We start from the raw sequence: 71452 nt of genomic DNA, 5'->3' as shown, positions 1-71452 counted from the left end.
TACTCACCTTTGTGCACGAGAATTTGGGTGGCTCAGAGGGTCAGCGACACTTGGTACCAATTTCCCTGGAGGAACATGAAGCATTAAACAAACTGTAGTAATCCAGGTAAATCACCTCACAGTACAGTAACATTTCACATGATAAAGAACTGGTCCTTTTTTGTATAAATATGCAATACTACTATGTGTTAGATATCTAATACATATATCCTTAATAAATGTTTAGAACTGTTGGTATTGCAGTGCAGTTTGGTTTCAAGGGCAGCAGTAAATTGCACTTAGAAGTAGTCAGAGGAAAAAATAATCGGAAATACAAAGAAAAATTTTAACTGCATTAGTCTTGAAACAAGACATTTTGACGATAAGCTTGATTCTAAGAGTAGCATTTATAAAACATTTTCAGTAAAAACCGACACGTTCTCAGAACAGTCACTTCTGTTCTCAAAGATGCAAGGCAGGTACCTGTATTAGCCTTGTTTCTTGCTCCAGGGACCTTCTGAGATTTGGGAGGGATGGGTAGTTTAGGGACACTTCTGTTGCACACTGGATTTGCTACAGGCATATGTAGAACCTTGAAGAAAAAATAAAATAGCCCATTACGATTTACCAAAAGACTAGGGAAAACTTGAGCTTTAATTCCGAAAAGGCAGAGGTCTGTTTGTAACATGGTACCTGGCGAGCAGGCGCTGAGAAGGTGTTTCCGTTTTGTCCCACCACGGAGAGGGGGATCATTCCCACCATTCCTTGCAAGACCGGCTGCACCGGGGACGTGATAATAATCGCAGAACCTAAAAAACATCAAGGATTAAAACTATACAGAAAAAAAACCTCATTGAGCAGAAAAGCTTGAAGACAGGATGCCTTAAAAGTACACCTGGTCAAAACCCGTGGCAGGAAAAGGCCTGGCTTTTAAAGAACAGTGGGTCCTCACCACCCATTATTACCCCCGAACAAGGCAAATACAAGTGTTCTGTCTAGTTTTAAATGGATTCTTAGACTTTGTTTTCCTCCATAAAAACGGGGCATAATGTACATATGTTAGGGCTTGAAGTTAGATATTAAAGAATTAGAATTAGTTAGAATTAAAGTATTAAGAAAAGAGTAAAATTAAATAGCTCGTCTTGGGGCTTAGCAAACAAACTATTATTTGCATTTTACTCGCTACAATTGCCTGCCCTCCCCTCAAAAAAAGGTTTGTCCAATCTCCTGGTGCATCTACACCACCTTCCTCAGATGAGGAAAAAAACAAGTTGAAAAAGGCGAGTTTTGTCCCAGTGTAGGTATCTAATGTATACTCCTAGTTGGTAAAAGGTGTCAAATATTAGACTCTATCTAATTAGTCAGACTCTAGTGAATCAATGAGCTTGAGATCAGCTGAGAAAAATAAAAAAAAATAAAATATCATAAATAAAACATTTGTATATGTCATTCTGCCTATTCTGCTTTTTCTCTTAGCAATAAAAATCTGACTATTTCAGTTACATTAATTATAAAAAAAAATCTCTCTTTTTCCATTAAAGTGGGATCAGATTTGGTCATGTATTGGTCATTAAAAATCAGCATTCCTAAAATGTACATTGCCAGATAAAGAAAGATGTACATAGTAGTGCCCAACATCCTGCTGCTTCACTTCACTATTTAAGGCAAAAGTTACCTGAAATACTGTCATCTCGTGCAGTGCAAGTCAGGGCATCCTTTAATTTACCACCGCTAAAAATGCAATGTGAGCTTCTAAACTATGAAGCTACTTTCCTCAAAGCAACATAATCCAGGGCTCGTGTAACTTTTATTTGGTTCTTAGTAAGAAATAATATATTTACTAAACATACAATTCCTGACTAGTCAAGTGGGCAGGTAGAGCACCAACCAAAAACAAGAAAGATTTCCTTTTAGTGCACTTACAAAATGAGTGAAAAGAGCTCTGTGTGTGGGTGTATAGATATATATGTGCATATATAGGTACATACGCATGCAACAAGCCTTCCTTGCCTTTCCCAAGCTGCATTACCTTGTGGGAAGTTCGGGGAGACGGCCTGGCTCGCTGCAAAGGTGTTGCTGGGCCTGGGAGGAGTCCGCAGGGGCTGCACGGCCGGGGCCTGGGCAGCCAGGGGCAGGGAGCTGCCGGGCAGCACCACCACGTTCGAGGGGGCCCCTGCGGAGCCCAGGGCGGCTGGGTCGGCCACGCACGTGGCGATGTAGAGGTTGTTGGAGCTGCCGAAGGCTGTGCTTGTTGCTGGCATGAGCTGTATAAATCCCCCTTCCTTGGAAAGGTTAGTTGCTCCAGCAACTGAAAGAGCAGTGCAGTCTTCGCTGTGAGTGTTAACGGAGCTGACAACGGGCTCCTTTGGTCTGAGGACGAGGAGATTCTGCTCTGCCAACGCTGAATCCGTGTTTTTTTCAGTTTCTTCTGAAGCTGGGCATTTGGGCAGGCCTGGAGTTTTGGTGGGGGATTTGGCTGGAGAAGACAGTATGATAGTTGGCAAATTTTCTCCCGTGATGCTGGAAACAGCATTATTTAACTCGGTATCTGATGAAATAAATGGATCATCGCTGATGATGATTTTGAGGGACATGATATTTGAAGAATCAACATCCATTGGCTGACTACCAGCAGACACACCACGGAGGCTTTTGGCCTCGGTGGCAGCCTCGTCTGCTGAGGATGTGGTTTCTGGCAGAGGGGAATGGCACATTTCACGTGTAGTGAGACTATTTTCAGCAGGTACCACAGAAATTTCTGTGCATGCACCACCAGAAGGGAAAAACATATCATCAGCATCTACTTTTGCAGAAGATGATGGTTCCTGCATTTCCATTTGAGCTCCCTCTGAATTTGATAGCCCTGCAGGGAGGTTAAAGTCCTTTCTACAAGGCTTATTGAGTGTATGCTGATCATTTGAATAAGGTTTGTTAGAAGCTTCCGTCACTTCAAGCTGCAATTCTGCTTTGTCAAGCTCAGGAATTTTCACAGCAGATCTAGCAGCACAGTCTGACTGCTGGCCCTGGTCCTCACAGCTGGGGAGGCAACTACAACTCTGCTGTAAAACCCCAGGCAGCGTCGCTGCTCCACTCGCGGCAGCCTGCTCTTTTCCCAGTTCTGCTGGCTGCCTAGGAACAGAAGAATTACTTTTTCTTAGCACCGCGCTGTGTCCAGGGCTCCCATCAGAAAAGCTTTTCCCATGTGGCTTTTCAGACAGTGATGTATCTGGCAGTAAGTGACACTTGCTTCCAGACGGGGCTCTGTTCCCAGTGGCTGCAGCACCATTTGCCAACGAAACCAAAGAAATCTGTGAACTACCAGAATCAACGTATTCCAAACCAGGACTACTCGGAGCACTGTGACTTAGCGAGTCCCCTCCAGATTCCACAGCTCCTTCACTTGTCGATACTAACGCAGCAGCCTCCTTGTTATCATAAGCATCTCCACAGTGTTCACTACATTCGCTGTCAGGACTCTGTCTTTTGCTAGGCTCAGTCAAACTGGGCATAGAGTCAAAAGTGATTTCAAGCTCTCCAATTTGATCATTGGTAACTGCTTTAAGCATTTCAGTCTGCTTTTTTGGTCTGCAATTTCCATGCAACTGTTCGTTGGCTGTATTTTTCTTAGTCATATCATCATTAATACTATTCTTCAAGGCACATGATGCTTCTCCTAAATGAAAATCTTTACAGGATAGAGATTCTCTAGAATTATCACCTGTAAAATAGAGACAAATGTTTTCCATAATTATTCCAGCAGATGATTCTATCACAGGGTTTTTACACTTGCAAATGACTTAATGGAAAACCATTTCACACAACCCTAAATGGGAATAGCACCACTCACCTAATCCTTATTTGCAAGCCGAGTGGCAAGCATCCCGCTAGCCCAGACAGATCAGCTGAGTTTGTACATAGATAAATATATAGGTGATAAGTAAATGAGTCAAGTCACTAAATCGGATTTCCAGAAGCTCAAAAGAGCATCTCAGGATAAAAACCTCTTGCTCTATTTTCACAGACTTTCTCCAAATATCTGCTACTGCTATTGTCAAGAACGGGGCACACATAGACGAGGCATTTTGTCTAACCCAGGTAGACTCTTTGTGTACTAATTAACCAATATGTTACAGAACAGAGAGATTACAGAGGTTTGATGAAAAGTCTTTAGAGTAATTTCACTTGTTTCACACTGCAAATTGCAGAGTATTAGTTTGGAGTGAGTAAAAAGGCTCTGCAGACATTCAGATTTCATTCAGGAGCCCATCAAGCACAACTTAGAAGTACCCATGGGGACTTCTTTTAAGTTTAATGGTCAAACTTCCTAACAGACCAAGTGCAACTGTACACCAGTGAAATGCAAACTTCAGATTGCGTATAATCTGAAACTGTGAAATATTTGATACATAGAATCAACCTGTCTGGAAGTATTTTCATAATAACAATGAACATACTGGATTTTAGGGGAAATTTTAGGAGGAAGGGGGATTTTAGAAGACTTTAAGGGAACAAAAGATCTCAGGGGAAAAAAAAAAAAAAAGCTACACTTACTAGTTTCTTCTGTTCCTAAAGAACTTTCAAGTGTTTCCAGGTTATTTTCATCCACCAGGATTGTACTTTCTACTGCAGTCTGACCAGAAATACCAGCAGGTAAATTCTTGTTTACCTTGTTCTTTCCTATTTTCAAAATTAAGCACCAAAAATGTTTAAATATATTATTTTATACACAAAAGTAATCAATACATTTTTTAATGAAGCATTCAGATTTCAAAGTCAAGAAATACCATCCTAAGCTGAGCAAACAGTAACTTATTATGGATCTATTACAGATCCAGCAGCAGCATAGAAACATCTTTACCTTGTTTTTGAAGAGATCCTTAATTACTAATGTAGAAAAACTTTCAATGACAAATATAAACAAATAAATAGGAACTATCATCTTTTGGGCTGGGAGAATCTAAAATAGCAATAGAACAATCACCGTAAGCCAGCACAAAACCTGAATTTCAGCTATGTGAAAATGCTCTACTTCATTTCCACAAATAAGGATATGTAAGTACTTCATTCTGATTGAGGAACACAGATGCCATATAGTCTATTTCTCCTGCAAGAGAAATCTGCTAAATTACTTTGCTCAAGAAATATTTGAAAAATCCCTCATCATTCATGATGCTTTTCATAATGGCACAACTGAGAATAATATACCTACCATAATCAAACAAGTCAAACAGTGCCTGAAAAGCTGGATCTGATTCTGTCTGTTCTAAAATGTCCTGTATAGCCTCTTCTGACATATGAATTTCACCCTGAAAGACGACAGACAGAACTGTTTGCTCAATCAAAACCAGAAAAAAAGCCCACTCCCAAACAGGAATTCCTTTATTTTCAATTTGTTTTTAGTTCTATTACTTCTGCTCAGTAGTCAAACACAGACAAGTGTTGGAGTATTTCTCCTGCTAATTGCCTTTTTTTTAAAAAAAAAAAAAAAAACTAGTGATTAAAACGCTTAAAAAAACAAAGCAAAAAGAACCCCAAACAATGATTCTCATCAGACATTATGCCCTGCAAGTGCTCATTAGAGTATTCTCCACATAGCACTGACTAAATCTCAGGCTATGCTGGAAGCTTACACAGATGGTGTGAACAATACGAACCCACACTAGTAAGATTAAAAAATAATAATAATAATACTCAAATTAACCAGGCTTCTTGTTTTTTGCATATAAATCATTAATGATAATTGACTAAATAAGCTTCTGGAAGACAATGTTAAACAAAAGGAAGTTTTGTTATTTCCTTTACCCATTCAACATTCTATAATCTAACCTCCAGCTCATTTTCTGTGAGGGCAGGGATGAGATGGGGCTACAGAGGCTTCTGCTCTTTGGGCCCCTGATCCCAGCTCGCTTGCTTGGCAGTGGCCTCGCAGTGGCCGGGGCAAATGGAGCAGAGCAGTCAGTACAAACTGAAGGATTCAGGCACAAAGTCTCCCCCAGCCTACAGGGACCTTCTCAGCACTCCCCCATATTATGGTTTCAAGTGCGAACAAAAAAGTTTCAGAAACTACTATGTGCTTTTCTTCTTGGGGCATCTGGGTACACTTCTGCACCTGACTGGTGGGAAGGTGACCTGAGGTTGCTCTCCTGGAACATGTTATCCACAAGAAATCCAAGATCTTAAGGAGGTAGGGAGACCGATAGATTGACAATACATTTTTGATGCGAAAACTACATGCGCCAAGATAGCAACCTAAAGCTATTCTAAGCCATATGTAATTATTAGCTCCTTAAAGAATTATTCACTTGCAGCTTGGGGTTATATTACCACAACTAGGTCTAGGATGTTTTATAAATTAACATTCACAAGATTTTTCACTTGTCATGACAATTACTTGGGTTAATGATTATTAAAATCCATACAGTCCCTGTGGTTTGCTTTTGGATTATTTTATCTGAGCAACTAAATTAAGAAGCTGCTTTGAATTTGTTTTACTCGGGGGGGGGGGGGGGGGGAAAGACACACAACTTTTCAACCGTGGATTTCAACAAACAGCTACTGAATGGAAATCACCAAACAACGGAATGATAGCCTTTAAAAACTAAACACCTCTACTCGCTGAGGATGAGGAACTGTCTGAAGTCTCCTTTTCTTTTCATGAGGATTAAGAAGATAATAGCTTCCCTCATTAAGTGCCTCTCTAATTGTCAGCTTGAGGGAAAACATTAAAGCACAAGTTTGTGGAAGCAGAATATATTTATCCTTCAAATGCAAAAAAAAAAAAAAAAAAAAAAAAAGAAAAGAAATTATTGAGTTTTATTTAGGTTTCAAAGGTAGTATGTCTTGCTGCTTTGGATGCCCACAGTGGAACTTCCAGCAAATCTGAAAAAAATCAGACCCAGCTAAACACATAAGGAGGCTGCAATATACAAGGAGGCTGCAAGATTGCAAGATATTTTAAATCCCTCCTTCTTTTACCTATAAAACTTCCTCAGTATGAGTCTATTGATCAGGATCTCAAGTCAGAAGCTTCTGAAATTACCAAAAGTGCCAAAGATGCAGTGAGGTGATGGAGGCAGGTGATGGAGGTGGGTCTGGGGGCAACCTCCCTGCTAACCATTGCTGCCAGATGTGGTCCTGCTCCCCTGCCTTTGGACCTTGCTGGTGCCCTGTTCAGGCACTGGTAAGAAATTCACAGTGCTCAAGTGACTCGAAACTGTCTCCAACAAAACACAAGCTTCCTGGCAGCTCAGTGGCTTGAGCCAGTCCACCACCACACGGCTATGTAAGAGTTAGCACTTACGGAAGGGAAGTGGAGGACGGCCCCTTGGGCAGAAACCAGCAAAGAATAGACCTCACATCAAAAAAGAGGCTGGGAGAAATAGTGCAATGCAGGTATCAGGCAACAGATGGTCAGCACAGTCCCCATAAATGATCATGTACACATGGCTGGCTACCAAATGTGTAAACAGGGCAATGCACACCTACCTGCAGCCCAAGGATTTCATCAATCGAAGTCTCCTGTTCTGTGGGGCCACTGTCCGTCTGCTTCGGGGCCTGCGTGACATTGCCATCACTAGAACACAGTTGTTAGTTCAGAATTCAGAAATAAATCCAGTAAAAAAATAACAAAAATACCTGTCAATTCCATAAGTATGCTTATTACCTGCTCAAGATTTTGTTAATGTTCTCAGCAAGCTTCTCCTGAAGAGATTTGTTGCTCAGGATTTTTTCTCTGGCATTTTCAATAACCAGTTGCTGGAATGCAAAGTTTAAGAGTGGTCATGGTTATGTATCTACTTTTATCATCACTACAAAAGGAACAAAAATTTTCAACTTACTAGTAAAAATCATTTCATCATAGACAACACTTTGCAGTAACAGCAAATATTTTAACTATTTAATGTGATGCTAGTGCAAACTTATTCCCCTTCTGGAAAAAAAAAAAAAAAAAAAAAAAAAAAAAACCTGCTACCTCTTCACCTGTCTAGCATCCTTACTGTCCCCTGAAACACCCAATTTGTGACTGCAGGATATCTCTGTGAAAAGCAGTGCTAAACACTCCTATACTCAAAAACTCTTCTGAAGCATGGCAAGGCTTACTTTATTTTCTGCTTTTCTTCATCCAAAAAAAAAAAAATTACTGTGTTCTGATATAACAAAGTCAAAAAAAATTTTAAAAGTCTATGCAACTGAGTAGACACACAGAACCAGATTAAATATTTAAAAAGCTTCTGAACTTTTTCTAAACTCTTTAAACTCTGTGTAATACTTATGATGAACAATACAGAGAACTAGTTTTCCTTAATTTGAATTAGTTCCTTAAAACTAGCTACCCCCCATAAGTGTATACTTACCGGGAAGTTACCATCTATGAATTCTTGGAGTGGCTCACTTTCTTTTTCTACTATTATTTCCTCAGTGTCTTGAAGATTTCTGCTTGTTGAAAGAGGTGCAGGTGTTCCTGGGTTCTTCCTCTTCTGCGATTCACTAAAGCATTTCAGGAAATTTATGATATATTTTGTGAGAACATAGCAAACAACAGAAGCAAAGGTGACTAAATTAAATCCTTCCTCCCCCTCCTCAGCAAGTGAAACAAAAAAAAACAGAAAACAAACTACATATTGGAAAAAACAATAAAATCTAACATTCATTTAATTATCTTGCACGCATGTGCTACATATAAGGTAAAATTAAATATACTGAGACACTAGATAAAAAACACAATGGCAAACTGAATTTCATGCCCACAATTCAAAGCAATGCATTTTGAAAAGAAAAATATTAACTGTTCGTACACATTCTAATTGACTTTCTCAGGAAAGGAAATCTGCATTGTCATTGGAAACAAAAATCTCTGAAGGTACAACTGTTGTCAAAAAAGGCAAACAAATGTCAGCCTGCATAAGAACTTAGATGGTGAATAGGAAATTTATCTATTTTCAAAATCAGATGACGGGTGTGACCCTTTCTGAAAGCACCATGACAATCAGCAGTGGCACCGAATCACTTACATGCAACGAAATCGTGCAGGAATAGAGGGAATTTGGAAATGGTAAAAGTGAGTAAAAACCTGGAAAACCTATAAGCAAAAACACTGATAAGACTGGGATTTATTCAGGGATAAAGATAACAAGTGCAACAACAAAAAAACCCACAAAGACTAGACAACACGGTTCTCCTCTCATTAAAAACAAGGGACACAGGAAAAAATGCAAAGTCTACTAGTATAAGAAAAAAAAAGAATTCAAGTTTTCTGCTGCCAGAATCTGCCAAAGCCAACAGATTCTTTAGGTTAAAAAACAGAAGGTACATTTACATTTATACTGACAGTTTTCATAATTGATTTTGGAATGACTATTAAAACCCAGGCTTCATAGCTTGCTGCTTCTTTCTAAAACTAGAAGAAATAATGTTGATAATGCTGAAGCCTACTGTATGCAATAAGAAACATAAATAGCCTCCTATCAATCTAATCATAAGGTCTTAGATTTTTCAGCATGAATTACCACACACTGGCCAATGTCAGTGGACCTCAGATCTCAGTCTATCAGTTGAGAAAATTTACACTAGAGCCTAAAACACTGCAGGGCCTCTGAAACACGTGAAAGAATTGTTCACCTTTTTCGCCTTCCTGGAGACAGCAAGTTTGAATGAAGCTTTCGTTCTTGTGATCCTGGAACTTGGATGTGTATGAAATCTCCTGCTTTATTAAAAAAAAAATAAAAGTGACAAAAGAATCAGACAGTCCAAATAACTGGAGAAAAAACAGGGATTTCTTTGAAACTTTGAAAGATCACAGTCCCAATTTTAGAAAACTGAAAACTACATACATAAATTCTTCACAGAAATAAGAAGGTTAAAGGAGAAAAAAAAAAAAAAAAAAACAAGAGTGCAACTTACTGTTGATCTTATTCTCCTGTGTTTGTGATGGGTGCACAAACAAGGTATTCAGTCTTGCCTGTGAAATGCTTTGACTGATTGCTGGTCTATGCAAAACTTGAGCAGATACAATAGAAGAGGAACTCTGTTGTCCTGACTGTTGGGCTACAGACAACAATCCTGAGCTTGGAGGAGCTGACTGCTGGAGCATTCTCTGCCTCTTCATTTCAACAATTCCACTTCTTGTACGTGCTGGAGATAATAAAGACACAATAAGAATACATAACACAGGATTTTAAAAAGGTTGCCTGTTTTCCAAGCTGTAGTTCTCAGGTGTCATAATATTAGACCTCATTAAGGATGCTCCATTAAAACTTGTTTGTGCTTTAACATTTAATTTATGAAAACTCAACGAGCCATTAACTCTCACTTCTGCTAAGTGGAACCACCCCCATGCCACCTGATCCATTGAGTCTCAGGCCAAAGAACGCTCAATCCTTACATTGCACATTCTCTTTTCTCACACAGGTTCCACAAGAACTCTCTCTATATATGCATAAATAGACACACATATCAAGTACTATAAAGAGAAATATTTCTCTGCAAATAAAGTAACTTTTCCTCTTTGGGAGTTCAATTATCAGATTTTGCAATGAAGGAAACAATTCCACATAAAACAATTTATCTTTCCATATTTCAACTGTATGTCCGTATAAAATATTTACTTTGCAATTACGATTTTAAATTTCTCTTCTACAGAATTGAACCTTTGTGATATTTAGACTAATTATATCTTCACTTCCTCTATGAACCACAAATTAAGTCAACAACTTCAGTAGTGAAACAGCAGTTTTAAAACCTTTTTAACTATGTAAACTTCTAAAAATTTTTTTCATTAGAAGAGTGAAAATTTTCACTTTTGCTACCTAGCAAAAGGCAAGGTTTTTTATTTTCCTTTCTTAATCACCATAGCAATCCACAGACTGCCCTGAGTACAACAGACATATACTGAAGTCATGCAGTAGAGATCCAACAATGTTACAGGTCCCTCTTAAGAGCTCTTAAAAGACAATAATTGATTGCTGAATGATTCCTACATAGTTCCCACAACAGACTATTCGAACATAAAACCTATGGACCCCATGCAAATGATTCAGTTACTTACCCCTTTGATTAGCAGAAAATCCTGTGGAATTCTGCATGCTCCTATAAAATTAAGCAGGTAACATAAATAAAAGGCACCCAATGGAAATACCTAACTACATATTGCAGAAATATCATATAGCAAATTTCTGTTTGACACCGATTGAACATTACTTCATGAGGTTCTAAAAGTAGGTAAAAACACCCTGCAGATTCTTTAAATGAAGCCTACTGTTAAGTTTTTGATCACATAACCACAGTGGTATCAGTTTCTACACGTTTCTGAGAAGCAGTGAAAGATGGAAACCACAGTGACAGAAATAAGGAGAGTAGGTCAAAATGTAGCCTCGCTCCTAAGGAAAACTTTCATCATCTTGATTTCAGCTGTATTACCTGATCTGAGAAAGTGTATAATCTAGCTTTTTCCACAGAGATGACATCATTGCTGGAACTTCATTTGTTGTTTCTAAAATCAATCATAAAAAGTGACAGTCAAAATACTTATTTTGGGATAATTCAGGTAAGATTTAACTTTAGGCATCTAGTTGCCATCTTAATATTTTGTTAACTGGAGAGCCCAAAACCCTAATAATAAAAACAAAAACTAATAAACACCATAACACTGACTGATGAGACCATACAGCTACCATGAATAACTATTATAACTTTATAATTGCTCACTCTTTCTGCACACTTAATTGAATTTTTTGTGCTTCTTTTAGTAACATTTTCAAACATAAATGAAAATATGCCAACAATTCCAGTTGTCAATTCACTTTGCTCACCAAATTCTAAGTGTCAGTTAATTGCACAACAACAAGGCCTTCATCTTCTAACACAGACACAGTGTTGTTCAAAGGGGAAGTATAGACAGAAATACTGCCCCTACCTCAAGAGGCTCACAATTGTGACAAAAAAAAGAAAATAAAATTTTGCTGAAGACTTACCTTTTGTTTTCATGGCTACATATTCATTTAGAATAGTTGTCAAGTTTTTTCCACACAGGGACTGGAGGGAAAAAAAAAAAAGAAAAAAAGAAAAAAAGAAAAAACAAAGCCACTGATTTTAGAATCTTCCTTATAAACTACCTCAATAACTTATTCTCCATCCACAACACATTATATTTAAGCTTGCCGCAATCCTGGCACATTTAATTATCACAGTTCTTTAATGACTACACCATGGTGACCCTCAAACACAAGGAGCTACACATGGAACTGCTGATGCTGAATTGTCTCAAAATGGGTAGAGAATAATCTGTGAACCAAACTGTCATTCTGAACATAAAATATGAAGTACATGATCTCATGGCACACAACTGGTACCACACAGATTTGTATGACTTCAACTTGACTTGTCTTTGTTCTGATGGAATAAAGCCAAAAAATAAGATTATAAGCATCTACAATAGATTACCAAATATCTACATTCCCAGGATATAAAACGCCTGAAAAAAATATCTGAAGAGACCTGTTGTCTAAGGTAAATTGTTAACTTTCATATCCTATTTGTTCTGTTGTTTTAGGTGAAACAGAAAATTAAGATTTTTAATTTACCATTATCACTTTCTGTACCTTTTTGAATTGTCTGTGTGTACAAATTCCCACAAGATATGACTGATAAAAACACTTTACTGAATTGTAGGTATTTTGAGCTGTAGTGAGATTTTTTTTTCTTTACACTAGAATACCATCACCTTTTTATGAAAAATAGAAAAAAAATGCACCTCTTGAGAAAAGGAAAAAAAATTTTTTAAATAAACAATATGGTGGAATCTTTTCTATTTATAATTGCTTTTCTAGTTCTTCCTGGCCACACCTTGGGTTCAATTCCCTTCTCCACTACCCAAAAAATATGGATGACTAAACACTTGTAAATGAAATAAGAAGTTCCATGCTCTGTTCTCTGTTCCATGCACTGATCGGGAAAATTTCCACAAACTTTGAATTGCAGACAAAATCCCAGAATATATGACTGAGCGGCACATTAAAAGAACGGAATGCAAAACGGGCAGAAAACATACATATAAGTATCAAAAGGTTGATACGCAGCAATATTCAAAGCCTATAATTTCAATATTAAATAAAAAGCCTTATTCTGCATGTGCTAAAAACACAAAGCATAAGGGTACCCTGTAGTTATATGCACCTATCTGCATACATAGCTGCAGACTGCATTTATACTCACACACAAACTTCCACACACTTCCGTCTGGCACGAAGCAGATCATAGTGATCAAAGAGGAAGCTAAACCAGAACAGTTTTGTTTTCAACAAAATCTTGCTACACCCAAAAGTTGAGGCACCTTGCCTAAACTAATATTTTCATGAAAGAGAGCCTTACTGGCTGATGTATCTAAGAAAAATAAGTCATCTTCAATAAATAACTACAGCAATCTTGAAATCAGTAAAATCCTGGGAAACTGTTCCACATAGCAATCCTGAAAACTAAAATAAAACAGACTAAATTTAACAAGCTGAACAATTGGCATGTTTTACTCTTAGATATTTATTAGTAATATTAAATTTTGGAAATCAAGTAGAAAGGCAGCATCTAACAGCACAGGATTCTGAGGAATACAGATGACTATCAAACTAAACGAGCACCATTTGAGAAGCAACTGTCACACTATTTATATATATCCTGACAAAAACGTTAAAGAGTTTCTTCAGGAAAAAAAAAAAAAAACAAGGCTTCTTTTCCAGTGATGTAACACAACTAAACTTCTGTGCTGCAAGTACAAACTTACCAGCAAGCAGGCTGGGATAAAGCCATCCTCCGTACAGTGCTCAGCATATTCTTTCAAGTCTGAGCTCTCTAAAATAAACTCACGGCAGGTAGCTAAAAGCTTTTCCTGTTGTAAATATCCTGCAACAAACCAGAGATAAAATTTTGCTATTTTACTCATCATTTCTGCACATTGCTCTTGACAGTTATTGAAGCATTAACACAACCAGCTATAGGATATTAATATTGAAACAATTATGTAAGTAATGTATCACACACACACACACACATATATAGAGCAGATAAGGAAAATAAAATTATTTTGAAAGAACACTTATGTTGCAAAGTATTTCTTTACTAGTTAAAAACAGAAATAATAGATATTATTGACATTACTGGATTTGCAAACTATTTAAAAGTAAGACAATGTAAACTTTACTTTACAATCTTTACTACACATAGCCTTGTACAGACAAAATAGAAAAATGCCAGCCTCAAGTCAAAAACAAACTCACACATGGGTTTTAACTATAAAACATCTAGTTATAATTAAGCGGAAATTTATTGTACTTCACTAGTAAAATGCACTGCTACTTAACAACAGCCCTCTGCACGTTTTCTAATTTCAGAAAAAAATAGAACACGCATTTAAACAATGAATTAGATTTCTTTAAAAAATAATATTATACAAATAATATTTTTAGAGAAAAGGTTTTTTTCCTTTTTCCCTCCCTCCTTCCAATTTACTGCAATTTGTATTTTTAGCATATATACTAGCTTATATTTCATACATCTACCCTGAGACTTGGTAATTTTCTTACCAGGAACTATACTGAAAAAGTGTGCTTTTCCAAAATTCCAACCCTCAGCAAATATGCCCCTTTAAGCCATTTTAAGCCCTGCTTTAATCTTCAAATACTCTGAACACTAAAAGGTGAAGCTAGATCAATCTGCATAAAGGATTAGAGAACAAAGAGCCATAAAAGAAAACATGGTGTCTTTTCTCTCTTGCCTGCAGCAGAACTGAACATGCAATGCTTTAAAGAAAAATTAAAACACACACCTAATAATACAACGCTAAACATCAGGATATACACTTACATCCCCAAATGGACTGCCTCAGTTCAGGAAAGTGCACAGAAAAACCTTGCCTTAAGTTTGTATGAAGACATCATTCTTTTATCAGACCAAGTACAGCTAGAAAAAGTAGCTCAGTTTTCAGACTCAACAGCCCTAGTTCAAATCTCTGGCAAATAAACTTCAAAATTAAACACAGCTTGGGAACAACCACTGTGAGTTTAACTAGCATGAATGAGCTAGCCCATACAAGAGAAAAATGTAGCTAGCACCTGCAGAATGGAGAGGGCTGCCATTCCGTTTCCTGTGAAGTAAGGTGCTCCAAAGTGAAAAAATACCAGTATTAAGATTTCCTGGCAGATTGAACTTAAATTGTTTGCACACATACATTGTAATCATGTAGCCATGTGCAATCTGTAATGTTGACTACCACAAACAAGGAAGAGACACAAAAGGAGGAGCGTCAGCTGAACTGGGAATTATTCAGTATTCTGTTCTATTTTAGTACATGTGAGGACATGTCTGACTTACAGTATTTCCTCACTCTTTAATTAGAAAATGATAAATTTGCTTGTACCTTTTTCTATAGGCCAGCTCATCTCATTCTTTCTTAAATTAACACCCACCAGTGCTCACAGCACCAAAGACTTTGCTAGAGAAAAACGAACATGGTAGAGCAGCTGTGCCAGGAAGCCTGTTTATCTGCTCACAGTTTGGAGTCCTCAGAGAGGAGCAATCGCTGTGAGGAGGCTGTCAGAAACACCCCTCGTCGACAGCCTAAGAAGCTCGAAGTTTTTTTGGAGTAATGTGTGCACCAAGTCAGGACAGGCACAAGCCAGGAGGAAGCAGCCTCAACTCACACGAGATGGCCACGGCTTTCTATTGAGTACACATGTGGGATGAGCTTCTTACTCACAAAGAGAAACACAGTTTTATAGAAAAGGTACAGAAAGCATTTAATGCCCAAGAAAATATAACCCCTGCACAAGTTTAAGGGGGTTCTTTTACCATGCATGCAGTTTGAAAAAAACCCTGAAAAAAGTCCTCTGGCTTTGCAATAATAAAAGCAACGTTTCCTTTATTGTCCCAAATCCTCAGCCAGCATCAGCAAGCATTTCTGGGTGATATTCAAGAATAAATGCAGCCAGAGGCAGAATAAAGCTTCAGCCTCAAAGGTTTCCGACTGGTGAAACCCGCCCACCTGAAAGTAGCATCTTACAGAAAGAAAAAAAAAAAAAAAAAAAAAAAACTGCGGGGAGACCTGCGAGGCCCAGCACCCGCGAACAGGGGGGCTATTAAATACCGGGCCTTATTTCTGATTACTGCCCATTTACTCTCGCCTCCAGCGGTGCAAACACGGGGGCCTTCCCCCGGCCTCCGCTGCGGCCCGGCGCTCCCCGGGCAGCGGGCGCCCCTCGGCCCGGGGAGGCGGCGGCCGCCCCGTTCCAGCGCCCTCACTCACCCAGCACGAGCCGGGCCACGTCGGACGGCAGCAGCATGACCCGCGGCGCGGAGGCGGCGAACGCGGCCCCCGACCCCGCCGAGGCGGCGCCGGCAGCCAGCGCAAGGCGCGGAACGGCCGCCAGCCAGCGCCGCGGCCGCCCCTTCCGCCGGAACCCGCCGCCGCATCCGCTTCCCGGGCCGCCGCCGCCGCCGCCCGCACCCACGCGCGGAGGGGTAACCCCGCGGCGGCCGTTAAACCGCCGCGCCGCAAGGTGCGCGGAACCGCCCGCCCGCGCCGCGAGGCGGGATCCCAGCGCGAGGCGCGGCGGGGAGAGGCGGCGGGAACGGCCCGCCCGGAGATGGGCCCCTTGGATCCCGCTTCACAGGGGTCTGCGCGGGGAGGCCGCCCGTCCCGGCCAACCGGCTCTCCCGTGCCCCCTTCCTCAGCCCGCCCTTTGGCGCGGCCGAAGTAACCGTGGGGACTGCAGAGCAGTCAAAATAATTTGCTAGTAAAATGTGGTCTCCGGGAATGTGTGAATGACCTTGGTGCTATCTCAGTTGGATGCAAAAGAGATGGCAATAGTCTAAAACAGTAGATCTTCAAAGTTTTAATTGCCTTGTTGGTCTAAATTGCTATTTCTATATTTTCACTTAAGTCTAGGTACCCCTGCTGGAGCAGGGGGTTGGACTAGATGATCTCCAGAGGTCCCTTCCAACCGCAACCATCCTGTGATTGTGTGTGATGCACATCCCATACACTCCTGAGCTGCTTCCTGCAGCCTTAGTTAGTGCTGTTTGCCTGATTCAAATGATACAGAGCTGAGGACAATCTCATTGCCGTTCACATTTCAGCTCTCAGCTTTTTCATTCATCGTAAACATAAAGCAGTCTTTGGCTGTTAGTGTCACCAGTTGCTGCTCGTGGGAATAAATTGCATTCCTGACACTTTCTGCTTCTATCCTGTGAGCAGTAACACCAACCCAGAGGATATTGAGCTTTTCCCTGAAATAAGACTGTGATGTCTGATATGGAAATGTCAATATATTGCATATATTAAATATATTGCGATTTTTGAGCTGGCTTATCTGGTTGATTTTTTTTTTCTGTTTGCAGATAGAAATGACTCTCCTGTAAAACCGAACCATAAACTGAACCATGAGTCTTACAATACATGATCTGTTCATTTGTTGCCGTGACCTTGAAAATGATAAAGCAACAGCGCGAAGGGTAATAAAGTTTCCTTTGGTTTGTGTTATTCTCGATGGAGGGAATGATTAATAACTTTTTTTCTTTTCGTAATACATTTTTCAGGAAGCAATTAAAAAATTCAAGCAGCTGCTCCGTGACTCTGACATAGTTTTACAGCTGGACCGGAATTCTGATTCTAAACAAACAAGACAACTCGACTGGGGTGCAGTGTTTGAGTAGGTTCTTTCACCGTCCAGAGCAAAACACTGTTTTGGAGGGGGGTCTGAGGGAGGTGAGGGAATGGTCACGTTGTGGTTTATCAGTTGCTTATGAGACTTATTTTGAGTAATTGAGTTCTAAGTTAAAAGAATATTTATTTTACTTCCATCAGAAATGTGCAGATTCTTGATTCATGTCTCCATTGTATTTTTTGAAGAGCCCTGCAGAGGTATTTCCATAAAGAGATAAGGAGCCTCACGCTGACAAACCCCAATGTATCTGTTTCAACACAAGTTTCCAGACAGAAAAAGATGCAAGACACTGGCAGTTTGGTCAAATACTTCATCAGGCGTGCCAATGAAAGTCAGTAATGTATTTATATAAAATTATTGATTCTTGTATTTGGTGCTTTACTTTCAAATCTCAATTTTTGTGCTGAAGCAAAGGGGTTACTCTTGCCCACTTGTGGCTGTTAAATAATTTTTTAATCTTTTAAGTATTTTTTTTACTTGAATTAAATATTTTTATGCTAATTGCTCTTTTATATTACTTATTTTGTTATGCTTATGTGACAGTTCCTTTTTCTTTATTTGCTTTGTGTATAACTGATGTGTTCTTTCTATTTTTATAAGTAATTTAATTCTTAGAAGACTGCTTCTGAACTGCATTTTTATTTTTCTTTCTAAATGAACATGAAAATATTCGTTTTGCAAGCTATTAGTTTCAGATCTGTTATACAAACTTAGCATTAATTGCAGTGTTCACTTTGTTTTTTTCACACAGGAGGACCCAAACTGAGATGTCAGGAACTTCTAAATTACGTCCTGAAAATCCTGAGAGATGCAACAAGTTGTGCGGTTTATGGGGCTGACTGCAGCAGTGTGCTCCTCAAGGATATCCTTTCCGTAAGGAAATACTGGTGTGAGATATCTCAGCAGCAGTGGTCAGGTAATGCTTTTAAGCCTACTTACAAGTGTCTTTTGCTACTTATGCGAGTATATTTAGACATGTAAAGGCCTGTTGTGTGAGGTTCTACACAAAACACATGAAGAACAACAGGGTCAGCCTTGAAGGCTTACAGCTGAAATAAAATCAATGCCTAGTCTTTGCTGCTTTGTTTCTTTTTGCATATTACTTGTCTTTTTCCTCCTCAAACATAGTGCTTATATACAGTCAGTATAGATATATGTGTTCTCTGCAGGACTTAACATGTGTTACAGATCCATGGAGTTTGTATGCAGGAAATAGTCTCAGTAAAACTGGTGTGGGTGTGCAGTTGTTTCCAAGTTGATATTAGGTATAGACAGCTATAGTTTTGATATAGTTAATGTAATAAAATTAAATTGTGTTATCTGACTTCTGTTGGCTCACACAGATCCTAAAAAGCATTGATTCCATGTTGTTATATGTTAATACTGCATAGAAAGAAAAGATAAGACAACGTAGGATTTAAATAGGCAAAACGGATTAAGACGTTGATATAGGATGCAACCTCCACAATCAGTGAAAAAGCAAACATAATTTTTTACTTTTTCAGATGATTGTTTTTGACTACAAGACAGTTAATTTATAAATGTTCTTCTCCAGGCTGAATGTATTTAGAATCATCTAACTGTCATGTAATGAACTCTCCACTCATCTGTTTTGATTTGTTTAGTTATTAGTGTAGGAGATTAGTAACTTGAAAAAAAGAGAAGATCTTAGAAATTTTACAGTCTAGTTTGTTCACTTTTGCGTGTGTAATTCCAGAGAGAGTGTAGAAATACAAAGCACCGTAATATGCAAATAGCAATAGAATTTGATATCAGTCAGAGTTTGGATTTCTGAAGTGTTTCTGAAAAATAATTCTGCTCTGTAGCTTGAAGAGAGTTGCTTAACTCCAGAATAGAAGTGAATCTGCAAAGAGAAGAGGAGTCTGGTGATGCTGGGAGTGAAGAGGGAGGTGACTAGAATGGTGACAAAGGCTAGAAGAGCACAGGGAGTAAACAGTTCAGGGTAGGAGGAGGGAATGGATAAATGGAGAGGCTGAGAGTGGGATGTGAAGGGTTAAAGAAGTTGGTAGCGTTTGGCCATGGAAATAGGACTAGAACTAGAAGGGGAAGCTGAAACTGTGGTGTGGCTACCTAAGACTACGAACTAGTGAGGGGAGAAACCCAAAGGCACCATCATTCTGCAGTTTGGAGCAAGAGCATGGGCTGCCTGAGGGAAGAGCAATGATGAGAGAAGGCATGTGAAAAGAACTGGTGACTCAGGAAGAACTAAAGTATGGCACAAGGGAGTGGGAGAAAATGGGCAAAGAAGGCTGGGAAGTTGGAGATGGATATGGAGGAAGGCAGAGAAGGGAAATGGAGGCCGAGTGTCATTGGAAAGGTATGTACAGGTTACATGAAGTGCCATCTGTTTATGAGGTGTGGATGTCTGGAAGAGAAACTGTGAGGTTAGATCATAAGGGACATGCGAAGGTAATCACTGAAGTATGGCAGGACCAAAGGGCATAAATCTAGAGGAAGTCAGGCTTAAATCCATTAGGTGAAAGAGCTTTTAATAAAGGAAAGATGTGGGAGTTTTGTAAAGGTATGTTAAACTTTTCTAGCCTTTCCACCTTGATGCTTGTTTAGAAGATCTTTGAATGCAATGGAGAAGTCTGTTTTCATGGACTCTGGCTGTTGCCCCAAAACAATTGGATTGGGTCAGCAAATATCTCCATGAGGTGCCCTTATCTGCAGGAAGTTCTGAGCTTCTGCATGTTGACAGTCTTTCTTGCGTAAAGGATGAGGAGTGCTCATATTGGCATAGAGAAGCATCATCAAAGGTGTCACCAGTGACGCCTTGTGTGAAATAGATGGAGTAGAAGTTAAATGCCTTGTGTGGCATTTCACACGCCAGTGTGAAATGGATGGAGTAGAAGTTAATTCAGTCTTGCTGAAGGAAGCCCCATGAAGTGATAATGGAATCTTGTGCCCCGTGCATCTTGGGCATTGACATTTGCAGGATGGACATTTTAAAGATCCATGAAGACATTGATGGGCATTTCACGTCACTGCTGTGGAAATGGATGAGGACACCCCTTTGCTGTGTCAACTGGCTGCCACCTCAAAAGGACAGTCAGTGGTAGGGCTGCTACAGATACCACCTAAATGTGCTGGTTGTAGTTTGAGTGGTGCTCTGGCAACAGAACTGGACCAGAAGAGGTTGATTTGGTCCAAGTCATCATCTTACTGAAGAACTGGAAAGGTGAGAGGTAGTCGCTCAAGCCCATTCAGTCTTCAAAAGCCCCATTTGTCCAGTATGAAAACTGAGCGGGGTTTGGAGATTATTGATAGATGATTAAGGTTTCATCCTTGAATGAAGCAGTACCAGGTATACCAGAACTACAGTATGAATGCAGAGCTAAACATACTGCTTGGTATGTGACTGTCAACATAACTAAAGCATTTCCCTCCACTCCCCTGACCCCTAGGTGTAAAACCTGATATGCCTTTGCCTAGAGAGGAGAACAAACTATACTTAGAACCACCTGCCATAAAGCTGGAAGCATAACCCTAGCATCCAAGATTTGGGAAGAGAACAGTGCCCCAAAAGGCTTAATTGCATTAATTGTAATTGTAATTAATTGTAATATAGGGAAACACTGTCCGAGAGGTGTGTAATAAAAGCAAACAGACAATTGGAATTTTACTAAATGCCGGATTTGCGATCAAAAGGAATAAGGTGAAAGGACTCATGCAAAACTAGAGTGACTGCCATATAAAAGGTCACTGAGCAATAAAAAGGAAGTACAAGTGTGTCCTGGAATGGTGGGGTTTGAAAGAGTGCACATACCGCTAGTTGCTTGTGAATGTACTGTGCCAGGGAAAATAAGTTATCTGAACAGAGACCTGGGCAACACTTAGCCTTTGACCACATGAAGCAAGCAGCACATGTGCTGAGCAGGAAGCATTCTGTAGGTTTGAGAGCTGAGGAGGTTTCTCAACCTGAGGAACTGCCGCTATAGGGGTCCTGCTGATTCCTTCGATTGTTCCCCCCTTGCAGTTTTGTAGGGTCTACTGGTCTGACAGTGATGGAAATACTGGCTTTAAGTTTCTTGCCCTGCCGTCTTGCAATGAAATCCCTGCTACATGTTTCACTTCCACCACTGAATCCAGCGCTGGGTACTGCTGTCGCCCTGTTACAGCTTTGTGATGCGGGTGGGGGCGTACGGGCCAGCTCTGCTTCCTGGCATGCAGAGGACACGCAACTGTGACAGTTGCACAAGTGCTGCAAATGACTTAGACCTCCTTGGGAAGAAGATGCCAATTTTCTGTTGCATCTGAGGGCAGCAGCATGAAAGGTGTTAGCGTTGTGAGTCCTGGTGAGGTCTGGCGAGATGTCCATAAACCTACCAAGGCCTGCATGACACTGGAGGGGAGGCCTGGCAGTTTATTTATTTGTGGTCATCTTGCCTCATAGTTCATGGTAGTGTAATCAATATCACCCATGCAGAGTGTTCAGAAGAAGAGATTTTGGAACATGGTCTTAGAGACCATGATCCTAACTCTGTCTAGGGTGAGCTTGCTCCCCACTAACTGATGGCACACTGACCAGAAGAGCTGGGAGTTGTCAGGGTTTTCCAGATGATCACTCTGCTGAGAAGAAGTATAATCTCATGAAGCTTCACTCAAGGATGGGAAAAGCTTGGAACCACAGGAGAAGACTTCAGTGATCCCTCCTTCATCTGACAGTTTTGAAATCATTCGGTTTGTGCCCAAAGGACTGCATGGTACGACTACTGTACTGGCAACTACACGGTTGTGTCACCTGGAGATTGCACAAAGCAAACAGTAATAAGGCTTTTGTATTTGTTACTTTAAACAGGTAATGAGATTGTACTGGTGATACGCTACTGTGATCAATGTGAGGTTGATGTGAGGACAATGCAGTGATTGCTAAGGGGGCCTTGTGATAAGAAAGCAAAAATCTTGTGGAAGAGGCCTTTCCTTCTGAAAATTTGTAGTCATGGGCAAAGTATGGATGTGTGGCTCCAGGGACTGTATGGAACTGTCAGAGCCGCATATAATGGAAATACAGAGGGGCTCAGTACCAGCTCTTTTGATGTCCTGCTCTGTTCCTGTTAACCTAATTATTGGTTAATATACATGGAGCTGTTGATTGCTTCTGACTGCTTTTATTGTGCTGTTCACAACAAATGGAGCCAGCTATGCTGAGCAACCCATGTAAAGGGAGCTGAGAGTGGAAGCAATTGTAAAAGTCAACCATATGGCCCCACACAATGACTGCAGTTCTCCTTGAAGGGCTTGTCTGCCCACATCTGTTTTCTTTGTCTTATGGTTAAGTTTTGTGAATAATTATATACAGCTGAACTGAGAATACTTTTTTTCTATATATCTAGTGTAATATTTTGCTTAAATACTTTCATGCCAACCTTTTAAATACATACTCTAGATATATTTATGCACATACGTAACACAAGTATATGCATTCTTTTTGTTATATTTGTAGAGCTGCTGATCCTGTATGGCCAGTCATACCTCCATCATTCCGGGAATATTAACCGAGTTTTGGCGGCTCGAATAATTCACACGCTTATGAGGGGATATTGCTTCCAAACGGATGGCTTGAATTCTGATGTGTTTGTCTTCTTTTCAAAAGCAATGCTGTGTGTGAGGTATATTGCAAGTGCACATAGTTTCTAGCTTGATAACTTCTTTGAGAAGAAACTCATTTCAAGTATTGGCATTAGACTTGAATAATAACAGATATGTTACTAGAGACATATTTTATTGGTCTGTCTTTGAGCACTGATTTAATACATCTTTTAAATTATTACTCAGAGTACAATACTTGCTAGTACTTACATTTAAACAACTCCTGTGCTAAAAAGTATGGTTATTTCCTCTGGAAGTTTGAGTGTTTGGTTCACATTGCAGGCAGGAGGAGAACACGGCAGGCCTGGATCATATTCTTGCAGCAATGAATATTTTCTGCAGTACGTTTGCTGCCAACTGTCGCATGCGGATTTGTAAAATAGGAGAAGAAATTTTGCCAACAGTGCTTTATATTTGGAGTCAGTATAGACCAAAAGATTCCCTGAAAGAGTCAATAATTGAGTTATTTCGTCTCCAAGTTCGCATTCATCATCCAAAGGGTGCAAAATCTCAGGAGAAAGGTAAAATACAAAGCTCTTGTATTTTTTTTCTTCTTTTTTTTTTTTCCTAGCACTGTATGATTGCCCAAATTTCTATGCTTAATTTCTGATTTTTGAAACTTTATTGAATGGGAATAACTATTGCTTGTTTCATACAATAGACTGATACTGACTAAAACTGAAAGTAAATTTTCAAAGCATATGCATTAGAAAAATAGTAACTTCATTAAGTCCTGCACAGGACTAAATTCTGTACAGGAGTTAATCTAAATCTTTTTAATCTAAAGACTAATTTTTAAAAAAGAAAAAGAGAAAAAAATCCTAATAAATAAAATGAAGTGCAGAGTCTTTGAGGAAGGGGAATGATAGTTAAAAATTGGTACACGTAATCATATATTACTAGATTTATTTAAGCCCAAAAATGATTACTGTGATATGATTCTCTTATCTACTGTGTAATACAGCTCAAAGAATGTCAGTCTGTAATTTGTGTCTGTCTGTCATGGCCTCATTTAACTATACAGTCATTTCTTAAAAAGGTGTTTGTTCTTGACTTAGATTGAGTACAAAATGATAAAAGTTTATACTTCGTGTGTGAATTTATCAATTGCACTTCACTGTAGTCTTTCCAGTTAGGTGAAGAATTGTCTACTAGAAACTTACTTAGGGAATTACTTGTAAACTATGATTAAATTGTCTCAGCTGTCTCACTTATCTTTTACTTGTTCCTCATTGTAAGTGATTGCTAAAGATCTGAGACAAGACCTCAGTGGGTGATAATGCTGTATTTCTAAAGATTTTTTATGATTTGCTAGTTAATAAGTTTTTGCTAGTTAGGAAGTTGGATATTTCATACATAGATTTGGATTGCCATTCTTTGGAGAGTGGTGATGTTATAATCAAGGTCCTTTAACAACATAAATGTGGCAAGGTGTAGAGGGAGAATAACAACTTTTAGTAGATCACGTTAGTTTATCTCACAAATGTGTTGAAGCACACATTTTATGTCCCGATTGACTGGTCAGTGTTAGTGAATACTAACTTCTTTCCCATTATTTGCATCATCCTATTTCTTTATTTTTTGCTACTTTATTCTTTTCTAGGTCTGTTTATAACATATCTCTCTTTTTAAAAACCCGCTTTTTTAAAACCATAGCAGCTTAAAGGAAGTCTACAATTCTTTGAGGAAGAAAAATGGATGGAAGTTATTCTTCATTTTTGTGTGAAAATATTTAACTTCAGTCATTGCTGTTTGGACAGTTTCCTGTTTACTCCAGTACTTGCTAGTTCATTAGCATATCCTCTCATTAGGAGAGAGATATGAATACATCAATCTTAAATAGAAAAGCATAGGAATTCATTTATTTCTTATTCCCAAGAGATGTAGGATGTTATTGGCTATGTTTTTATTTTACTTTCAATTAACATAAGTTGTTTTGTGTAGGGCTAGTTATTCTTGAGGATGTTTGTGTGTATGAGGATGTTTTATTATATGAGTATACAAATGGCCAGTACTATAAAACTGTCCTTTAGATGTAATTTGAAACTTCTGTCATTTCCTTGGGCTGAGAAGATGAGCTGATCCAACATTTCTGACAAGTGCTGGAAAACTAATTCTGTCATGAGCCATGCAACAGACTGGCTGTGGTAGAGATGGGCGTTTCAGCTCCCTGAAGTATTAGATAGTTATCTTCAACATTTTCCTCTATCGAAGGCAATAAATGATTCTGTGCCCCTTTTTATTGCAAATGATAGTTTGCAATAAAAGTTTTCATCATTCAGATAAAGTTTTCATCATTGTCACACTTTATATGTTTTACTCTGATTTTGGCAGTGTTGCATAGTCAAGGTAGTTTTGCATGCTTTATGAAGTGGGTGGGATATTCATTATCTCTATTTTTTCATTACAGGTGCATATGACTCAGCAAAATGGCAAAGTATCTTATATAATCTCTATGATCTGCTGGTGAATGAAATAAATCTTGTAGGTAGTAGAGGAAGGTATTCTTCAGGCTCACGTAACATTGCTGTAAAGGAAAATTTGGTTGAGTTAATGGCTGATGTTTGCCATCAGGTAACATATGTTCCTAGCTGAATATGAAGTTGGTGCACGTCTGTGATGTGTTTTATGTTTTGCTTTTTCAAGTAATACAGCTTAAACGTTTTCTTAGAATCACTTGCTGAAGTATTAGTACCTTTTATACCTTTTCTGTTGTTTTTTTTTTCAGTTTAGAAAGTTTGAACTCCTAAATTATAGTAGATTTCATTACTGTTGCTTATATGAATGTAAACATAAGCTCCACGATAACAGATAACAATGAACAGTCTTGTTTATTCCTCATAAGAGACTTTATGCATAGTAAAAATTGACTAGTTTGGCTTAAAATTTCAAATTTTCTGTAAATGTATATTTTTCATTTGAGCATTTGTTCATATCTCTTCGTAAAGGTTTTTGTTCATGATCCTGGAGTTGAGGAAATTAGCCAGTCCGACACCATCTCGCCAAGAGAGGGCAGTGAGGGAGCAGTGCCGAGCAAACGCAGGAAGACTGAGCTAGGCTGGGGTGTGATTCGAGACAACCTGCAAAGATCCCAGAAGGATTTTGATGTCATACCTTGGTAACAATGTCTTTACTTGAAACGAATTGCACTTCAAGCCCTCCGTCCTCACTCACACTGTTTCATATGAATTGCTTTGGTTTCTGTTTTCAAGGTTACAGATTGCAGCTCGGTTAATATCGAAGTATCCCATGAGCCTTCCCAATTGTGAAATACCTTTGTTACTCAGTGTACTTCACACGTTGCTGCCCCAGCAGCGACGAGGAGAAAGGACCCTGTATGTACTGAAGTGCCTTATAGAGGTGGCATTGTGTCAAAACCAGAAAAATGATTTGAAGAACACCCAGAAATTGGAGCTCCAGAGAACATGGGCAAAGATCTGGTCTCTTGCCATCCGCAGCATAAGTTTTCAGCAAACTGAAATAGAGAGTTTTGGGCTGCTCGGAGCCATGATTCAAGGAAACCTTGTTGTAACAGATAAAGAACTCTGGAAGATATTTACAGGACCTGTATGCAAGCCTTCAAGGTAAGATGGGAAAAAAGGATAATAATTATGTCAGATTAACATAGCTTTTTAATTTCTGCAAATAGAAAAACTGTTTATTATTATAGCTATACTCCTATAGCCATATAGGCTGCATGGCTAGTTAAGAACTCACAAAAATGCTGTTGAAACATTTGAAACTGAGAGAACCATGCAGGCAAATGTAGGAGTGGAAAAGGACAGGCAAGCGTCTTCAAATGTAAAATCTGACTGCTAAATAATTGATTTTTAAGCTAAAAAGTATGTTTTCTCCTAAATATATTTTGGTTCTTAAACCAGTGTTTTGATATCAGTGTTCTGAAATAGACAGGGAGCATCTGTAATAGCCCAAACATGGCTTTTGAAAATGCAGATTCTTAGGAGTATTCAAGCTAATTGTTAGTAGTTTATCATGCTCCCACAGCTGTGCAGCAAGCACAAATACTGACTCTGCTTTAGAGTACTGTGCAACAAATCCCACACTGTTGTTTCTCACAGGTGCTCTGTGCTTCTTGTTTTATTACAGTTCTGCCGTGTGCTGTTTAGCATTAGTGATGTCTGCCTGTTCAGTGCCTGAAAATTTAGATCTAGGAATGGAACAGAATAATAGTGAAAGAAATCTGGGTTCCATGTTAAAGGAGGCGATAATGAAATGGGTGCTATCCTGCTATTTGGAGGAAGAAATGGAAGAATGTGTGGAGTTGCCTCCTGTGCTATGCAGGTAAAGTCTTTGGGCAGACTTTTATATATAACTGACCCTATAATGCGGAAGTTTGCCCAGGGAAAAGTGTAGTAGTAGAATTTTATATTGTTAATGTTTTGCTAGAATTTGTAGGGTTTTTTTGTTTTTTTTTGTTTTGTTTTGTTTTGTTTGCTTGGATGTCATTTTGGGAGTGTAATTTAGCTGCATGTCCTTAGCATAGCAGATAAGTAAAACATGTGTGTTAGAAATCTTCGCTAAAAACGTGAGTTTCTCTGAAGGTATGCAGTAAATCTGATAAATACTGGTGTACAATTTAGCAGTCTCAGTAGTTTGTCTGATTGAAAAAAAAACCACAAATCATTTTTCTTTTTTACAGTGATTTTCCTCATCTTTTGCTGCAAAAAATTCTCGTGAGCCTTACAATGAAGAACTGTAGAGCCGCGGTTAATTTTTTCCAGAGTGCTGCTGAATGGTATGTTTTTAAATCAATCCTTGCAGATACTTAGGCTTCTTAGATTTGCCATTGTAGCAAACAGTGACAATGAAATGCATAAGTTCCTAAAGCTCTTTTGCATCTTTCTGTAAAACAGCTTTCAGACTCCATAAAAAGAGTAGAGCTTCTGCAATATATTTAGGTGCCTTAAGCAGATCTTACGATAGTCTCTTGCTGACAGACAAAGCTCCAGGTGCTGAACAAACCACCTTACAGAGAGTGTATCTCTCTTGAGCAATGCAGCTAAGTAAAATAATTAAAATAAGATTGGTTCTTTACACGTAAGCAATTATTAGCTATTTTAAACCCATTACAATTGTAAGTTTAAAATAATGTGCAAATTTGTGTAAACATGTATCCATGCTTTTCTAATATTATGCTCCATTCTAGAGGAAACACATATCTTAGGAGTTTTCTAGAAGGAAGTAGCTATAAACCCTAGATGGTTACATTCCACATGTCTTCGTGCCACTCTGACTGTGGTCCCAGCCACGTGTTCCTTACACCTGTCAAAATAATGTAAAATGCTGCTGCATTTTTCACTGATGCATTATGTTCAAGTGCTTGGACTATACCCAGCTTACTCTTAATGAAACTACAATGTTTATATAAGTTTTTCTGCTTTACTTTTATTTCTAGAAGATAGAATACTAGTTTCAGAGTTGCCATGAACTTCTCCAATTCTGTGAAAGTAGGTTGAGATTAGCAGTCTTTGTATAAAAGGGATGTTGCTGTCTAAACTACACTAGAACTTAGGATGTGTGTGTAGGCTCTGTTTTTCTTTGTCTCAGAGAAAGCTAAAATGGCAAGTATGCATTTCATAGAGAAATTCACCTCAGAAATGATAACAATGGGATTTGTAAACAGACAAGAGAGAAAATATTTTATTTGCTTTTATTTATTTCTTACATTTAAATAATAGCTTAAGAGACTTGTAGGTTATATATGGGCTATTAAAATAAGAGTGATGTCTCTTCTTCAAGTGTGCAACACTTGCAAGTGAAAGAAGAAATCAGTTTTTCTGATGTTGAAGAGCTGTATCTCCAGACAACATTTGATGAAATGGATATTTTCAGTAACTTTGCAGTAAACAGTGGAGATAAAAATGTGACTGGTTCAAGACTTGCCATCAACCAAAATCTTAGGGAAACATTGGAGCACTGTCTTACAGTGATGGCAGAAAAGCTTTTAAGTAACTATGCTCCTAAGGTAAGTTTACTGTTGCTTTTTGTTGTTGTTGTTGCACTGCCAAACAATATAGTTTCAAGCCACAAAGTGTATAGACTTTCATTCTTTTTGCTGCTAAAAATGGATTGCAAGCATTAAAAAAAATCCAATAATGTGAAAGACAGAAATCTATATTTCTTTCTATAATTGTCAAAATACCTATAGTTCCTTCAAGTAGATGGGAGTCTATGAGCTGTATAGGAATGGAAGTGTGTGCAGAGCTGCTATCTAAACCATTATTGCCCTATTTTTTGTGATTTTTTTTCTTCCTCTCCTGTTCTCTTGTTGAAGAAAAGGGTGAGGGAGGATCTTGCTAATGTGTATAAGTATCTGAAGGGAAGGTGTCAAGGGGATGGGGCCAGGCTCTTCCCAGTGGTGCCCACCGACAGAACAAGAGGCAACCAGCTGAAACTCAGGAAGTTTCATGGCTTTCTTAGGGGACTTTAGGGAAATATCGTGGCTTACAGGAGAAGAACTATCCAGGATAGACTTTTAAACCTTACTTCCTTTGGCAGCCTTGCACTGGTTTTAATCTAGTGGTGTGACTTCCTTGCAAGTTTTTGTTAACATTCCATAAGATTTTTCCAGCTGAGAGTCAGTACTGGAGTTCAGAACAAAATACAGACAGTTAGGAATTGTGAAATTTATTTCTGGGTTTGCAAGTGTAACAATGGTGTTATGCGTAAATTCTCCTGTTTTTTCAGAACAATACATTTCAGGAATGTGATAGCAATGCCTTTTTAGTCTCCTTTCGTGAGAAAATAAGTCAAAAAATTATTCGTCTGTTCTTTCTCCTCCTATAATCCAAGCAATAAGGGTGAAAAGTGGTCTCTTAAGATACTCCTGCAGCAGACCTGCATGCACTCACATTCCTCTAGGTATTTGACATAGAAACTGCTAAGAAGCAAGTTATTAATGTGCTAAGATGGCCAGGGGCAGCAGTGGAAATGTGTGCCTCACTAGGCTCCTAGTGTCTCCTTTTCTGGCAGGAGTTAAAGGAGATAATCAGAGTGCGTAGGAAGAGCTGATGGATGCTAAGATGGAATCCCAAGGAGAGGGAGAATTTATATTGTGGATATGTATCATGAAGAAAAGCGTAAGGGCCATGGGACATGCAGAGGGTGTTAAAACATTAAAACATAAAGAGCCAGGAAAACATATTAGGGACCTGGGGCTCCTGCAAAATGCAAAACCCGCAAAGCTTCATTGATTCTGATGAAATATGTTTGTAAGATATTGAGAGTTAGAGAGAGACACTAGAGAATTCTGTCCTTTAGTGGAAGTTTAATGTTAAACCGCTTGCATTTATCCTTTTTATTTGATTTAGTCCAAGGTGATTGCTGCAGAACACCTCGTCCGATGTGTTGGCATTTTGGTGGGTGTTCTTGGTTGCTATTGCTACACTGGCATGCTTACTGAGGAGGAGGCCTGTAAATCAGAGCTGTTCCAGAAAGCTAAGGTAAGAAACAGTCTCTTTTGGGACTACTAAAAATAAAATAGAACTTTAAATTTGAAATCATTAAAAATATATATTCATATTAACACATTTTCAGAGCATGAATGTTTCTGCTGATTCTATGCCTTAAAAAAGTGCAGCGGTGATAGATACCTGCTGTTGAATGTAACTGTTCCTGAAATAGAGGCAACCTTGAAATTCTATCAAAACAGTAATAAGTGTCAGCAGAACATATTCTAAATATTAATAAATTTCTCTATTGCCTCTTCAGAAAAATAGGACTTAGAAAAATAGGACTAATAGGACTTAGGTCTTTTAATTTAGTGGTGCTTGTGCAGGGATTTGCAAGAGCTTTGATGGTTTAAGCCATTATGAAGACAGCTCCGTTTTATTATTATGTGGGGAGGTCTTTTTCTGAAATACAGAAGCATATGCATTACACTTTATGGAGAGATGCCATATTTTTCTTCTCTGATTAAAATGATTTCAGGCAATCCCCGTGATCTTTTTTTTTTTGCTTTTAGAGGGGAATGACTGAAACAAAAGAAAAAGACATAAATGTGCCTAAATCCACTGGTTCACACACTATATGTACATATGTCTATGAAAGCTTGAGTATGGATGAGAATCATGTTTTTTTATCTCTGTGTATATGCCAACATATGAAGGAATTTAACCGAGATATTTTAACTGTGTTGTGTTTTTACTAGTCTCTCATTCATTACGCTGGAGAAAGCATTGGTTGCTCTAAAAACAAACTAAATGAGGATGCCCAAATCAACTCGCTGAGAATTTTGATATCACAGTATACAAAATGTTTATGCAACTGTACCAAGGTAGAGTGTATAAATAATTTCTGTTTCTCTCTTAATGAATTCACAAACTAGGATACGGTATCTGGAAAAAATAATTATGTATTTGTTAATGCTTGCTTTCTTACAGAACACTGCTAGTAGGATGTTCTCTGACTTATTTCTGCGCTTGCTAACTTCCAAACTTATGAATGATCTTGTAGATATTTGCAAACATCTGGTAAGTTTGTTCTCCATATTTCTAAATGCTGTGCTCTGTGGGAGGGGTGTTTATACATTACAACAATTTGGAGGCAAACCAAATGAGGTACCTATAGGTGTACAGTTAGTTCTATTGAGATTTCTAATTAGAAACATTTCTGTGTAGCAATCTTACATTGTGAACACAGCTGTAGGAGGAAAAAAGATTTAATGAAGGTTGGCATGCCAGCTTACATTAAACAACAGTTTATATAATGTTAATCATGTTAATCTTTGGTCGCCTAGTAGAGAAAGCAGTAGTTACTGTGCCTTTCAGAAAGGTCATATGCCATCCTTTTGTTTCTGTATAGTTATGACAGAAATGCTACCCTTTTAAAGAGAGTTGCTTTTCAAATACTAACTATGTCCTTGGCGTTATTTGAACCCAGCAACTAGTCCCTGTCTTAGGAACCCTGTGTCATAAGGAGTAGTTCAAATCAAGCAATTTATGTGCCTAAAAGATGGGTTTATCACAGAAAGTAAAATTCTTAAGTTCAGGGTGGCACTTTCTTTTCTTCACCTAAAAAAAGTTCACTGGAAAACTAGTGTCTTTCCTTGTGTTGTGTCTCCTGTCATTAAAAGACAACTTTAAAAAATGTAATGCTTTTGTCAGATGACAATTACTGGGAAGCCAAATGAAGTGAGAGAAGTGGACCGAGTGAAGAATGATCCTGAGGAGAGTATAATGGAAGTAGATCATCAGACACCTGATAATCTATTTGATGGTCCTTCTGTGCCTGATACCAGTGATACAAATGAATCTGGTGAGATGCAAAACACAACTGGTAAGTCTTCCCTGTGTACAAAACTATTTGCAAAAGCTTAAGACTTTTTTTTTGCTTTGATTTTAAAACTTGCTCTTTCCTTGAGCAACAATGAGATGTTGAACTGTGCTACTTTGAGTGGGCTAATTAGTTAGTAGCCAATGGGTAATTTCTAAATAATAATAAGTCTTTTGAACTTTGTTAGTTTTTTGAAGACATTAATGAAGGGTTCCAGCTCATTTGGAAAGGAGAAGCTTTTTATTTTGTAAATAGTAAATGCAAGCAGAGAAACTAGCTAGCTTGCTCAAGGTCAGACAGAGGCTTTGGTTAATCTGAGAACACAAAGTACATGTCTAGGCGACCTGTGGGTGATTTGTGTCCTGGTTAAAGGTGTTTATTCCTGTTAGGAGCTAAAATCTCTGATATTTTCTCAGTTTAAATGTCTTTTTTAAAACGATATGCATCTTAGATTTTAACCAGGACTATGATTTCTGAAATATTGTTGAAGGGAAAGGAAATCACAATGTTACATTATACTACAGATGGTAGGTGGTCTTTTATTCCCAGCAAGCTGGCTGAGCGTCTTCAGAAGTATCTCCTCCAACTGCTTGATAAATAATCGTAACGTTCGGCATGATAGGAAGTGACAAGAGTTCTAAATGTGACAGGAAAATGATATTTCTGTCTATTTCTTTTAAGTCATGATTGAAATCAGGGTCAAAATGTTAGTATAGTGCTAATGGTCATAATTTCAATTTTGGGGAAACTTTTAATCTGTAGTCTAAAATATATCCTGAGTAAGAATTAACAGCATGATACAGCAGAGGTGCAGATGTTTCTGCTGAGTTTGTTGTCTGTATCCTTGATGGAGAGGCCAGCCATACATGTGAGTACGTACAGTGAAAAGCCTCTGTTTTAGAGAGTGTCTTTTCAGATGTGAGAGCAGACTCAAGAAGCCAGATACTGGTGCAGTCCTTGTGCCTGCCCAGTAGCAAATAAGCTTCAGGGTTGTGATTATTATATCCGTTCTGAGACCTTAATTTCGTAAAGACATAAAATATTACCAAGCTTTTTAGTGTCCCAGGGGAAGCATTTCTAACATGCAAATCCTATTTTCAGGTGCAGTGAGCCCATTAGCTGAGGAACAGTTGACAAAGCAGGATTTACTTCTCCTTGAAATTCTGAGATTCTTATGCATTTGTGCAACTACAGTCCAGGTTCAGAAAGTAAGCTTCCGAGCCTCCGACGTGAGGAGGAAGCTTTTAATGCTAACTGATAGAAGTACCTTCAATAGTGCTAAACCGTTGCATCTGCATATGGTGAGTGTGAGAGCTTTTTTTTTTACAATCTTGATTCCGTAGGTGCAGTGTTTTTTTAAAAATAAAACTGTATATTTGTGGCCTTTCTGTGGCAACACTCCCTTGAGAAGACATTAAAATCACTTCTGGTGATTAAAAGTGTGCTAGGATGGAAGAAGGAGGGGTTAAAAATTGTTGAAAGGCAGAAATTAGACAGATGAGCTATATAAACAACTTTTATTATTAATTATGCGTTGAAGGGCTAGAAGTGATCTCTGTAGTAGAATCGGATTTGTGCTTCAGTTTATGAAGGTAATAGTTTTGACTGCCAAAAAGTAAATTTTCATCAGTCATACTTCTGCATGGCAGTCTTTGCATGAAAAAATTGTTGGTTCCTAACATGTAAGAACTTACAATAGATATCCTTGATGCATGATTTCATGTAACAGTTATTTAAAATGTTTTATATTTTTTTCTTTTGGTCTACTTATTTTCTTAAGTATTATTTTTCCCTTTTTTTTTTTCTTATATCTCAGTACTTGGTCCTTTTGAAGGAGCTCCCCATTGAAGAAAACCTCTTGCCTGAAGATGATGTTCTTATGCTTCTTAGGCCTCTTTCGTAAGAGAGAAACTGCTCAGCATGTATTAAAGCTATTTCCTTTCAACAGCTGGAGGATTTTTAGACTGTTTAGTGTTTCAAACCATTTTTTCTTTCTTTCTCTTGTAGTGATGTGTGTTCCATGTACCGTCAAGATCAAGAAGTTTGTAAAGTAATTCTAAATAACTTGCTTCCTGTAGCAGTAGGATTGGCCCAATCCAACACTGATGCTGAAGAGATAGGACATGCTCAAGGACAATTTTTGACAGTTGTTGGAGCCTTTTGGTATGTTTTATCTATCTAACGCAGAAGTTTGTTCATTGGCATAAAATGTTCAACTTCGTTTTCTACATGAAGACCACAGTGATGTTTTGTGTCCTGCTGTGTGGTATCCCATGAATCCATATGCTCTTTTCTCTCCAGGGTTAAACTTTCCAGATTTTCTGCCTCATGTTGTATTTGTATCAAAGAATTTGTATCAAAGAAGTCCTTCAGAAAGCTTTATGGAAATGAACAGCATACTATGTTTATTTTCTAAGACTAGTGATAGTCTGAAACAGATCAGTGATTAAAACAAGTGGTAACTTTAGCAAATAGAAATGAATATTGCTCAAAACTGTAGATTGCCAATAAAAACATAAAACGTAAACTAAAAATATGCACAAAATTTAATACAAAGGAATGAATTGCAAGCAGCTAAAACTATTTTGTTAGACTTTTTCTCTAAGTGGAAGGCAACTTTTTAATTCAAATGTTTCTTATTGTAGGTATTTAGCTCAAGAAGGGAAATGCACAGCACCAGTAAGATTGGCTCTTTTAAACTGCATGAAAGCCTTGCTTGAAGTAAGTCCTGCTTTTCTGACATTTTTAGCATGTTAAGTATATACTTAAAGTGTGCTTGAAAAGAGTATCTAAAGAGCCTTTGCATATATCAATGTGTATTTCATTGTAAGTCTTGTGTATATTTCAAGTCACAATATCTGTTTTTTTTCAGGCTGATCCTCATTCAAATTGGGCTATTCTTAATGTAATAAATAAAGACATTCCTGTCAGTGGAGCTTTTCCACATTTTCTCGCAGATGGTAACCATCAAGTTCGCATTCTTGCTGCAAAGTCAATTACCAGGTAATAGGGTAGATTTTTTTGTTGTTTGTTTGCTTAGGATATGAAATAATTGTATTTAAGAATAACAGTTTTTACATGACTGGGATGTACTTTTCTTGCTGTATAGCTGCTCTTTTCAGTAATTTTGTAGCTTTAATCTTGAGGGAATATAGACTTTAGCAAATTAATTTGGTTGAAATGTTCAAATTTTGACTATGTTTGCAGTATTCTGCGCAATATATATTCTGTATGTAATAGTATGTGTTGACTATATGACAATAAATTTCACACTAAGTTTGTTATGCAAAATTTGACTATAAATTAGTTATCATATAGAAATAGATGAGATACTTTGTATGATGTAAAAGCAGTTTCATCTCAAAAAGGAAATACAGGAGTAGAGAAAGGATGTTCAGAAGTCTGGAACACTTTGCACACAGCTTTTGGCTCTATAAAATGAAATCCTTTAGGACAAAGTAGCATTGAACTAGTATAGGAGGTTTAACATAAGCCTACAAAATCTTGAGTAGAACCAAGTGAAGATAGGCTACCTTTTCAAGTATAAAGATTAGGGGACATCAAATGAAACAAGTAGGTTCAAGATTCAAAGAAAATGTGGTTTACTTTCTTCATACAATGCTGTTACCTTGTGGCCAGGAATTTCACAAATTATCTGGAGGTTTGAAGTTTACATAGATTCAAAAAGTAATTGGACAAATTCGTGAAAGAAGAAGTCATTAAGGAATATTTAGTACTGTCACCGCTTCCAACTTGTGATGTGTTTAGAATACGTTCGTGGGAATTACACATACAAAGCCAGAGTACAGTGATCTTTCTTAGTTATCTGCTTCCAGTCACTTAGAAGTGGCTAGGGTCATCGATGGTGTTGACCCTTCGTCGTGTTCCTATTTCTGTTATAAAAAGCAAAGTGGGTTGAATTACTTGAGAAACCATATATATATATAATAAATATACAATGCGACAATGACATGGGAGATTACATTGTGATGGTTGTTGAAGTTTGACTCTTGTACTGGCAGAGATTACAAAAGATTTCTCTTGTCAGCCCACTCTCTGCCATTTTGCCCAGCAGGTTTTTTTGCTGTTAGTGCCACTATCTGCAGGAGAGAAAGGAAGGATTGTTGTGCAGGAAAGTTAAGAAGAAAATCTTTTCAGAAAAGAAGAATCATATTATTTGCTACGTACAGTACATGTTGCAGATGAAATTTTATGGTAATAATTATTGTTCTTGTCTTAAGTTTGTTTCAAGATGTGAAACAGAGAGATTCTTCTGGATTGTTGATACCTCTTCCTTTGAAGATCCAGCAAAAGGCTTTTGAGAATGCCTATCTCCAAGTTCAGGAAGGAATGAGAAATCGGGTACCGAAATCTAGTCACTGGTTATGCCTAACTTTTGGGTTCTGCTTAAGATGACTTTTAAAATGAATGTGTTTATTTTTCTCAGAACATTAATTCTTCTGAATATTTGATAACATATGAATGTGGTGAAAAAAGGGGATAAGCAGAAGTTCCTTTACTTCTTGAATCCATCACTTTTTTCTCACATTACAAATTTGTAAACATTTTTAGTGATTTTTAGAATGCTCTTCTGCTTAACACACTGATTGTTGTTGTTTGTTTTATTACAGTAACACTTAGGAAGCAAAGTGTAGCTTCAGAATTCAAGGAAATTAGACAAGTAGAGAGAAGGAGGCAATATGACCTTCCATTTTATGTAGTATAAAAACAGATGTTGAAGTGTTAGAGAGATGATGTTTCCAGGGGTATTACAGCAGTGATTTTCACAAACTCCGGGTTTGGTTTATGTTAATTCTAGTATGCTGATATAAATGTTATTCTGGCGACGTTGTTGAAAAGCTCAGGCAAAATCTTGCCGTAGTGCCTGTTTTGGAGGCAGTGAATTTTGCAGAAGAGCAGAAGACCTACCAGTGCTTCAGTCATTTAAGGGTATTGCCTTTGTTTAAACTGCCAGTAAATGAAGAAGGCAAAGATGCTGCTATATGAATTGGAGTGTATGAAATGCAAGCAAGTAGTTTTTAAACTATCAAAGCAAAATTTTCATCACTGTTAGTCCTTCATAAATTGAGAGATTTGTCTTGACATAACTTTTATACAAATTTTTCATTATTTCTTACCGAAGGTCAGTGGTGCAAGTCCTGAAGTTCTTTTGGATGAGCAGAGTAACAGGAAAGCAGTTTTGTTGATGCTTATTACTATGGTTCTGTGCTGCAGTCCAGTATGTGAAAAGCAAGCTTTGTTTGCTATCTGCCAGTCTATGAAAGAGAATGGATTAGAACCTCACCTTGTGAAAAAGGCAAGTATAAAATTCCCTTTCATATTTAGGCTAGAAAATAAATTAAATGTCACTTCTTTTAATCTCTTCTTATTGCTGCTTGTCTCTACCCTGCAAAAACTGTATTCTTTGTCCTTCTCACAGGTTTAGTTCCCAATTACACTCTTAGAAGATATGACAATGTAAACAGTAAAAAAAAAAAATTATAAGTTGGATAGAAGCTGATAGAGGTTTGGGGGAGCATATGGAGATAAAATATTTTTACTATACCATTGTATCGTGTATGCTGGATGCTACTTTGTAATCTTATTTATGGCATAGGTTTTGAAGAAAGTATCTGACATTTTTGGCTATAAAAATGTAGAGGACTTCATGACATCACATTTAGACTATTTGATAATGGAATGGCTGAAAATAAATGACAGTGGATACAGCCTGTCTACTTTTCCATATGTTCTTCTGAACTGTACAAGTCTTGAGGAATTCTACAGGTAAGTATGACTTATGGAAGCAGTTTATCTACATTTATTTACAAATGTGGCACAGCATTTCAAATGTATAAAGTAGTAACGAAACATGATTTTGTTGTAGAAAGTAAATGTTGAGAGCTATTAAAATATATGGCAAGTATCTTGGATACTGTATTTATGGTGGTAAGATTTGTTGTATAGCAGCAGCTAAACAGGCATTACTAGTTTAATTATGCAATAGAGGAATATTGTCTGCTATACTATACTTGAAAAATACGATTTGTTTTCAAAAATAAATAATTCAAGCATATTCTGAAAATGCTTTTATTACATATAGGTCTTGTTATAAAGTTTTGGTTCCACATCTGGTGATTAGAAGTGAATTTGAAGATGTGAAATCACTTGCCAACATGATTGAAAAAGACTGGAAGCAGGTTCTTGCAGACTGTTTTCCAAAGATACTTGTGAATATCCTGCCGTATTTTGCCTATGAAAGCAATGGAAAGAGTGAAGTAGCAGAGCAAAGAGACACAGCTTCTAAAGTCTACGACATGCTTAAGGATGAAAATTGCTTAGGAAAACAGGTATCTGTTTTAAAAGTATAAATTGAAATCTATGGCATTTAACAGAAACTCCTTTATATTCTGTAAAAATATAAATATTTTGAGTTCATGGGTCTAGGACTATTACCATAATAAAGCCAAACTAAGATAATCTTTATCCAAAGTTTTTAGGTAATCACTAGTATCTTACAGGCAGGCAGTTGATCTGAAGTTTAATGTTTTTCAAAATATAATAAAAAACCCCACACTGTCAAATGTCTGTTTATGTAAGTTGTACTTTCCTTACAAAATATTTCATTAATAGCCCATGAAGATTCTCGTTCTTCTCCAGAGGCGTGCTTAGAACTAGTAGTAAAACTAGTAGTAAAATTTACCATAAAAAGTTTTCAGATCAGAAAGTAAGCAAATGCTGTGTTCTATCTCTGATTGTTATAGATGACATCTAACCAGGCATAATTTCTAGAAAAAATGTGTCATGGATAATTCAACAAAGAGACAAGAAAAAATATTTTTACTTGAAGTGTGAAATTATTTTAGTTAATTCTGTTTTTATTAAAACATTATTTTTTCCCTTTAGCAAATTGACAGTTTATCTCATAGTAACTTACCAGAGATTGTGGTTGAGCTGTTGATGACCTTACATGAACCACCTGGCACCAACACAGCAGAAGGAGCTCATCTAAGTAAATACATAAGGTATGTACTTGTACATTTTTAAAACACTGATCATTTTGGTATAGCATTGTGGATTAAAACGTGCCCTTCAGGGCACATCAGAAAGGAGAATCCTTCTGTAATACTTCAGTTAATGGAAAGAGTAAGTAGGTAAGACCAAGAGAATCCTATTATATGTTGCTGAGTCAGTCTATGACTATGCCAGTTTAGATCATTCAAATCAGTATGAAAATACCCTCTTTGTAAAATTGGTCATATTCTGATGCCTGTAAGTTCGAAGTTCTTTCTTTTAAAGGCCATTGAGAAGTCATTAGCTTTCACAACAGTTCTTGTAGTGGCAGCCCTGGGCTTTGCTAAGGAGGTTACTTCAGCAGCGCCAAATAAACTACTGCATTGCTAATTAGTATGAATATTTTAATGTCTCAAATATTTTTAATTTTTAATTTTTAATTTTAAGAGTCGTGAAACGTGTTTTCTCTTAATGATCTCAGAAAAGTTGCCTTTTGCTTAAGATGGGGATGAAGTCTCTTATCAGACATTTCCGTTTACTTCCTTAGCCACATTGTCCTGAGAACTATGAAATGCAGAAGCTTTGTCATGACTTGCGATTAGATTTTCCTGTGAAATACTTTAGATGGAGTTTTGGGGTTTTTTAAATCATATTATGTTTCAAAAAAAATAAAAAATATTGAATGACATGCATGTGACTTTCCTGATACTTTTTGTAGTTCTCACTCACTGACAATAGAAAACGTTTCCCAGGAATTAACTTTTTGTTTAGTGAGACTATTTTGTTCAACACACAAGCTTTGATTCTTGAGAAAAATAAGACACTTTTTCATTCATTCAGGGAACTGGATCCTGCTCCTAATCCTCCTCATTTTCCATCCTGCATAATTAAGACAACCTTGGACTATATCAGCAGTTGTCATAAAGGCAAATCACAAAGTCTCATAGCAGTTCTTTCTAGAAACCCTGTAAGTATATCATGATGCTTTTTAAATTTTTTTTTATAGTACAACATTCCTTTTATAGATACATTCAGTGTTTTCATCATATATAAGTGAAGATCAGTACAACCTCAGAAATCTTTCTCTCTTGTTTGCATTCTGAAAAGGAAGAAGTCTTATGTTTGGGGGCAAAGTAACCTTACAAAAATTACATCCTTAAAATATAATTGTGTTATAAATATTAATAACACATATAGAATTTTTCTCACACTAGAAAAAGTTACAGGGCTTATACTCCTTGGAGAACTGGTTTCTGCATAGCTTTTTTGCTTGTTCAGAAAGGAAAACTGAGTAAACCCCTTTGTCCATGTTCTTTAAAAAGCACATAATCTCTATTGCTTAGGATTTTTTCTTGAGGTTATTCGTGTTGGCATTATCAATTATCTCTTAATTAGTAGTTCTGTTCATTTTTAGGATTCATTCCAGAAAATTCTTCTGGCCCTTTGTAAGCAAGCATCAGATACAAACAACGTGTACAAGAAACACAGAGTTCTTACAATTTATCACCTGTTCGTTAGTCTGTTACTTAAGGAGATAAAGGATGGTTTAGGAGGAGCATGGGCTTTTGTCCTCCGAGATGTAATTTATACCCTGATACACCATATCAACAGCAGGTGAATATACTGATCAGTTCTCGTTCTTTTTGTCTCTAGACTTTGCTACTGTCCTAACCTTACATTTCGTTTTTGCTAGTAGATGCCAATTCATGTATAGAAGGTATTCAAAGAATGCGTGTGACTGATTATGGATCAGACAATTATTTATATTGCCTTATATCCCATTGTATAATAGGCTGGAAAATGACAATTTATAATTCCTTACATTCACTGTTGGCAGACCCAGTGTTATCAGAGACGTATCCATGCGCAGCTTTTCACTCTGCTGTGACCTTCTTCATCACGTTTGCCACACAGCGGTCACTTGTTGCAATGATGCCCTGGAGAGCCACCTTCCTGTTATTGTAGGGACTCTCATACCTCTTGCCGTGGACCAGCCTGAGATTCAGGAACAGGTAGTTTTGACTTGCGTTTTCATGTCATACTTCTGCTGGGAAGGCCTTTCTCTAGTATGTGGTCACTTTTCAGATTTCTCTACTTATTTTTCTTCTAGCATTGTATAGAAGTAAGTTGATCATTTTCCAGATAAATGCAGGTCCCCAGATAAAAACCTCATCATTTAATCTGGTGGGTGGCTACTCAAAGCTGCCTGTATTGAATATCCAGTTACACTGAGTAAAGCACAAAGGCAGCATTTTGCAGGGAAAGTATTTTGCTCCTTTAGCAGCCGTTTATTTAAATCATAGATCTGACCCAGAACAAATGCTCACAATTTGGTGGTTTGGGGAGTAAATCCTGTTATTGAGGCAGTTGCAAGGATTCAAAGTTACTGACACTATAGTTTTTCAAAATAATGAAACCCTAGTAAAGTTCTTAGGTGCAAGATTTCAGTATTTACAATACGTGAAATTAACTAAATTAAAAAATCAAAGAGAATGAAGCCGCAATTCATAATATATAGAAACTTTGATGTCCGTTTGGGAAAGGGTATGGCAAAAACTCATCCTTTTGGCATATATCTGCAATTTCTCTCTGCCTTTACACATTCTGTGATCTTTAATAATATAAATAATATATCTTACTAATTTTTTAATAGCGTTGTCAGCTTAATGGAAATTAGGGCTATATAAACTTCCTGATCTAAGAAAGGAATATGCCTCAAGGATACTCTTTATTCTTTCTATTAACTTTTTATTTTCAGGTCCATGGCTTGCTGAAGTATCTGGTGATAGATAATAAGGATAATGAAAGTCTGTACCAAGCAATCAAATGTTTAGATCCTTTTCCTGAATATTCTGCTTTTAAAGATTTGCGAGCAACTCAGCAGAAGATAAAATACAGCAAAGGAGCATATTCTCTTTTGGAGGTGATTGCATTTTAAACTATATATCATAGACTAGTGACAGAAATGCAGTTTTTTTAAATGAAAAACAGTTTTCTAGGTATATGATGTCATAAAGAAAAATGTAAGCTAGATGTGGTCTGTTTTACTCCTGTTTCAGAAACTGAAACGTTGGCAGATCTCTGTTCTTACTTAAATCTGTTGACGTTTGTGAAGTCTCCTTCTCTGGAGATCTTCCAAACCCGCTTGGACGCAGTCCTGTGCCATGTGCTCTAGGTGACCCTGCGTGTGCATGGGGGTTGGACCTCTCTAGAGGTCCCTTCCAAGCTTAAGCATTCTATGATCCTATGATCCTATGAATGTCCACACTGGCCTGCTGAAAAGCATATCTTTTCTTGGAGCCTTTATTTGCATGCTTTATATGCTTAATAAAAGATGTTGTTTTGCAGGAAATTAATCACTTTCTCTCAGTTAGTGTCTGTGATTCACTCCCCTTAACGAGGCTTGAAGGACTCTATGATTTACGCAAACAATTGGAAAAATATAAGGATCAGATGAAGGATCTCCTGAAATACTGCCAGGGTACAGACATCTCATTGTTTTATTCTTTTCTGTATCTTCTTTTTGATGTGTAGCAATATAATCAAATTCTGATTGGACATTGAATGTATTACTGTCTTCTTTTTTGTGTTTAGCAATGTAATTGTATTGTAACGTCTAACACATGACAGAATGGCATGTATTATTGATGCAATATCTGAAATATCTCTTGCAGAGCATATTATAATTGTTATAAAACATGTTTTCTGACAGAGATGATAAAGTATCCTTACAGTTTTTGTAGTGGGAGATGTACAATAGTGAATGACCAGAATATGTATAATATCTTTTATAAAGCGTAATGCTTAACAATTACTTAGTAAGTTTCCTTGTACATGACTCCTTCTTAAATATTATGAAGCTAGAATCTATTGAAGGCACAGTATGTTTGGAAGCAAACCTCACAGAAGTTTGAAAATGGTAGAATTTAGTTTATTTGCACCTCACCACTTCCCAGTATGCTTTTCCTGCTGTTGGCACCCCTTAGTCCAGAACCCGTCCCTTTCTATTTTGGTTTTCAGATGCTTCTACCAGGCCATTTCACTTTGCTCCTCTACATCTGGCTCTTGTCTTACTAAGTGACTGGAAGATAAAAGAGCGGATGGAATTTTGGGTTTCAGTTTCAAACATTAGGGCAACAGGGCTTTCAGAGAAAATATTGCTACATTTTTCTTTTATCTTTTTAGATAGGCAAATGACCATAATTTTCTTAGGCCCCATTCCTGCAAAGAACAAAACTATTTCATTTGAAATATTTACTTCAGAAAAAAAGACCTCAGGCAGCAAATATACATGAAAATGTTTGTAATGTGGCAAAGATTTTATGATTTTGCAAGGGTAATTAGGTAAATATTCTATGTGTGTTTGATGCCACTTGCACTAGTGTTCTAGTGTACTAGTTACAGAGATTCTTTGATATAGCCAGTTAGGTGCAGAAATTTTTTCAAGATGTGGTAAACAGGAAAATGACTGTATGGAATGCTTAATACCAACTTGCTTCAACAATAAAAATGCATGTTAACATTTGTAGGTGTAAGTTATCAAGGCAGCATTTCACATGTTCACATTACAAATAAAACAATGATACTTTGTGGATTTACTTTTCTCTCTGAATGACAGAAAACCCAGAAGACTCTGCAATAGTGAAGTTGGTGGTGAGTTTACTGCAGCTCTCCAAGATGGCAATTAACCATACGGGGCAAAGAGCTGTGCTAGGTAAGTTGTTCAGTGCCACAGGTGTCCTAAGGTTGTCACTGCAAACCCAGGTTTGTAACTGTGCTTAGTGGTATTTCAACAGCTGTTTCATGTCCAAATTTGAAAATTTGGAAAGCATATTTTAGTGGAATTTGATATGGTTCGCCATCATTTCCTCTACTACTATAATTCTTCTCACCATTTACACTGAGTACCTAACACTTAGTTCAAAGGACTGAAAGAAAAATCCAAATGACTTGTTTCCAAATGTCAGATGTATAAAATAGGCAGGTACAGGAGTGTCAAGTACATTTGTCTTAGTGTATTTTTCATCTGAAAAAATCAGTAACAGCATACAGGTGCTGAGCATCTGCAATGCACACTGACTTTCATTAACTTCTTGCTCATCACTTCTGCAAGCTGTGTTTCAGTCTCTCTTCTGCAACATCTTTGCTTAGATGATTTATTAAATTTAGTTCATAATGCAACCTGTATTTCTTCAGTTTGTTCTTGATTTGCTGTGGCAGTCAAAGAAATGTTGTATAAGATAAGATTGAAGTTTCAAGCCACAGTAAAGCGCAGACCAGCAAGTATAGCTAAAGCTCCAAAACAAGGCAAATATGAAGGCAAGAGAGAAAAATAGATATGTCTAATTTATTTTCCTTTATAATGAAACTTTTTTTGTAACTATTTTCAAAGTCAGTCTTTGTTTGTTTGTGTATTTTTCTTGTATGTGTTCTTCTGTTTTTATGAAGTGCTTTCTTTGCCTGGAAAGCAAATGAGGAACATACTGGCACATCACTTACTATAAAATGTAAAATGCAGGTAGCAATTACTGGCTTACAGGCTACTCTGTTCCTGTTTGTCATTTGTTTAGGAGATGAAAGATGAGGGTCTTTTGTTGCTGTTATTCTGATCTTTTGCATTTATCTGTTTTTTACACATATTTTATTTAAGCAAAAATAGAATCTATGTCTGTTTAAACTACAAAATCAAGAGCCTTAGGCACTTGTAGAAAATTGAGATAGATGGCAAAAATTGTATTATTCCTGAGTCTGCAAAATCTGTATACATGCAAGTTTGCATTAATTGATTAGTCACAGGAACTTCTTAGGGTGAGACCAGTGTGCATAAGCCTATAACACTGCCTGCATTTGCAGAGGCTGTTGGAAGTTGTTTGGGAGAAATAGGTCCCATGGATTTCTCCACCATAGCTCTTCAGCATGCCGAAAATGGCCTGGATTCCAAGGCAGTGGACCTCCTTGAAGACAGAAAACATCAGTGGGTCTTCGTAATGTTAACTCAAATAAATACTGCTTTGACAGATAATTGGTGAGTATGCTTATTTATTTCATTTTTTAGCTCAAGGTTTAAGATGAGCTATTAAGCTGTACTAATATCTTTGAAAGGGCATTTAGGTCATACCTATTAATGCCCAATTACATGCTTCTTACATGCTTCACATTACTTACCCAGGCAAGCTTAGATGCTTCATAGAAATTCTCTAGTTAGGCTCAAGATGGATAAACTCTTCTATTCTGTACCAATTTGTGCCTTACTTCCTTACTATACAGAGGATAGTCATGCTGTAAATCCTGAAGCTTTGCTTTATAACAAAATAGGGGATTGCATGTCCTAGTCATTGTGGCTCCCTGATTTGGGGCACACTTTCGTGTTAGATTGTGAAATTATTTTGTCTTGTACTGTTATGAAAGTGCTAATGATAATAAAGCATGTTAATAAAATAAAATGACACTGCGTATGTTATTCTTTCAGTATTGATGTTAGAGCTGCTGCTGTTTCCTGTTTGAAAAACATTTTAGCCACCAAGTCTGGCAGTGAATTTTGGGAGATATATAAAAACAAAGCGGATCCCATGTTAATATATCTGCAGCCTTTCAGGATGTCTAGGAAAAAGGTACTTCTGATCTGCCTGATTAATATGAAATAAGACTTTGGAAAAATGAATGGAAATATATATATTTTTAAAAAGGTGAATTTGAAAATATTTACAGAGATGGTTTTGTGAATATGAAACTCCAGTCAGTGTAATGGCAGATACGATTGCTTTTCTACATCTTCCGTTTCACTTATCCTTGAGAAAGGAGACCTGATTTTGTACTTAATATTGATACTGCAAATCAAACCAAATATATTAAAAAAAAAAAAAAAAAAACAGTAAAGGAAACATTTTGATTCTTAGGCCCAAATATGCCACTGTTTGGGGCTTCTAATGTCAGTTTGACATTAGAAACCTGTGTTCTGTCATTATTATATGCTTTTTGATTACTTAGTAATCAATTGATGCAAATATTTATTGGAAAATATGTAAGAAGTAAAGTTGCATAATTAACCATAAATAAAACTGAATTTTCAAGCTTTTGATTTGTACTCTAAATGTAATATCTAATGTGGCTGTGTTGATATTGTCAGTAAAAACTTATTTTCAATACTTCCAGGCTCCCTGCAAAACTTTTCTCATTCTCATGAGCAAAATTATTAGCTATTACTGTCATTTAATTCAAGTGATATTTAATATTGCACTGTATTTTCCAAAGATCATGTTGCCTTTTTTTGCGTTTGCATTTTCCTTCTAGTTTTTTGCTGTGCCAACTAACGATACGGAGCCTCATTCAGAAACTTTGGATGACACAAATCTGTGGGTTCCCCTGGGAGAAAGTCATGAGACCTGGATCAAGAGCCTGACTAGTTGCATCCTGGGCAGCGGGGGTGTGCAGAGTGAGGTTCTGCAGTTAATGAAGCCGCTGTGTGAGGTAAGCCTGCACACAGGCACTTTGTGCAATGCCATACACAAAAGTATGTGGTGGCTGATGTTACTATTAACCAGCAATTTCTGCTATTAAATCATTATTTACCCTTACTAGGTATTTGGGTACTACGGACACCAATAAAACAAGTTCTTCAAATATGAGATCTGAGAGATTTGCATTATTGTAGCTTAGTTTTATATGACTATTTTAACTGAGTGCCAGTGTAACCTTGTTGAGTTTTTGCATATTTTGCATCATTTCTTAAGCAGTACATATTTGTTGGAGTATTTACCAGTTCTGTGTCTGGATTGACACCTTTTTTCTTTTCAGGTTTGTCATAAACTAAGGAAATAGAATGACAAATAGGCTCTTGAGTGTGCTGATAAGCAGAGAAAGAAGAGAGTTTGGTTCCTTTTCTCAGCAGCTGCTGTGCATGTGTATGTTCTAGGTGAAAACAGACTTGTGTCGAACTTTGCTGCCATACCTGATTCATGATATCCTCCTTCAAGATTCAAATGAATCTTGGCGAAATCTTTTGTCAGTGCAAATCCAGAAGTTTTTTACAGCCTGTTGTAAATTTGCCTCATCATCCAGTAGATCTACTACACCACCAAACTCCAGTTCAGGTAATGTCATATTTTCCTTCCGGCTAAAAGGGAGATTCTGATTGCAAAAAACTTACTTTGTTACTTTCTTCTGACATCATATATATGATGCAGATTTGTTTTAGGCAGACAGAATTTTAGAAACTTTTGTCCAATTGTTCACTATTTTCCTTTGGAGATACCAGTAATTTTGGAGCTGCTCGTTGGCAGGACCCAAGTACTTTCTCCTGTTTCTTTCCTTAGTCACAACTAGGCAATGTTTATTACTTGCTGAATTCAGATATGATCCAGTGTTATATACTGAAAGATTAAGAGCGAACTGTTTTAGAGTGTCAAGTTGATAGTTCAGTTTTTCCCATATTTGATTGGAGAAAGGCAGTTTTTGCCTGGATTCCTCCTGAAAAGGAGACCAACCTTCACTTCAGCTTCTGCCTAATGCTGGATGTAGTCTCCCTGCGCAGTCAAAAGACTTGTTCTACGCGAGCAGAGTAGAAGGGAGCTGTAATACATGTCAGCCTGACCTTGTCTCTGTTGTCTCTATTTGTAGAAGATTTGTATTTTTTTAACTGAATTAGTCTTTTCAAAGTGCATACTCAGTTATTTCTTCTGAAATGCATGCTGACACTGTGCTAGTCATTGGATCTGTAGTTCAGTACTGAAGAAAAAAAATCTTTTCTTCTGGTTTTCTTGGTCAGTGTCTTTCTTTCCCCCACTCATTGATACTTTGTGGAGCCCAAATATAAATCAGATAAAAATTTTCAGATGTTCAACTGATCAAATTACAAAAGAGGAAGTAGAAATCTCTTTGGGGCATTGACTGTACAGTGGCAGGAGAATGGACCTTGGCTATTAGAGGCCAAGTCAATATTAGCAATTGGCACAGTGAGAATGGATCTGGAGAATAAAATGGCAGAGTACATGGGGTACTTAGACTCAAATGTCCCCATTCGGTGTGTTTGGACATAAAGCATGTGGAATATCCTCTGTGAGTCCTAGGTAACAGGAGAAAGCAGGCTTTGTTTTCCATTTGTTGGAAGCCACTAGATGCCCAGATATTTTTCTGTTGATGAGGTTTTTGGTTTATGTAGAGCAAATTTCTATATCTATAACAGGAGTTAAACCCTTGCTTACGCTTTTCCTATTTCATGCTTCTTCCTTTTTATCAATTAAAAATGTACAGAAAAATGAGGAAATTACTAACCTACACTGCCCAAATGACCAGAATACAATTAACAATAATCTGATTTTTTTTTTAACCAAGAAGTTAAACATGGACATGCAACTCATGCAACTCATTAAGAGTATGCCTGTGTGTCTGGTGTTTTCTGTAAGTGTATAAGCGCATACATAGAAGCATACGCACTCCATAAATTCTAAAACAAAGCTACCGATCATGATTTCTGTAGCTTTGGAATACCTTTGTGTGGCTTGAGCATCAGAGAAAATTTCTGTTACCCAGTTTTGTGCAACAGTGTTAGAATTCCATAAGCAGAAAAATCACCTGCAAATTAGGAATGAAGAGTGAATTTAATAAAAACTGTAGTATAAACTACTATCATGGCAATAATTTCAGATAAGGAGGGAAAATAGAAGTAAGGGGTTTTGGATGAACTGTTAATTTAATATTGGAAATGCCATCCAGGAAAGTTGTTAGTGCTCTGCTGAGTACACAGACCTTTTATTTTTTATCAATGGATATATTATGACACATGTTCATAATGTTCTCTCCTTTAAAATACACATACTAGAGCAAGAAAGCCATCTTTTTAGAAGCTTGGATAAAGTATCTCGAAGAACCATGCTTGCGGTTGTTGATTACTTAAGAAGACAAAAGAGGTGAATTATGTCTTTCCAAAATGTTGTTTTTAATTATGCCTATTAGTCTTAATTATGCCTATTCTTCTATGATCTCTCCATGCTCTGGATTAAGGAAGCTAAATGTCACAGAGAGCATGTCAGTTAAAAGAATAGAGATATAGTAAGTGGCCTTTTATTTATTGCAGGCTCATTTAAAAGGGTCTAACGACTGCTGAATGAGCCTTACAGGTGACATTGGTATGGATATTTGGGGATTTAGGATAAAGCCTTTTGCAGACTAATTTTATGGTTAGAATGTAATGTTTAATGTCAGAGAGCAGGTGTATTGCAACAATACTAAAATCTTTACCTGATCAGGTCTGTTTCAGGCACAGTTTTCGACGACAGCTTCTGGCTGGATCTGAATTACCTTGAGGTTGCTGCCGCAGCGCAGTCGTGCGCTGCTCACTTCACTGCCTTGCTCTATGCAGAGATCTATGCAGACAAGATAAACAGAGACAAAGAGCAGCAAAGGTACCGAACTGCAGGAATCCCCATGCTTGATATTCCATCCAGATGCATCGTGTGTATCTCAGCAGTGGTTCATTACAGGAAAAATCAAGGAAACTTTTACAACCCTGCTAGTTTGCTACCTGTGACCAACTCAAAATCATGTTATTCTGATTACTGACCAGCATGTGTTCTCAGTGGTGTGTGTCCTGGAGCAACTTGGTGAAAACTAATGCTTCTGGATACTAAAATCTGTTAAATCTTACTTTCTAGATGGGACATGTTCAGATTCTGTTTCTAATTCTAGTATGTTATGGCTAAATTATGTATAAAATGAAGCAAAGGGAGAAAAAAACTACAGAATCATGAACAGGGTTATGCCACTTGATTATTTCAGAACCTTTGGTGTAGAATGGAGTGGAGCTTTCGTACACAGTGTCCGATTGTCTTGGTCTTCTGCCCCAGGAAGAACCAAATACAGAACTAGCTGAATAGCTTTTTTTTTTTTTTTTTTTTTTTGGCCACAGTGACAGTGAAGACATTGAGCTTATAACAAAAAATATGGTTTTAAGCCCAGATTCTTTTCATCCTCTCCTGGATGGGTAGATGGGTAGCTTCAAGTCTAGGCAAAAGCACTTTAAGAATTTCAGTTAGCTTTTCCTGTTCAAACATTTCTTGCAGGTCTTCTTTCAAAGCAGCTAAAAGTTTGACATTTGAGGAAGAAAGTCAAAAATCAACTATTACTATTCTGAATGAAAAAAGTAAAGAAGAAACTGGCATAAGTTTACAGGTATATATATATGCTTGTTTAATAATATGAAAGCAAACCTTTCTAATATAATTCCAGTTAATAGTAGTTTTCATTTGAACTGAAAGCAAATTTGATTGAACGTTAAAAACTCTAGTTAGAAGTTTACGCTGTTCTGTATTTGAGAGTGAACTCAGTGGCCTTGATTGTCAAGTTAAATTCATTATTTCTTCATTTGAAATGGTATTTGGTAAATTGTAAGACACAGTAAAATGGACTTTGCTGCCCAAACAAACGGACCTCATCAGCATAGCCAGCCAAATGGGGTGTTTGTTTTGTTAGAGAAAAATGAGGGAGTTGGTGTATAATAATAAAAAATGTATAATAATAAAAAATATAGTAATATAATTTACTAGAAGTCCACTTGCTACATAAAATCTGATTCAATAGCCCTAACTCATTTCTTTACATAGTTCATTGTTCCAAGACTGCATTCAATTATTTTTAAAATACATTTCGCAGCTGACATGTCTGCTATCATTCAGTACTACTAAATTCTGATTTTTGACCAGTCTGTGTAGGGGGCAGTGGTGTTTTTTTCATATTGCACTAAAAGAAAATAGTTGTTCTAAAGACTTAACTTTAGTAGACTGCAGAGCTTAGTATTTCTTCCTGTGATGACAGCAGGTTCAGGTTTTGCATAAAGGAAAGTTAAACACTACTAGCAATATGTTACCTATAAGGACCTGCATCTAAAGCACCTTGATCCTATATATACCTGTGCTGAAGTGATTCCAAAACAAAGTTTTTCTTTGTTATGGTGTGTGTTTTAGGACCTTCTCATGGACATATACAGAAGTATAGGAGAACCTGACAGTCTCTATGGCTGCGGTGGAGGAAGAATGTTGCAGCCATTAGCACGGTATTGTTTATTAATGTTCTTACATTCTTTGAAATCATTGCTTTCATTTGTTAGTAAGGAATTTAAATTGAAAATTTATTTTTAACTTACAACAGGATAAGAACATATGAGCATGAAGCAGTATGGGGAAAAGCCCTGGTAACATATGACCTTGAGACAAGCCTCTCTCCATCTACTCGCCAGGCAGGGATAATAGAGGTAATTTTCTTCTATTAGAGAAAATGAATATAGGAATCAATAATCCCTTGTAATCAGAAACATTTATAGTAAACACAAAATTGATTTAGGACTAAAAGAAGTCCAGTACCCTGTGATTACGGGCAGCCAAACTCTATAATATAAGGTAATCAAGTTTTGTCCTGGAACCACTAAGATTTCCTGGCCTCTTGCTACTCATAAACCCCATCTTGGGTCCTCAGCTTTGTGAAATACTTCAAAATAAATATATTAGATTTTAGTCAGAATTTGAATAGTTCATTAAATGCCAGGATGTAAAAAGTAATGTTTTGCCTTCTTTTTTTTTTTTTAATCTTTACATTATGGTGACTGTCTTACTGTAGCTGCAATATTTCAGATAAAATAGAATTCATGTTGTCTCATTTTGATCGCTTACCAACATGTCACTTTTTGTAGCCTAAAAATGTTTATATCGGGTACAACATACCTCATACCTGAGGTCCTATGTCCTGCATATCTGCATTTCCCTTCATTCCATTTTCCTATGGTACTTTTCCTGTTCTAAATTATTTAGCATCACTGTTTGACCTTCACTGCTTTTCTTTTTCGTGATGGTTGTACTCACTAACTGAATAAGTGATCGAGATGGTGCAATCACCAAAAGCTTAAAATGGAGAAGAGCTTAGAATTGTGGGAAACATTTTCAAGTCCTGTCAGGGTAAACAGTTTGTTAAGAAGTAAGATCAGATTTGACTTACTCTCAAGGAATGGTGAAATGGAGAAATGTAAACAGATGATTCACTTCAAACCCTCACTTTTTTGTATTTATTTAGTTAGTTATTGTTAAAGAATGCCAGCTACCGTAGTTGGGAAACCCTCTCTTGTGGCTGCCATGATCAGCAGTGTTGTCCTCTAATGTTCATATTGCTGAATTTAGAAATAACTTTGTTTCCGGCTTCCTTCAAAGGCTGTTCTAAAAAGAATAAAATAAAGAAACATATCAGATTATTAAAGGAAGAAAAGCAACTTTCAGTAATTTTGTGAATTACAGGCTTTGCAGAATTTTGGGCTTTGCAATACCCTTTCCACATATTTAAAAGGACTTGAACATGAAAACACTGAATGGAGCACAGAGCTGCAGGAAATACACTTCCAGGCAGCATGGAGGAACATGCAGTGGGGCCACATCTCTCCAGCCAAGTAAGCCAGGCTGTTTTTTGCCTAGTTCTGTAAGTGAAAGACAGTGGTTTCAATTCCAAGCAAAAGGAAGATACTCTAATATAATTTCTAGGAACTGACCTGAACCATTGAGTTGCAGAGCAGTCTGTTTCACACATAGCTGTCCGGTTTGTGTGTGATTCTGTTTTTATTATCCTGGAAAGCTGTATGTTTGTATTTCTTCCTTTTGTCTGTTCATAACTATTTCTTAAATGCCCTTCCTAGTTTTTCGCTATTGACTCAGATCATAGATTTACCTTAACTACAAAGGATAGAACCTTTTAACATTTAATTTTCAAGCAAATGGGAGAAAACATTACTTGTTAATCCATAAGAGGTCATCAAGGACTGAATAAGAAAATTTTGGTTCATGGCTGATGATTTTCCTTTTATTTTACTCTGTTTTATTTTTTAGAAGTGAGACAGGAGGACCAGGGTACCATGAATCACTGTATGATGCTCTTCAGTCTTTACGAGATAAGGAATTCACTGCTTTCTATGACATTCTTAAAGATGCCAGGTAAAAAAGCAGCTGTGTCAATATTCTGTTGTTAGGGAGATGTGTGTGTGTCTGTAGTTGCAAGTAATGAATACAAGACTATTGTAGGGTTTTGTGTTTTTAAATAAAGATTTATCCATAGAATAAGACTAATACTTCTGGGCTGTAATTCCATTTGTAGTTTTATTTTGGGTATTTTTGTCTCTTATGCATCCACAATTATTGTGTTAATGTGAGGTATGTCTCCTGCAGTATGCATCCCTTTCTTTGCAAGTCACTTACATAGAATGTCATTTGAATGCTGAATAGTATCTTTTAGATGAACTAATACATATTCTTTGGTATTTTTATATGCTTACTATATTTTTGTTTCTTTTTTTTTTTTTTGGTAATGCAAAGTAATTCTGAACTTAATAGTCTTGCTCCTTAATTTCTGTACACTATATGGTAATTATTGTGGGTATTTGGAATTATTTGTGGATATTAAAAAAAATCGCTGTTTAATCCCTAGAGTGAAGGAAGTTGAAGAACTGTGTAAAGGCAGCCTCGAGTCTGTGTATTCTTTATATCCAACTCTTTGCAGACTACAGATAATTGGAGAGCTGGAAAATACTGGACAGCTGTTCTCCAGGTATTTGTTTAAATTTGAAACATTTAATGTGTTTCATTCCATACTCCTTTTCAGTTCATAGGCCTAACAAGATTGTTCTCACTTTTTGCTATCACAGTTTTTTGTTTTGCTGTCACACCACCCTGAAACCAGTTAGTTTTAGTAACCTTTCCTATTTGCAGTTAATGTACCTTATAACAAAATCATACATACCAGAGAGAAACTACACAGCTCTAATGTCACATACTTGTATTTTATTCCCATTTTAATCTTTACATAGAATAAAAACATTATATAATTAAATAAATATCTTAGTCTTCTAATATTTTGTACAGCTCTGTAACTGTATGTAAGGGAATCACTTTGGTACTCTTTTTTAATACTTTTATTTTTGCATTTAATCAAGAATGGTTATAGTGGAATTGTTTCCCCTAACAACATTGATCTCTTGATCTTCACGCTTTTTAAAAAGGGAAGCCCACTCGTTCATTCTGCACATTCATCATTGCAGGCTTAAGGACTGTGTCTTGTTTTTGAATTGTAGATTGTGAACTACCACTTTAGGTTGCTTTTGCTGCTCATTTTGTACTTCTTTAAATATCGAGTGAGAATAATAACGGATCTTTTTCATTTTGGTGACGACTGCAGATCTGTTACTACACAACAGCTGAATGATACTTATGTGAAGTGGCAGAGGCAGTCGCTGCTTCTCCAGGACACTGACTTCCGTTTCCAGGAACCTGTCATGGCTCTGCGCTCGGTAGTTCTGGGGATTTTGCTCGAAAAGGAGAACGAAAACACTAAAAGAGAATGCATTAAGGACATCCTCACAAATCATCTGGTGGAGCTCTCTAAATTGGCAAGAGCTGCTAAAAATACACAGGTAACAATTTTGAGGAAAAATCAGTAATTGATATTTAAGTTTTGAGTATATAAAGAACTTCATTAAAGATGAACCATTCCAAGTTATATTCTAAGTTCAGGGAATCAATTATGTGGAAGCTAAAGCTATGTGGAACTTAGGAGTTCTATTTGTGGGCATTTTTGTTCATAACTGTCAGTCTCTATGGAGCAGATAGTACTAAATTGGAATTTTTACCACAAAATGCCCTTACAGCTTTATCATTTTATTTTGATACAGTGGTCTATCTCCAGCTGTCACTCACATAAGGTTGTTCTAATGTTCCCACTTGCATATTCAGAAAGAACTCCTTTGTCTATCAGGTGTTGCCTTCAAGGGATTATAAGTATATACTATGTATATAGTATATAAAGTACTTCAAAGTACCAAATATCTCTCTAGAAGGCCTGTTAGGATTTGGGTTGATCAGTGATGGCTGCCACTGTCGGTGCTGGGAACCCGTTTTAGGATCCCGAGTTTGCCCGGCCTTGTTGCAGCTAGTGCATGCAGAGCAGGAACTCACCAGGACTTACAGAGCAGCACCCTCTTCCTAACGCCTCTGAAGGGAGTAATTCCAGCTAAACATTTTACCTAGGAAGCTGATTAACATTTCACCTATGCAAAAGTTTGTTAACATTTGCTTTCAGAATGCTTCCACCTGTTTTTGCGAATAATGATGAAATCAGTAAAATAGATGTTTTGGATTTCTTTTGCCCAATGCCTCCAGAATAGTTTGGCATATTTACTTAATTATTTTTTTTGGTCTCATGCCTATCCAGCTGCTAATATTGTAGTAATGGGTGTCCTGTAGGCACTTAAATAGAAAATCTGTTTTTTTTTTTTCTGTTTGGCTTTTAGTTACAGGAAAATGTTAAGATTGGGCCCGAACAAGTTTTTGAGGAAGCACACTTCGAAATTAATGGCTTTCCCTTTCTCCACATGGGTCCCAACACCAGCCATCAGTGGAGGGGCAGAAGTGCCATGCAGAGTCAGGACACTGAGCCTAGCTGAAATACTCTAATTCATGTTGTCATTTGTAGGCTTTCTTGTATTTTAGTTGCTTACCTTTTATAAGGTGATTATTTAAAAGTTTGATGGGTTTGACTGTCAGTTGGACAACGTTTGAAAACACATTTTAGCATCAGTCTTGAGAGAGGCGTGCAAATGAATTAGGGCATTGTTTTTGTTTGGTTGAGGTCTCTTTGGATGTAGTTATAAATGATTTATAATTTTAGCTTAGTGATATTGTAGTAGGTAATGATTGTAGAATTTCTGTACCTTCAGCCTCTGAGTAATAAGAAATGTTAAATATTGATGCATTATTATGGGAGTTCTGAAGTTCAGTTCAGTAGCCTATTTTTGTTGCAAGCCAGGATTTTCCACAAAAAATATATGTTTCAGAAAATATAACCTCATATTTCCTCCAAACATTTTTTAGCATTTAGCAATGCATTCAGTTGCATTGTGCAGCAACTGAATATGCTGCACAAGTAGAGCAAGTTAATGATGGAGTTCAAACACAAAACTTGCTATGAGATATGTGGATTTGACTTAAAGCATTGTTGATAATGATCTTATTTTGATTTTCAGCTTCCAGAGAGAGCTATATTTCAGATCAAACAATGCAATCCATCAGGATATGGGGTTTCCGAATGGCAGTTGGAAGAGGCTGAAGTTTTCTGGGCTAAAAAGGAAGAGAGTCTTGCACTGAATATCCTTAAAGGGATGATAAGGAAGTTAGATGCAGATCAGTTTCAGGTATGTGTTATGTAACGTATTGACTTACAGGAATTAAATAATTTGAAAACCTATTCTCACTTTCTCAACTTTTTCCACAGAAGAAAAAGAAAGGGCTAGCTATAATACTGCTAAACCTGTTCTGCATTCTTAAATGTCTGAAGGCAAAAAATCTGTATTAGCAGATGTTACTGGGGGATTTCAAAGTGCATCTGTAAAGGTGGCAGATGTTAGAATCTATTACTCATTATTTTGCCTTCAGTGCCACCACTGTCAAGTTTATAGCTTTGTAAAATCAAAGATCGTTTCCTTTGATGCTGAAAGGTAATTAGTTTTAAACAAAGCTGTTACATGGACGTGTGTCTTCTTGAACTATAGCCATAGTTAAATGAACTAAAGGCTGAACGTGCCTATTTAGGCATAGCATGTTGGGAGTTGCAATAGGGTGCGTGTTTTTGTTACAGGAAGAATAATATTAAGGTTTTAATCTCTGATCCTTATTGTGTAAAAAATGAATGTTAATAGAAAATCAGGCAAGAAGCATTCCTCGCCTGATGGCTGTGGGACATCCTTGCACACAGTGGGAGTGTGAATTGGGGCTTCTATTTCAGGGAGGGTGAGGCTATATCACAAAGTTTGCAGAAATTTCAGGCAAATTTGGGCTGATGAGCATTCTGTACTGTATGTTAGATGTTGTCGCATTTGAATTAGTCCAGTGTCAAAGAACACAGATGTGTATCAGAGATGCTCTGTCATTCCTGTAAATCTTCTCCTGTTTATAAGTACTGTCTTGTTTGCAAGGACTGTCTTCCATGCCACCTGCCAGGCCCCTGATACTAGGGCATTTTTAATAAGAAATACCTTTTCTACCTCTGTTGTTAGTTCAGTTATTTCATTTTTGAAGTAACTGTAGAACATTTGGAAAAATACAGTCTGGTCCTGGTGTAATTTTAATGATTACACATTGGATAGTTATCACAGCACCAAGGATGTGCACTGTGGGACTTCAAATGAAATGGGAGAGATGGGGAAAAAAAAAAACACAGTTCTGGAAATATGCTATATATTTATGTAATATTTAATAAATTTTATCAGTTTATTGTATTTTTCATTGTACAAACTCTCAGGTATTTAAGAATAGCTTATGCTTTTCTTTAGTCAAACACACAAAGTGATTTAAAGCTTATGACTGCTATTGATGTGGATAGTAAATTACAGTAAAAAGCCCAAGTGATTAAAGTTTGTGTGGGAGTAGAAGTGTTTATAAATTGTCTATTTTTTATGTAGAAGATATTTTTTTATTTGATGCCACCTTCTTCTTTTTTTCCAAAACATCCTTTCTCAAAGGTTAATAAAGATCCTCATCTCAGGCTGGTGTATACGGAGTGTCTGAGGTTGTGTGGGACCTGGTTAGCAGAAACGTGCTTGGAAAACCCTACAGTCATCATGCAGAAATACTTAGAGAAGGTACAGGATTGTGTCTGAAATGTGCAGTCATTGAGATCAATGCTGTGCTAGAGATCAAGATATTTTATGATACAGACCTTAATTTTTCTGTATTGAAAATGTGGATTCTTGTAAAAATACGATAAGCTTGTATGATGCTATATAATACCATAATCTTATAAAATATGTGGTATACAGCTTTACAGTATTCACAGTGAAATTTGTGTGTGATGTTCAGATTGGCAGGTCAGTGATAGGGCCACTGTTTCCTCCTCCTCATCCCCATCCTTCTCTCTTCACTTTCTGGACGGGTCATTCACTAGATGGTGTTTTCACTACTGGAGTTTTGTTTGTAGCAGTCCGTAGTCAGGTGCTAGGAGGCCTTGTACTAATATTTCAAAATCCTGTAATCATTTTTTAACTTTTGTTAAGGAGAAAAAAAAACATTTTTAGTACTGTTTGTCTACTGTGTCTTTCCTCTATTTCATGCTAATTTGTGAATCTTCATTTAGTTGCTTCTGCGTTTCCTGTTACCCACCACGTACCTTCTTCATGCTGATAATTTGAATCAGTGACTTTCACTTACACAGTCTTCTATTTTTGGCACTTTATCAACTGTCTCCTATTTTTCCTTCTTGTCTCATGATGTAAGCTTTTTAAAGCAAAATATCTTTGTCTTGCTTTGAAACTTCATGTTCAGTTACTCTGAAAGGCAGAAGGCTGTAGGAAACCTTTGTGCAGTTGTTAAAGCTATTCCAAATACAGTATTTTTGACTCTTGACACTGAAACACTCCTCAAGAATTAAATTAATTTAGAAGAATATTTAGTACAGTAGGTTTTATTTTGTATCCATATATTATGTCATCAGAGGCAGTATTAAATAATGAAGTTTAATCATTACGCAGTAAAGTTTAGTTATAATGATGATCAATCAGCCTTATCATTGTTGTAACTTCCCTTTAGGCTGTGGAGATTGCTACGAGCTGCAGTGGAGAGGACAGTGATGAGCTGAAGAAGGGAAGGATGAAGGCTTTCCTCTCTCTGGCTCGCTTCTCCGATAATCAGTACCAACGAATCGAGAACTACATGAAGTCCTCGGAGTTTGAAAATAAGCAGGCGCTCCTGAAGAAGGCCAAGGAGGAGGTTGGGCTCCTGCGGGAGCGCAGAGTTGAGACCAATCGGTGAGCACTCAACCAGAGCTGGTTGCTGTGGAATAGTCTAAGGCCTGTGGCCTCTCACAAGTGAGCCAGCAAGGCTCACATCTCAACAGCTGGATTTTAAAATTGAAAATAAGCAATACTGGGCTTGCGTAGACATGCATCGAAGGAACAGCTGCCCCCACTTGGTTTAACAGTCTTTTACTGCGCTCGTTCGTGCAAAGCAAGTAAAAAAGACTATTAAATTTACGGAGAAGAGAACTGCAGACAGCTTTACTGTTAGTTCATTAAGAAAAAAAATCTGTTGTTTAATATATATATTTATCTTTTTGCATAGATACACAGTGAAAGTTCAGCGAGAGCTTCATTTGGATGAATGTGCCATACATGCCCTAACTGAGGATCGTAAACGCTTCCTGTGTAAAGCAGTGGAGAACTATATCAGCTGTTTGCTAAGTGGAGAAGAGCATGACATGTGGATATTCCGACTCTGTTCCCTATGGCTCGAAAATTCTGGAGTCGATAGAGTCAATGAAATGATGCAGGTAGAAGTCTGTGGCTGCTTTTCTTCATTGTGCTTTTAACTGAAATTACCCATCTTTCTTCTCTTCCTCCTCTATCTTCTTTTCATGATACCTGTGTTTCTAGAAATGGAATTACAGTGCAGTGCAGTACCCTTTCTCATCTATCTCCTTAACTTTTCCCTCAAAACTTTACCGTTTCACTTATCATTGCTCATAATTTAGATGCTATCAGTAACAATGTATTTTTCACTGCATCCTACAGTATAATTGAACAAGTCTCTAAGATCAAACATATCTCATGACCTTACACTGTTCTCACCTTGTTCTTTGCACACCTTTGATACCGTCTATGCCTTTGTGAACATCCTTGGCTGTGTTATGTCTGGTTTGTATTGGTTATACTTTCAAGTGCATAGATCTGTTTTTAGACTATCTGTCTGTGCACTAGGGGGGTCCTAACTCTCAGATTGACTCTGTCATCTCTACCATGAGCCAGCCTATCTGTTAATTCTTACAGGAATGACATGCTTTGATTACTGATACCTATTTTATTTATTGCATCTCTTTATAATTAACGTCAAGAAATGAAAAGTATTCCTTTGCTCATAGTTTTAACAAACAATTGTTTCTTTCCTTAAATTAGATTCAGAAATTTTGGGTTAGGATGCTCTCTCACCATTTGTTCATGCAGAATTTAGCAATGCTGTTTGAACTTAACGTGTCTAAGCTCTGCTCTAATAATAGAATGGCAAACACCACTGTTCTCCTCAAAGACTTCTAGTGCTTAAGAGATGTGAACCAAAATGATGTGATAGTTACTGTGTTGCCACTTGATCACCCAGCAGTGCTTGCTTTCAGTTAAAAAATACATTGCTAATACTCAGTATTTTACGATTACATTTGTTTGTCAGGTTTTTGTTTTGTTTTGTTTCTGGTGCAACTTTCTAACTGAACTTTCTTTACCGTAGAAAAATGCAGAGAAGATTCCTTCCTACAAATTTTTGCCTCTGATGTATCAGTTGGCTGCTCGAATGGGAACCAAGAAGATGGGTGGCCTAGGATTTCGTGAAGTTCTGAATAGTGTAATTCATGCTTTTTATTTCAGAAGGCATTGTGGTTGATGCCTACTTTTAAACAATACGTGAATCTTCCTTTGTATATGAGTTATGTAACTGATAGAAGTTTCTTAAAAATGACTGATCAAAATGAATATTTTTGTTAAGAGAGGAGGAGGGTGGGGACTTTTATCTTTGCTGTCTTTATGAGTTTAATGTTGTCCAAGAATATGCTTATGTAGGCACAGGAATTACTTTAATGTGCTATGGAAAAATCTCTTAAATTATATTATTACTTTCATTTCTTATGAAGAGCTATAGAAGCTTAAATTAGTTATGCTACTTAAGTATTTTTATTTCTTCTCCTCAGCTTTTAATACTGTGATTTTTTTGTTTTTCTTGGCAGCTAATATCTAGAATTTCACTGGATCATCCACATCATACTTTGTTTATAATACTGGCTTTGGCAAATGCTAACAAGGATGAACTCCTGACAAAACCACAATCAATAAGAAGAAATAAATTAATTAAAAATGCACCGAAAGAAATCTCCCAGCTTGATGTGGTAAGCAGAAGAATAAAAATTGCATTCTATAGATCACATTAATTTTTGTATTAAATATATATATATATATGTAATATATATGTATATATTATGCATACTGCTATTATTGTGTATAATGCTACTGTGCATTTTCATCTGATAAAGCATAGTTTGCAAAATGGAGTGTTTGTGTTTTATTGGTCTTTTTAGGACCGAATGGAGGCTGCCAGCAATATAATCAATATTATAAGAAGGAAGAGCCCTCGTATGGTTAGAGATGTTGAGGCACTTTGTGATGCTTACATCACCTTAGCAAACTTAGATGCTACTCCATGGAGAACTGAAAGAAGTAAGGCTTGGAAAGGGTTTTTTCTTTTTACTTGTAGTGAAGAGGTATATTTTTTCTTGGACAAAAATTAGTACTTTTTAGTATTCAGTTAAAGGAGATGATGTGCCAGTACTGTCCTACTCCTGATAAATGTAAACTTAGTTGGTTTAAAAGTCATAGGAATGCACTTGCACTGTAGGATTCGGACTTGCTGAGCATGAAAGTCCAGAGAGCTCCTGTGATCCCCATGAGCTCCTCTTAGGCAGCAGTGCGCAGCGTGGGTCTGGGTCCTCAACTTACCAATGTAACCTGGGTTTTGTGAACTTTGATACCTGCTTATAATTCAGAATTTAAAGTCATCAATTCCTTTCAATTACAGAAGGGATAAGAATTCCAGCAGACCAGCCAATTATTAAACTGAAGAACTTGGAGGATGTTGTTGTTCCCACCATGGAAATTAAGGTAACTGAAATTGAAACAAATATACATAATAATATTGTGTCTTAAAATCAGTTTCTACTTTTTATAATGAGAGTTGTAGCTTATAACACTTCATCAGACTCCTGTGTTCTTTAGAGGTCAGCCTTGATAGCTGGGGTATTTTCTTGTGGGATGGGAGATGCAAGGTGAAATCCTTCCCATAGGCTTAACAAGACCTTGAACGTAACTCATATCCTGGATAATTGCTTCTTATGAGAAGATGGTTTTTCCACTACCACTGTTACCACTGGCTAGTCTTTCATTATGAAAAGGAATGATGAGATCCCTAAATTCCCAGAAAGGATCCAGGACCTCGAATCTCTTACTCTGCTCAGAGTTCCTCAGGGCTTGGAGGAGACACTTAATGTCTAGAAATTCCTGCAATTCAACAGCTGTGTTTCCTTTTGTTGTATCTAATTGCCCATCTCACGTGTTTTACTATTCAGTAATGGTAAATTACCCATTCCCATCAGTGTAAGTTTTGGGACTGGGCACCCCCTAAAATTTAAGTGTTAGGATACTGAACTTCCTGCTTTTGAAGTCCCCCTGCCATGTCTGTAAGGCTGAATAAACCAGGGCAGGGAACACGGTTCGGCCATTTGATCAGAGGCCAGAAATCTTCACAGCATCTGGCTGTTCTTCTCTTGGGCCCAAGTGTTGCTGCTTTGTAGGATGTGATCGGTGTTTTCCCTGCCTTTCTTTCCCACTCAAACTGCCTAACCAGCAAGAGAGTTAAATGGGATGTAAACACCTGGAGCAGTATTTCCTAGCAGCTGCCTCAGTGGGGTTGCTCGTGGCGTGAGGAGATGCAGGGCAGCTGCAGATGGAGCAGTGGGGCAGAGTTTTAGGGCTGTAGTTTGTGCACGTTAGTGACGCTGCCGAGCGCGAGCGGTTCCTGGTCGGCTGCGTCCCCCGGGCACCAACGTTGTCTGCGAGGCCGGGATTCGGCACAGGCGGAGAGGGTCTGGGCTCCCCAGGGCAAGAGGGACGGGGAGCTTCTAGAGAGGGTCCAGCGTAGAGCCACGAAGATGATGAAGGGACAGGAGCATCTATCATATGAGGAAAGACTAAGCGAGCTGGGCCTGTTTAGCCTGGAGATGAGAAGATTGGGAGAGGATCTGATCAACATGTGTAAATGCCTGAGGGGTGAATGTAGGGAGGATGGGGCCAAACTCTTCTCAGTAGTGGCCAGTGACAGGATGAGGGATAACGGGTGCAAATTGAAACACAGGAAGTTCCATCTGCATGTGAGGAAGAACTTCTTGATTGTGAGGGTGCCAGAGCCCTGGAACAGGCTGCCTAGAGAGGCTGTGGAGTCTCCTTCTCTGGAGATCTTCCAAAGCCGCCTGGATGCCACCCTGTGCCCCGTGCTCTAGGTGTCCCTGCTGGAGCAGGGGGTTGGACTAGATGATCTCTAGAAGCCCCCTCCAACCTTAACCCTCCTGGGATTCTGTGATTCTGTCTCAGAGCTTGTTTGGTGGCAGATGGCAGCACCAGGTCCCCTTTACGAGGGAACTGAAGAGCCGGAACCCCACTCACTCCTGTGTTCTGGTTTATGTTTGTTTGTCTTGGTTTCTAGTAACATGTATGTATGCAACTTTACAGCTTTTCTTGGTGTTTCCCTTGTAGATACTCACATAAATGTTTATATCTTGTCTACTAATAAGGCTTCCAAACCTCAGGCTATTAGCCTCTCTCTGAGGGAAGTGGAGGTAATATTTATAATAATTTTAAACTACATTTATAATTTCAGGTGGATCCCATGGGAGTCTATGAAAATATAGTGACAATAAGGTCTTTTAAGCCAGAATTTCGCTTAGCAGGAGGTGTGAATCTGCCTAAAATAATAGACTGTGTAGGATCGGACGGTAAAGAAAGGAGGCAACTGGTGAAGGTAGGTTCTGTGAGCTGAAAGGACATTGCGGAGACTTGGCATGTTGGAATTTTGAGTTCATGTGTCATTTTTCTCATATACTGCTCCTGTACCCCACGCAAACTTTTCAGTGTCGATTTCATCAGTTCAGGAATATTCTAATAAAGGAAATTGCAAGAGGTCTCGTAATATAGTACATTTTTAATAATTATCTTTCATCAACATGTCTGTGTACAGTAATTAAAGAGATAATTACCAGACATGCTGAAGGTGAAGTTGTGTCTCAACTAGTGACTAGAATATATAGCAAGTAAGTTATGTGCATTTTATATTAAACACCTCCTTTATTACCCCCATATGAAAAGGATTATGTTTTGGAGGCAGTTTGAAAACATGTATATGGGCAAACAGATTTCTAAACCAAAATTCTTTCTCTTTAAACTCAATTAATTTCACTGTGTTCATCTCTGATGCCTTTATAAATGTTCAGCAGCTGGTGGGAGAGCTTTGCATTGCTCTTAAGTATGGGGAGTACTGAAAGCTTGAAGGGGATGCATGAATCTCTGCATGAGATTTCCCTCATCAGAATTGCAGTACCAGGACAGCTGCTTCCGATGTGTGCTGCATTGGTAAATATGGTCAATGAAAGATTTAAAAACAAACTAACAAACAAACACTACTATTTATTATGTATATTGACTTAATCTTTAATCAAATGATATTTGTCAAAGAAGATTATGATGGTGATAATTTAAGTTGATGGTTCTCTTTAAGCAACTGAGCACTACCAGAAAACCAAACATTAAGGAAAAGCAAATGTTAATTACATTTTACTGCAGGAGATGATAGTGGAAATGTAAGCTGTGTTTTGTGGATTTTTGGAGTAATTTCTTAAATTGGGGAAGTGGTTGGATACTGACAAAATGTGTTTATGTGTTTGTTCTAAAGGGACGTGATGACCTGCGACAAGATGCTGTCATGCAGCAGGTTTTCCAGATGTGCAATACGTTGCTGCAGGAAAACACTGAAACGCGAACAAGAAAATTAACCATTCGGAGATACAAGGTAGCCTTGAACAGCAGAGGAATAAATGTTGCTATTATAACTTCTATTCCCACTATTCTCTTTTTAACCTAAAGGCAATATAAAAGTGTGTGTGTGTGTATATATGTATATATATGTGTGTATGTATGTATATATATATATATATATATATATACACATACACGGTGTGAAAACAGTCACCCCTCCCTAAGGTTCAGAGTAAACTCAAAATAATTGTCAAAATTTATTTTTTCAAGTCCAAAAAAAAAATCTGCTACCCCAATATATGTTTACATTCAGTTTTAAGTTTGTATAACAGAAGCAGGTCATGCATCTTTGAATTGCAAGATGGTGGTCATTAAACTTGGGCATACAAACTTGTTCAAGAATTCTTGTTAATTTGGGTCTTGTGTCTTCCTTTCAGTCCAGAATCCTGTCTAGCATCTGCTCCTGCAGGATTTGAATTGCAGAGCTGTTGTTGGAATTAGGAAAACAAAACAAACAAAAAATGCAGAAATGAATGCAATATTTGGACATGTACTTTGTCCTTTTCCTTCCTTTTTGGATATTTAGTACGGGTTTTGTGTTCCCAGGTGGTTCCCTTCTCCCAGAGAAGCGGCCTTCTCGAGTGGTGCTCCGGCACGACGCCCATCGGAGAGTTCCTGGTGGGCAGCGCGGGAGCTCACCAGAGGTACAGGCCGAAGGACTTCTCCATTTCCGACTGTCAGAAGCTAATGATGGTGAGTCACCGGGATGGAGGAGAACTGCCTGGCTCCTGGCCTGGCTACAGAGGGACTGTTCTTTTTTTCCTAGATACTTCCAGAGACAACAAAGCTTTGCTTTTAGCATGTAACAACGAAAACGAGCAGGGGCAGGGAATTAATTCATCTTCTCACCAGCCTGGGGAGACTTGTGTGTGAATGAAATTTCAAATGAAAATTACCGAATAAGTGACTGTTGCTGAATAGAGCTGAATCCCCAAGAAATCTGTTTTAATTTCTAGAATATTGTAGAATATAAATCTTTTGGAATTCCAAAATGATCATAATGGAGGCCTGGCAGAGTCAGTATAAAGTTATTTTATACTCGCCATGTTTCTCTTTAAATATTTAAACATCATTTTGCTTTCATAAATAAACCAGAATTCCAGAATTCCCCTTAAGTACCGACCCTTGCAAATAAAAGCATTGTTTTATAATGCAGCTGGATGGATGTAACGTCCTAATTGTTGTGGGGCAGGGGAAGGGCTCTGGCTGCTCCTCCCGTGCGCAGGAGGTGGCCCAGCTCACCGTGAGGCAGGCCAGGGAGCTGCGCTACAAAGAGGGAAGTTTTATATAAGCTGATGGAAAAAATATCTATATTATAAATATATATATATTTATTTATTTATATATGTATATGTCTGTGTGTGTATGTAAGAAAAGCAGGTCCATCCCCTGCAGAGGCAGCTCACATCCCTCGCCACATTCTTGCATGATCTTCACTTCAGGCCAGGTGCCACTCGCAGCCACCCCTGCACTGCAGGGACAGCGAGTGGTTGCAGCAGGGCACTGCAAACAGTTTTATCTGGTACCTTAGAGCCAGGGCAGGGCGAGACATTATTTCCTTTTAAATCTGCATTTATTAACAGCATAAGTATTTATTCAGCTTTAGTATTTCATTGAGAAGAATGGGAAAAGAGTTTATGTATTTCTTTTAAAGGAAGAGGTAATTTCCATCCAAACCAGTAAATCATGGGGAAAATATTTCTTATATATTTAAAGGATGCACAAAAGAAACATTCTGACGAGAAATACAGTATCTTTATGAAAGTCTGCGAGAATTTTCAGCCCGTGTTCCGTTATTTCTGCATGGAGAAGTTCCTGGACCCAGCGGTGTGGTTTGAGAAGCGGCTGGCCTACACCCGCAGCGTGGCCACGTCCTCCATAGGTACCGCGAGCGCCCGCGGCCCCTCTGCTCGGTGGATTATTAACGGGGTCTTCTTAACGTTATGAAAACGGATTGTTTATGCCCAGTGGTTGTTTGACTTTTGTTCTGTGTCAGGGCTGCCCGGGGGACAGACTGGCAGCCTGGGGGACAGGCCAACAAAATGCCAGCATTATTTTTGTATTTGAAGTTTTAGGGTCTCTTCTCCTCCTTTTTCCTCAGTAGAAAGATGAAGTGAAATGCTGTTTGGTTTTTGTTTGTTTGTTTTATGTGTATTTTTAGGTCTGGCAAATTTTGAAGTATTTTACCCACCTGATTCTGTTGATTCACATTTAGCACCCACTCATTTTATCCGTAGCCTCAAATGTTTTAACAGAATTGAATCTGAAAAGTTGGGCATTTACTTTCTGCGTGCTCACTTCATTGGCAATGGCTGAAATAGTTTGTTAAGCTTTGGCATTTTTCCTTTGATTTTTCCATCATATTGTTGTATACTTCTTTTTTTGATACAAAAAAAAAAGAATATACAATTTAACAGAATTCAGATGAAGGCATTTGACATAAATTACTGTGTTCCATGGCCATAAGAGTATAAGAAACAGAATCAGCTCAAAGTGCAGCAAGCAAGATTTGACAATTTTGCAAGGATACTACATGCAAGGGTAGTAAAACGCTGGAATGAGCTTACCTGAAAGGTTTATAACTTGAGTCACCAGAGATTTGTAAAGCCAGGTTAGACAGGAATGTCTCAGAAACTGTTTAGGTGTAGGGGAGCTGCCTCAACTGAATTCTGTCTAGACCTGTTTTATGGTTATAGAAGTTACGAGATTTTCTAGATAACCTCCTCTTTTTGGATTTATGGAATGACATTTGCTCTTCTTTATTGGAATAATTTGCATACGTGGGAAAAGAAATATTCCTTTCACTTTTTTGTTTACATGTGTTGCACTGATTCTAATAATCTTGCCTTGGTCACATTTTCCCCAGTTTTGATGGTATATAACTATGGTTCCAGCACTTAAATTTCATTTTTCAATAATCTTTTTCTTTTAGTTGGCTATATACTTGGACTTGGAGACAGGCACGTTCAGAATATTCTGATAGATGAACAAACTGCAGAACTGGTGCATATAGATCTGGGTGAGTGGAAGAGAAAAGAGAATCTTCGTTTTTCATTACCTAAACATTTTTAGAAACATTTATTATCCCTTCCTTTAGGGGTTGCTTTTGAGCAAGGTAAAATCCTTCCCACTCCAGAGACGGTTCCGTTTCGACTAACGAGGGACATTGTGGATGGGATGGGTATCACTGGCGTGGAGGGGGTCTTCAGGAGGTAAGTGACCCTTCCCCGCGCCGGCCCACGGAGGCAGCCGGGGACTTGGGCACCAGGAGTTTTTATGTTACACCCTTAAGATGCTTGAGAGGAGGCTGCGATTCCTGACGGCAGCGTGCAGACCTGATGCTGTCCTCTAACAGCTCATGCACTGTCAGCTACGTAACCAGCTAGCGATTTCACTGCAGCTGCCCCCCTTCTCATCATCTAGCAGGTCCTGTCGGGCTGTGGGGGCATTCAGGAATGGCTCAGTGCTCACAAAACTGAACTTCTTCCTCTCAAATTAACCTGCTGGCGTTTTTTTTCCTTCAGAATTGTGGCCAGTTGGCTATTCAGTTTCTTCAAACCATTTTGTTCTGCCTCTTCTATTTCTGCCCATTTTTATGCAAGTAATTTAAAGTCTTTTTTCCTCTGTGAGTCACACACTTCCTACTACGTTTCACGAGCAAAATATAAATCCTGCAATAGATTTGAGCTGCATCAAACTCCATCCTATCTCCTGAGAACGACCCAACCTCTGAAAAGCAGAGCGTTTCTTCAAGACTTTCGCAATGTTTATGAACTGAGTACTTGCAGACTCTGTATGTCCCTTGAAGACAAAATCACTGCCACTTAGGTTCTAGCCATAAGTGCTGCCAAATTCCCCATTTCAACTCTTCTGAAACTTCTTCAGAGGAATATAGGAATTGTTTGGCTGCATCATAAGCAAACACAGTGTAACAGGCTGCTGGGGCAGATACTCTTAGTTCCTCAGCCATGGGGGTTTGTGGTGAACTGTGTAGGTGCATCAGCAAGTGCCCAGGCTGGGAATGTGATAACTGTGACGGGGTTGTTCTCCTGCTGAAGTGCACAAGGAGGCTCTCATCCCCCTTTCGCTAGGAGCGCTTGTTCCCTAAGCACCCGACTCCTTGGACAAGGTTCCTTGAGTTGGGGGCAAATGCAGACAACCCCTTCTGTGTCTAAGGTCCCTGGAGAGGCTTCAGCAGTGAAGATTTAAGGAATAAACCAGTCTCGTTTGTAAGAAACTTCTTGCTGCCCCAGCTTGGTGTCTGAGCTACCGCATCTGCTGCTTCCCACCAAAGCTATTTCTGAATTTCTTCTGTATTTTTTTAATGGAAACATCAGAGATGATTTTCATATGATAGAAATAATCTGTAGAAAGAGATAAATCTTTTATTAAAATAATGAAAATAAGGTTCACTTTTACCAAAAAAAATCCAAAAATAATGTTAAGTATTTTCTAGGTGCTGTGAGAAAACAATGGATGTTATGAGGAATTCACAAGAAGCTCTGCTGACTATCGTAGAGGTATTTTTTTCATGCAGATGCTAAACTGAAAAAAAAAAAAACCTTTGATTTCCTGTCTTTGTCCAGCTCTTTATCTTCATTGTTGTTGTATTTTAGTTCCATAGCTTTGTTCAGATTTGTTAATTCATGTAGTCCTCAAGGAAATCAAGACCAGTTTACATTTTCTAAGGGAACTTTTTGTGTCAGGCTTATGCTTAGTTTTCCCTCCTCAGTACCCGGAAGTTTGTATTTATAGCTACAGGACGACATTCCCAGGATGGCTAGTGACAATTTAATTCAATTCTCTTTGTCTAAGTCTTAAAGAAGAGAATTAAACTTATTTTTAAAACCTCTTAGGGTCTGCATTAAGAATTAATAGTGATATTTAGTGGCTAGAGATGTATTTCAAAATAGCATCTTAATTGTTGAGCGTGACTGAGTGGCAAAAATGAGCCAAGTATGAGGAATTCAAATATTTGCAAATGACCAGAAGTTGTTTTATTTTGCACCATGTGCTACACAACGCCGCCCAGGGCGGCTGGATTCCCCTGCCCAAGTGTGCCGCTGTGGTTAGTGTGTGCGTTACTGCTGCTCACTGAGCGAGCTGGCATTAACAGTGTGAATTAAACGGGTGTTTATTTGCTGTGTAGGTGCTGCTCTACGATCCTCTGTTTGACTGGACCATGAACCCTCTGAAGGCTCTGTACCTGCAGCAGAGGACAGAGGACGAGGCCGACATCAGCTCTACGCTCAATGCTGATCCACAGGAATGTAACAGAACAGCCAGGTACAGCAGCACCGGCTGCTTATGGACTGCTCGCTGCCCTGCTGCTTTGCTCAGCAGTTTTCTCCTGAACGTTACTTTGTTCAGGATCCCTAACGACTCCTCTTTTTCACCTTTTATTTTTTTTTAACTCTTCCAGCAGCGATGATCAGAATTTTAACAAAGTGGCCGAGCGTGTCCTGATGAGGCTTCAGGAGAAGCTGAAAGGTGTCGAGGAGGGAACAGTGCTCAGCGTGGGAGGGCAGGTGAACCTCCTCATTCAGCAGGCCATGGACCCTAAAAACCTCAGCCAACTTTTTCCGGGATGGAGAGCCTGGGTGTAACTCAAAAGGATCTCATCGTTTTTTTTTTAAGAAGCTTGTTTTTAAGCAGCTAATGCCTTAACATTTCAAATTGTTATTTCCTAGAGAAAACATTTCATCAGCAGCAACAGTGAGGTTTACGTTAGGTTATTAGGTGAATTGTCTTTCAGTTGCTTGTTACGAAGTCCGCGTGTTGTCCCCACGGTTGTGCTCACCGGGCAGTGCAGGGCGCAGCCGCCGCTCCGTGGGGCCTGCAAGGCTGGTGACTTTGTGACTTTGCTGGGGCAAAGTGGGTGCATAGTCTCCATTAGCCTCTGATCCCTGGCCTTTGTGTGGCCTCAAGTAGCTGCAGGCTCCTAACTAGCTCTGCACGGTAGCCAGCGCTGGAGGGTGGATCATCTGGAAACCCCAGGTCATGAAAGCAGCAGCCAAAGAGCATTTCAAAAGTGTCTGTATGTGTGGGGGATACCTTAAAGATAACGCCACACTGATACTCCTGTGTTCTTTTATACTTTCATTAAGTATCTCACCTTTAGTGAACTGAAGCTTCTTGGGGTTTTTACCCAAGTTAA

General features: G+C 37.9%; 2 protein-coding genes across 2 annotated transcripts in view; one reads left to right on the top strand and one right to left on the bottom strand.

Moving 5' to 3' along the window:
• The window catches only part of NPAT (nuclear protein, coactivator of histone transcription), a 20634-nt gene extending 4251 nt beyond the window's left edge, over nucleotides 1-16383 (bottom strand). The window contains exons 1-16 of the mRNA XM_088522304.1: nucleotides 16268-16383; nucleotides 13751-13869; nucleotides 11949-12009; nucleotides 11395-11467; nucleotides 11024-11064; nucleotides 9880-10110; nucleotides 9598-9682; nucleotides 8334-8466; nucleotides 7643-7734; nucleotides 7465-7552; nucleotides 5189-5285; nucleotides 4531-4656; nucleotides 2009-3697; nucleotides 673-788; nucleotides 463-571; nucleotides 8-65 (exon numbers count right to left, since the gene is read on the bottom strand). Coding sequence (XP_088378430.1) covers nucleotides 8-65; nucleotides 463-571; nucleotides 673-788; nucleotides 2009-3697; nucleotides 4531-4656; nucleotides 5189-5285; nucleotides 7465-7552; nucleotides 7643-7734; nucleotides 8334-8466; nucleotides 9598-9682; nucleotides 9880-10110; nucleotides 11024-11064; nucleotides 11395-11467; nucleotides 11949-12009; nucleotides 13751-13869; nucleotides 16268-16304 — 3155 coding nt within the window. The 5' untranslated portion in view covers nucleotides 16305-16383. The remainder of the gene's footprint in view (nucleotides 1-7; nucleotides 66-462; nucleotides 572-672; nucleotides 789-2008; nucleotides 3698-4530; nucleotides 4657-5188; nucleotides 5286-7464; nucleotides 7553-7642; nucleotides 7735-8333; nucleotides 8467-9597; nucleotides 9683-9879; nucleotides 10111-11023; nucleotides 11065-11394; nucleotides 11468-11948; nucleotides 12010-13750; nucleotides 13870-16267) is intronic.
• A 982-nt stretch (nucleotides 16384-17365) lies between these two features.
• Nucleotides 17366-70903, top strand: ATM (ATM serine/threonine kinase). The gene is made up of 62 exons (XM_088522306.1): nucleotides 17366-17475; nucleotides 17560-17672; nucleotides 17873-18018; nucleotides 18439-18603; nucleotides 23155-23320; nucleotides 23583-23821; nucleotides 25711-25874; nucleotides 26249-26418; nucleotides 26513-26884; nucleotides 27408-27602; nucleotides 27961-28056; nucleotides 29061-29286; nucleotides 30632-30763; nucleotides 31471-31596; nucleotides 31703-31792; nucleotides 32426-32597; nucleotides 33696-33895; nucleotides 34411-34493; nucleotides 34602-34757; nucleotides 35240-35315; nucleotides 35467-35597; nucleotides 36836-36956; nucleotides 37738-37911; nucleotides 38212-38381; nucleotides 38698-38944; nucleotides 39501-39619; nucleotides 40449-40575; nucleotides 41023-41222; nucleotides 41446-41620; nucleotides 42367-42531; nucleotides 42957-43089; nucleotides 44227-44322; nucleotides 45462-45633; nucleotides 46078-46219; nucleotides 46899-47075; nucleotides 47521-47698; nucleotides 49426-49513; nucleotides 49853-50008; nucleotides 50666-50774; nucleotides 51566-51654; nucleotides 51750-51852; nucleotides 52883-53031; nucleotides 53465-53569; nucleotides 54060-54179; nucleotides 54807-55041; nucleotides 56650-56817; nucleotides 58144-58263; nucleotides 59207-59424; nucleotides 59738-59945; nucleotides 60893-61006; nucleotides 61386-61544; nucleotides 61734-61872; nucleotides 62231-62313; nucleotides 64085-64225; nucleotides 65153-65269; nucleotides 65842-65988; nucleotides 67012-67177; nucleotides 68228-68314; nucleotides 68393-68507; nucleotides 69752-69815; nucleotides 70445-70581; nucleotides 70718-70903. The coding sequence occupies exons 1-62, from the start codon at nucleotides 17404-17406 to the stop codon at nucleotides 70899-70901; spliced, it is 9207 nt and encodes a 3068-aa protein (XP_088378432.1). The 5' UTR covers nucleotides 17366-17403; the 3' UTR covers nucleotides 70902-70903.
• The last annotated feature ends 549 nt before the right edge of the window (nucleotides 70904-71452 follow it).

This window comes from Tinamus guttatus, unplaced genomic scaffold, assembly GCF_059628265.1.
Source record: "Tinamus guttatus ecotype Peru unplaced genomic scaffold, ASM5962826v1 Tinamus_guttatus_pri_ptg000150l, whole genome shotgun sequence".
Classification (NCBI taxonomy): Eukaryota; Metazoa; Chordata; class Aves; order Tinamiformes; family Tinamidae; genus Tinamus; species Tinamus guttatus.
The sequence above is the reverse complement of the archived record's forward strand: the minus strand, read 5'-3'. Positions and strand labels throughout refer to the sequence as shown.

Coding starts and splice junctions, on each gene's coding strand:
- ATM (XM_088522306.1), top strand. CDS start 17,404: ATGAGTCTTACAATACATGATCTGTTCATTTGTTGCCGTGACCTTGAA. Junction 58,264..59,206: donor TGCAGAAATACTTAGAGAAG/GTACAGGATTGT, acceptor ACTTCCCTTTAG/GCTGTGGAGATTGCTACGAG. Junction 61,007..61,385: donor TTCGTGAAGTTCTGAATAGT/GTAATTCATGCT, acceptor TTTTCTTGGCAG/CTAATATCTAGAATTTCACT.